Source organism: Pleuronectes platessa, chromosome 18 (genome assembly GCF_947347685.1).
Source record: "Pleuronectes platessa chromosome 18, fPlePla1.1, whole genome shotgun sequence".
Taxonomy (NCBI): Eukaryota; Metazoa; Chordata; class Actinopteri; order Pleuronectiformes; family Pleuronectidae; genus Pleuronectes; species Pleuronectes platessa.
The window spans coordinates 11,911,436-11,983,235 of record NC_070643.1 but is presented as its reverse complement, the minus strand read 5'-3'; the positions used below and the strand labels follow the sequence as shown (position 1 = coordinate 11,983,235).

Sequence of the window (71,800 nt, the reverse complement as noted above, 5' to 3'; positions counted from 1 at the left end):
TCATAGTATACAAACAAACTTTTTCCGATGATGTCCATTTGATGAAATATCATGTGGTGCGACCATCAAGAACCAACCAATTTGGGACTTTTATGCTGAACTCCATTCAAAGACAGGAAGTTGCATCATACACCATTTTGCCAAGGACCCATGGAAGAAAGAACAGGTTTGTAACTCTCTCTCAAATTTGGAAAAAAATAACCTTTTTAAGAGCTGGTATGTAGTTGCCACATTTGGATATCATGTGGTGCGACCTCAAAAAAACTATGAATTTTAAGTTATTTCCTAAAATATATATTTTTATCATACATTTCATAGTGACCTTTTGTGCTAACCTAGCTTGTTTTCTTTAGGAGTCCAATTCTGTGCCTCTTAATTTGGACTGAACTAGAAGTTATCATGTGGTGCGACCAAATATCATGTGGTGCGACCAAATATCATGTGGTGCGACCATGCGATATATGTCCTAGATTAAGAGTTTTAGTGGTTTTATGTTAAATTAAGGATGTATATACATAAAGTACTTATTTTAGTATTATTTAGAAAAAAAAATTATGCAATTTGATAATTTTTTCCTTATATTTCAGAAACAAGGGTTTGTTTAATGTTGTACAATATTGTGATAAAATATCGCCAACAAATTTGAGCATGTAATTTCACTTTTGTAATATTCATTTATTATTTATTTATGTATATGTATAACTGTTTTAAATTGTTTTACCAGATGCCACTTCCAAGCAAAATAAAAACCGCTCGCCATAGGCAGCATGTTAATTCTGACCCTGCAGCAAGAGCGAAGTACCTTGCTCGGAGAAGAGAAAGGTATGTTAAAACTTTGAAAAATTGAAAACTACAACTAAAGCCACATGAAGTACTTCTTGCCTTTATGTGTCTGGAGGAAATGCATTTTTTCCTTAAAAGGTTCATCTGCTGTCATCTATCATTAGTCAAAAACAACTTTATGATTTTATGGCATCATGATTTCAGCTACCAGAGGAGAAAACAGCAGGGAAAGATTCCTTATGCTAAGTCAAGTGAGCTGACAGAGAGAGAGAAAAAGAAACAGAGAGAGAAATGGAGAGCTTCCTCAAGTGCGTACAGGGAAAGGAAAAATATGGCAAATGCTTTGCTGGAAATTACGCCGCCATCAATGGAGAACATTCCACAAGATCTGGTTGATGTGATTGTAACCTATGATGAGCTTCCATATGTAGGCCAGGTCCTTGAAGTTGTGGAAGAGGAAGTCCAAGATCGGGCAAAGTTCAAAAAGGTCTGGGATTAAAGTAATGCCTGCAACTTAAACCAAGTGCACCACATTTACAGGTAAAGTTTAATGAAATGTTTGTTCACAGCTATGTGTGTTGCACTTAAATGTTTTTGAGTTTTTGTTTATTAAAAATGTATATATAATGTTTGTGTTCATAAAAGTTCTATCAAATTTGAATAAAATCTGGTTTTGATACATTTTTTGAATGAAATTTATTGTTTATTGGTCTCTTTAAACAATGGGAGGTTTTTATATCATTTGGAGCGACCACTCATCATGTGGTGCGACCAATAATAGCAGACCTGTAATAAATTCTAAGTGAAATATACATTTTCTGTGGCTGAAATATTAATCACTGATACAATATGCATAAATGAATGGATTTTTTTTACATTTTTTGTCAGTTTTAAGCACTCTACAGGAAAAATAAGTCTGTAAGCTACATTTAACAAGGAGACTGTAACATTATAGAACAAAAATATGAGAATTATTTACAAAAACTCAAAAGAAATGCATCTACTTTTTTTTCTAATGACTTTATAGTTTTATAAATTGTAAAAAAAAAAGAAGCATATTAAGGAATTAATTAATTTTAAGATAAATCACGGTCGCACCAAATGACATTTTTTAAGGCCACGGCCAATTCATCTAGGTGAAAAAACACTAAAATCAATTAATTTGATATTCTTAAATGATTTTATGTGTGCACAACATTCTTAATGTCAGAACAATTATAATAGATTTTACTGTTTTTTGTATTTTAAAATTGGCCTGTTGAAAATCCTTATACGTCATTGACCCTACATTAACATTCCATGAGCAGAATGTTATATTATCTCTCCTGTTATTATTATGCATTATGTAGGGTGGTTGCAGGCATCCATCCTTAGACTCTCTCCCCACTCTGCTGGACAAGTGCAACCCTGAGTTAAATGACACTCCATCCGCCCTCCCACCCATTTCCGCCCCCCTCCCACCCAAGACACAGATAAACAGAAAAACAAAAACATCAAAAATGCGTAGTCTAACCTCTCTAACATAGAAGAAACTCTAACAACCGATTGTGGTTGAACTCTTAATCCTACAATAGCTAGTAGGCCTACAGTTATTAAATTCCCAACAAAACCTATTCAGTTACAAAAGATATTAAATATCCCTGATTAACAGCATTGAAAAGATATGTAAACTTCCACGTCTTAGCAGACCTTATTGAAATAAACACAGAACACAAACTCCGGGGCTTACACTTATTCATAAACCCCTAGAAATAATAAGGTATCCCCTCCTCTGAGTGATTTAAAGCCATGCTTTCTCTGCTGTGCAATAATGTCCAAGGAAATAATGTAATTGTTCAAAAAAGAAATTGCTTAAACTACCAAATGAAATATGCAATCTAGCAGACATGCAGGCAGAAATCAGATAAATAAGTAAACTAAATAACAATTTTAAATAAAAATATTTCACATTATAATAGGGAGGAGGGGAACCGAAATTCAGACCTATAGCAGTCAGAAATAATAATACTGATTGTAATATCCAGGCATCATTGTGTTCTTAATACTCTGTATCTGTCAAAGTAATATTATTACCATGGTTGAGGCTATGTTATTATCATGTAATTGTCCATAAGTGGTTTTAACAATACCTCTGGTCTAGATGTAATTTACCTCCAGTCTCCATCAGAAGTGACTGGGCCAGATGTGCACCTCAGGTATGACCCTGACCGAAGTGGTGTTCAGCATACAGACGGGCCTCTTCAGGGTCTGTGAACGTAGTCTCTTTACCATTATGTGTCACTCTCAACTTGGCTGGGTATAGGAGATCAAATTTGACTCCAGGCTGGTCTCGCAGCAACTTCCTGACCGGAGTGAAGGCGGCTCTGCGTTTAACTACAGTGGGTGGGAAATCTCTGAAGACCTGGATTCGCTGCCCTCGAAATGTGAGACTTTTGGACCTCATGACCTTCTGCAGGATGCTCTCCAGCGCGTGACAGTGGTGCACTCTTAGAATCAGGTGCCGAGATGGCTCGTTGTCCCCGGGACGCTGTCTCAGGGCTCTGTGGGCTCGGTCGATCACTGGTTTTTCATCCAGTTGTAAAACCTCCATAAGCAACTGGGCAACGAAATCCCTGGGTCTCTGGCCTCCCTCCTCCCCTTCCTTCACTCCCGTGATTCTCAAATTCTGACGCTTAAATCGTCCCTCCAGGTCCAAACACTTCTCTGACAGTTGTTCAACTTGGGTGTGTAGCTGCTTTACCGTAGCTTCGAGGGCCACAACAGTATCAGAAGTAGCATTAGCGTTAGCTTCTAAACTTTTCAGCGTCTCATTTTGGGAGTCTAGTCGGCCATTTACCACTAAAGATGCGGCATCACTTTCTGCAATTTCAGATCTCAAAGCCGTACTCACAATAGCAATCTTCTCCTCAATCTTGTCGCAAATGTCCGACTTAGCTTGGGACAGCTCCGTTTGCAGGGTTGCTATGGCGGCCAGTACAGCTTGGATGTCCATGCTCGGCGTGTTCGGCGCTGGGTCCCCTCCCTCACTATGGACCGGTGCTTCAGTCGGGCCTTCATCTTCGTTCGACGTTTCCCAAGACTTCCCCGCTCGCGTCGGCATTTTTCGCTGTGCAGTGGGTACTTGGAGAGTTTAAAATGAAGAGTACGGTAACCGGTAGGTCGGAGGTTACACAGGTTTTGTTTAAAATGTAATTTTAACGTAAATCTGTAGGAGCTACAGCGAGACGCGTCCTATCTCCTCATTGCCCCGACACGCCCTCGCCCGAGATAACCCATTAAAAGTATTTTTGACTTACTAATTAACTATCTGTAGCTTGTGACAGTGGCCAGCAGAGAGAAGCAGAAGACCAAGTCAGTCTGCCGTGCTCAGTCATTTATTAGCTGTTGTCATGTCTGTGTGAAGTCCTGTTTAATTAAAGCAATGCTGTTTACATGTTGAAAAAAACACAAAGTTCACAATACAAGAGAGGACACATTAAAGACTTTGTAATCGTAACATTGTTGATGTGTCAACTTGTGTTTGGCAGTTGTTTACCTGGTGTGAATGAGAAGACGTCAACCACAAAGTGACATATCTGCCCTCGTGTCCTCTTTTCTAAAGCTGCGTTTTACGAGGTCAAAAGGTTGAACTGAAAAATCATGTGGAAAGTTATGGGACTTCCGGGTGAGCTGTTGGTTTTTCTGACTCGTACTATGAGAAAACACTTTTATCGGGCAGCTGTGTATAAAACAAAGTGTTTGCAAAGTGCATTTGACCAATAACATCACACCAACAGTGCAGACAGCCTCTCTGAAGAGTATAAAAGAACGCAGCCTGCCCACCTGTCTCCTTCAAACCCTCATTCTCATCCAACAGTGCAGATCATCTCCAACCCCTCGTCCTGCTCCTGTGACAGAGAGAGAGAGACGCCAACATGATCCTGCTCCTCCTTCTGTTCACCCTGACCCTGGGTGCTGTGTCTCCTTCAGATGGACCTGAGGTCAGGCTGCAGCGTGGAAACTGTCCCATGTTCTGGTCCAGCTTCAACAACCGCTGTTACAAGTACTTGTGCACAGGGCAGAGCTGGGCTGATGCAGAGCTCTATTGTGTGTCACAGGGAGCCAACCTGGTGTCTATCCACAGTCTGGATGAACAGAATTTCATCACAAACATGATCAAGAACTTTGACCATGCTGAAGGAATCACCTGGATCGGACTCAACGACCTCTACAAAGAAGGCCGCTGGATGTGGTCTGATGGTTGTGCAGTGAAGTTTACCTTTTGGTCCTCAGGACAGCCAGACAGCCACGGAAGGGAAGACTGTGGTCATACCAACGGCATAGATAAGAAATGGAATGATATAACTTGTGGTCACAATTTTCCTTCTGTTTGTGCATCTCGCATAATCTGTCCTCAGTGATTGTTAAATCTGATTTAACCTGGTCACTGATCACCTGATGCTTGTTGACATGAAATAGTCCTCATCAATAAAGATACAATTGCAACCTTCTATGTTTGTTCTCATTTCACTCACTTACTTTTCATACCTGTTATCAGGTATTTGTTGTTTGTTGATTTTAACAATTCCAATGTTATTGTTAAAATCCATTTTAAATATGAGTACAAATAAAATGATGATGATGATGATCATGATGATGGGTCAAATAAAAGGAGGGTAGTGAGAGTGAATGCAGACAGAGGACAAAATGGAGTGGATGACTCCAATAAAGAACCATGAAACTAAACGGCTACTTTTATTTGACTTAAACCTTTTTGGAAATTCACTGAGTCGGTGGTGGAAGCAAACTGCACATAACATGACAAAGCTGAAATTATATTTATCTGACGAGCCCGAAAACAAGAAGAGCAGCTGCCTTTGCTCCTGATGACTTCAGAGAGGAGGTCGGAATAAGCAGGAAATTGTTTCAATGTCAAATACTAAATAAGAACTAAGGAGTAGAGTAGTTTCTGTAAAACAGGATATTTTTGGGATGTGTAAACAGCTGCTTCAGTCTCATTGGAGCTGATTCCAGCTGGCATGAACAAAATGAATGTTCGCACTCACACGCTTTTTACGCACGCACGCTCACACACGCACGCTCACACACGCTCTCTGTCTCTCCTTGATAACCACGCCCATATGCCGTTTTCGCGCGAAACCCTGGACCGTACCTTTGAGAGAGCAGGGGGAATCAGAAGAGAGACTCTTCTTAAACACGACAACAAATCCTCAATATATGAATTTAATAGAATGTTGTATTTTAAAGTAACTTTACTGTCGCGTGATGAAGATATCGTATGTGCACTCCATTGTCGTGGCTACCAGAGGTCATAATGTTCCTGCCTCAAAGCAGCTGCCTGAGTGTGTTGTGTGGGAGAGATTTTAGGCCAAGGTCTGCTCATTATCTGCTGTTGGTGTTCTACTTTGTGTGTGTGAATTGAAACAGGGAGGTGGGATGTGTGGTACAAAGTGTTGACTGTTCTACAGAGTGTAATAAAGAGGTCAAAGGAATGTATGTGGGGTATGTCAATAAATGTATGTGTAATGTATGTGGTATATGTCAATAAGAGCTCTCCTGGACGTTCCAAAACGTACAGTTTTTCACAATTGTTAACACACGTTTTTCAAAACAATAACGTCTTTCTCAAAACTGCACACAGACAACTGAAAACCTCACACACAAAATGCTAAACCTGACACTCCCTTTGCAAGATGACTCCTTGCCATCTAATCTCTTACCTGTTCACAAAATGGAACTCGTGTTTTCATTTGGTACACACATCCATATTTTCAAATGACACACACATACCATTCATTACACACAACTACAGTTTTTCACAATTGTTAACACACAAAAAGCTAAAATTCGGCACAATTTGCACAACCTTCACTTCATGTACCAATCACTTGACCCAATTTGGCACTACTTCACACTCCCTTATCTGCATTAGACTCTGACTTTCATTCTTTACACTCTGATGTCAATTACACATCACCTTGTTGTCAAAACACTACACACAATGTCCAGTTGTTGCACACACTTCTCAAGTAAAATCTCAAAGCATCAACCTACAACACACAAATACTCAAATCTCTAAACATTCAGGTCTGTTGAGCAATTTCACCTCATTTACACAGCCGAACAGGAGACTGAAACTGTAGATATGGTTCATGAGAACAACTCTATCACACTCAGACAAATAAAAACTAGGATCCTGGCTGACCATGCTACATTTAGAAACGTCCAGAACGTCAGCCTCTCTACATTGGACCGTATTCTTCATAGGAATGCCATGTGGATGAAACAAGTGTTCAGGTTCCCATTTGAACGTAGCACAGGCATGAAGGAGTTACGGGGAGAGCTTGTGCTTGTAAGTACCAACATTCAGCACTGACACATGCATGTATTGTACCTGTAATCCAATATTGTTCCTTTTCTACAGTGTCTCACTGTAGCCCACTGTGTTGACCTCTCTGTGTCCATACTGCAACTTGCATTCTCATGCTGTCTCTGTCAGCGGATCCAGGAGATAGATAGATAGATAGATTACTTTATTCACCCCCGAAGGGAAATTAAGTCATCATAGCAGCCGGTACATTTGAATACAATAAAATACAATACAATTAGGGGTGCACCGATATGGAAATTCTTGGCCGATACCGATATTTAAAATAACAATCTGGCCGATAGCCGATACCGATACCGATATTTGTTTATTTTCTTTTTGTTGTTATTCATTCACATCATTATTTAAAAGCACTATTTAAAAAATGTTCAGCCCTTCATCACTCTTATCTTTTAATGAGCACAAATTGAATCAGATTTTTGAAACAATCTTTGATTTAACTAAACTTTATTTAACAGAGAAATATTATGCCCATTTTACCGCAAGTTGAAATGGTTCCTTGGGATCTTAATGAAATGACTGTAACATATTTTGGTCAAAATACCACAAGGATAACAGCACCTTTTTACCCTGTCTAAAACAGCCCTGTTAAAGTATCATTATAGAGAACGCTCTTCTCATTGATTTACGGTAGCAGTATTGGCCGTTTATTAGATGTGTTACGGCTTCTGTGTGTATGACGTATGTTGTCAATTCCCTTGTTACCTGTGCATGAGACGGATGAATAGAGCCGATGCACATGAGAATAAAGTACTTAAACAGACGCTACGCTCATACTTTTTACACCAAGTTACACTGCGTGAGTCAAGATAACTTAACCAGCCCTCCTCAGTTTTACCTGTTTTTAGTGTCGGGCAGAAATCACATCGCGTCAACACCCACCGTGGCCCTTCGCGATGCTTGTTTTAATTAAACAGTCGGATTCCCCTGGTCCGCACCAGTTCTAAGTCAGCTGCTAGGCGCCAGCCGAGGCGCACCGCCGGAGGGGGCCCCCCGCGCGAACAGAGGGTTCCCCCAGCGGTCGCCGTAGCTGAGGTGATCCGCGAGAAGGGCCCGACACGCGTCCAGAGTGGCAGCCGCTGACCGCGTACCCGGTCCCCTCCAACAGCCCGCCTTCCGTGCATGGAAGGCACCGCCCCGCGGTCCAAGAGAAAGAAAGCCCCCGCACCAGCGACGGCGGCACCGGATGAGGACCTCCCGGTGCCGCACACTGAGCCTCCGGCGGCGCGGAGAGGAGGGCGACGGAGCGACTGCTCCCCCAGCCGCGGCACGTGCCCAGCGGTTTTACCACAAATATGAACATCGGCCAATGATATCGGTGAAAGTCAAGTTTATTACCGATAAGCCGATATCAGTTAACGAGGCGAATATCGGCCGCTACCGATGTTCGGCCGATAAATCGGTGCATCCCTAAATACAATAGAATAAAATAAAAAATATTGAGGTAGAAAGCCTCACACAGCTAATGTGTTGTACCAGTACATCTTTATTGATGAGGTGGGATTCAACCTGGTGAAGAGAAGGCGATGGGGCAGAAATGTAATTGGCCAGCGGGATATTGTTGAGGCCCCCGGCCAGCGTGTCCCGGGAACATCACACTGTGTGCTGCAATGAGTCACCATGGGATGTTGCACCGTCACACCCACCTAGGGGCCTATAACGCTGCCCGTCTCCTCGTCTTCCTGGATGGCCTGCATGACCTGCTGGTACCACCTGGTCAGATAGATGACCCACAGCGGATCGATCACGTTGTCATCTGGGACAATGTGAGCTTTCAAGTGTGTGAGTGGTTCCAGGACCACCCACATTTTCCCGTTCTATACCTTCCACCTTATTCTCCTTTCCTGAATCCTATTTAGGAATTATTTTCAGCTTGGAGGTGGAAGGTATATGAACGGAACCCACAGGACCGGGTTCCACTGCTCCAGGCCATGGAGGAGGCTTGTTGCGACGTGAGTGTCGAGGCCTTTCAGCATTTTGTGTGTGAGGTTTTTAGTTATCTGTGTGCAGTTTTGAGAAAGCCATTATTGTTTTGAAAATCGTGTGCTAACAATTGTGAAAAACTGTAATTTTTGTGAAGGGGGGGGGGGGGGGGGAGCAGGCCGGTGTACAGTACTGTACTGTTCTCTGTGTGTACCGAAATAAACTTTTTTATGCTGCATATATGTGTGCTGTTTTATGTTTGACTATGAAAAAAGTAGGCCTACATTGAGACATTTTACAAAAAGAGAAATGGCTCATTCTGCAGAGTCACTGTCATTCATATGGTGTGTTCCATTTTGATGATTGTGTTTTCAGTTTTGCACTTCAGTGTGCTGTAAATGCTTGGTAGTGTGCAAGCAAATGCTTAGTTGTGTGTTCTCAATGAATGGTATGTGTGTGTCATTTGGAAAAATGGCTGTGTGTACCAAATGAAAACACGAGTTCCATTTTGTGAACAGGTAAGAGATTTGATATCAAAGAGTCATCTTGCAAAGGGAGTGTCAGGTTTAGCATTTTGTGTGTGATGTTTTCAGTTTTCTGTGTGCTGTTTTGAGAAAGCCGTTATTGTTTTGAAAAACGTGTTTTAACAATTGTGAAAAACTGTAAGAAATAGCTTTATTCTACAAAACCGTGTTCACGAGCAGATTCTAACATTTTACTATCTGTTCTTACTGACTGAATAGATCACTTCATACAGAAGGGATCATGTGTAAACCGTCTGAAAAGTAACACAGGCTGTGGACATTATACATGAAATTATAGTAAGAATGTCCGGTGGGAGTTTTAGAGATTTGGTTCATCCACAGATTTTTCAAAACTTCTAAAGTTCTTATAAGTAAATAAATATTGGAGAAAATCCTTTCTGAATCCAGTAAGTTCTCATATTCTGGAAGCGTATTCCTGTCGACACATCCACGACTCGTGAAAAGCTTCTATTTGTCGTTCGAATCCAAGAGTTAGTCTTGTAAATGTCATTATAACCCTGCCTCACTGTCGTCATCAGAACCAAAATGCAGCAGGAGATGATGGGAATTATTAAGAAATGATATATGATTGAGGATGCATACAAATCCAGACACTCTCCAGACCCATGAGCAGACCTCACTTGTGTTTGCATTATTTTGTCCTCGCCCTGCGTCTGTTCATGCCGTCACTTCACTGGTGCATTTCTGCTCAGTAGGAGGAACCATCCGAGGTTGAGATTCCTAAGTGTGACGTACGTAGTGATGCATGTCTTGCATTGTTTAGATAGCTATGAAGCATGGGGGTAAAGTGCAATACAGTAGTAATGTTTGTTGCCACAAGTGTTCATCATCACCATCATTTCAAAACGAAGCTTTGTTCAGAACACAGAGCTGCTCTTTCCTGCAGACCATGATGACTCAGCTGGGTAAATGAAAATCTGACTTTGAAAAAAAATGCTTTGGTTCAGTTGGTCCAGATTTGTATGTGGATCGGCATCAAATTGCACACAATAACCCCTAAACATGTCAACATTTCTTTTTTTGTCAAGAACCATTAATTCTTCTCCGTGAAATCAATGAAAATGTTGAAAAACGTCCTTTATCACAATGTTAAAGAATGTAAAAAAAGATCCTGGATCTGCCCCCTGATCCAGAACCAAAATTGAATGGGGCTCTACCGTGATCTTAATCCTTCCAGTAGTTTTTGGGGCAATCTTGCTAACAAACAAACAAACAGCGTGAAAACATATCCTCCATGGTGGAGGTAATTATAAAAGTGATCACAAGGGAAAGACTCACCTTAAACTTAATTTTATGTCATGCTATGTAACCACGTAGTTATGTTTAAAATCTAAAATACTACACACATCATCCAGGAAGTGTTGCCTGATATTACACATGTGAGTCTTGAGATAATTCCTTTGTTATTGACGTCCACAAATCCTACATTAACAATTTAAGAAAATTCGAATAATATTCAAATGATAACATTCAATTTGAAATTATATTCAAATAGACCAATGCAATCTATTTCTATTTCTATACAAACAATCCAGTAGCCAGTCAGATTTACCTTTAGCCTCAGTGTACCCTCAAATTCTTCCTGTATCATTGATTACGAGGCAAAAACACTTGATGATGCAAACATGCACAGCTGAAGTGGGACATCCCTCACATCCGCTGGTGGCTGCAAACACCTGCTAACATCTACTGGTAGTTGGTAACTTAAATTGTGCAGAAGACCTTCAAACGTGAAAGGGATATTCACCATCTTGTCCTGTATTCTAAAAAAATACTGGTCACACCAGACCAAATGCAGCAGTAGCAGCAAAACGTCAGCGTGTTCTAAATTCGGCAACAATTTAGTTGTATTCAGTTTTTTAATTATGAGAGCTTGTTATTTCTTTTTAAAGTCAAATTTCAAAGATGCTTTTTGTGAAACCAATTCAGTGATTTGTGATTCGGCTGTGAGAGCTGATAAGTCAGAGTTGTGGTTTCTTTGTATTCAGCGTCATAGAGAGGCCCTGTGGTCGTCATATTTACTAGTAAGCAAGACACACACACACACGTACACAGGCACAACACTGCTCCACCTCGTCCACGGAGCAGATCAATTGTTCTGAAAGAGTTATTTATTATTATATATTGTTTATTTATGTATTTTAAAGTTGACAATATTTCGGTTTATGTGCCAGAAGCTTCACTGCTGGAATGTAAAAGTATGTATTGTGTTTTATGGACACTTGAGGGCAGCAGAGGAGTAGGTTGATGTGATGACCTTTGAGAAAACCACAGGAGGTTGTATTCAGTATTTTGTCATAACTGTGTAAAATATTTTTTATATCAATGTTGAAAATCTGTTTGCATGTTAAAATAAAAACACAAAGTTCACAATGCAAGACAGGACACATTGAAGGCTTTGTACTATTGTAATATTGTCTGTGTGTAAATATGCGCCCACAGTTGTTATGTCATTACTGATCTGTTGTAAATGGAAACCACAAGAGTCAACAATGAAGCAATATGTCTCCCCCTTGTGACCCCCCAGCCTTCAGATAGCTGGAGCTACACGTCTTTTCTAAAGCTTCGTTTTACTATGTGAACATTTTACTGAAAATGAATAAACTATAGGTTTTATGTGACATCCAGGTGAGTGGGTGGTTTATTTCACCTGCCTTCACTCACACTGTGGTTGTATATTACTGAAATATCCAATGATTTCAAACACTCTCTCTAAAACTCCCAAAAACAACATGGCTGAGGTGGGAAGCTGTTTTAGAGGAATGTATTTGGTCCATCTTCGTTTTCTTTTTTAACCAAAATATTCCGAACTCGGTGGATCCCCAAATTGAATATATTGCTGGTGAAAACTGACTGTTGCTTCTCAGTCAAGTGGTTGTTCTCTGCAGAACATGTTGGCATAATTTCATTGTTTACATCATCACCTGCACAATAGTTCACTTTACTGTCAAAATCGTACAGGCAAATAATACCATGAAAAAAAACATGGTATATACTGTAATAAGGATATCTTTGATCATCGGCTTAATTTTCAGGTGCAACTAGAGCTTTAGTAATCAAGGTTGAGTTTCACACATCTGATCACCAATCACACAGTAAGTTTACAGTTTGTCTCCATTGCTTTGGCTCATCTCACGAAACAGAAATGACATTCTCAGAGCTCTAAGTGCAATTTGCAAAATAGCCCATATGGTTCAGCACAACTACATAGATCACCTTCAAACCGACCGATAGTTTGTATCTGTTCTCATTGCTGTTTAAATGTTTGTTAGCTGGATTTCGAAAGATGTTTCTTCACCAGTGTAATGTTTCGTGCCAGATCTGATTGGACCATGGATCATTCATTATTCATTACTTTAAAGAAATAAGGCGGTGACAGTCCATTAAGAGGTTTGAAAGTTAAAAATAACGTTTAAATCAATCCTGTGACCAAAAGGAAGCCAGTGGAGGGAGCTAAACACTGGTGTTATATGGTTCCTCTTTTTCTTTCCTGTAATGAGGCGAGCAGCAGCATTTTGGACGAGCTGCAGGCTACAGGAATCAAGTCGAGAAGTTATGAAGGCACGGATCACCCTCTCTACATCTTCAGATGGGAGATAGACCTTTACCTTAGCTGTAAGTCTCAACTGAAAGAATCTAGACCTAACAACAGATTGTCAAATTTAAAATCACTGTCCAAATGAACAGCAAGACTCTTCACAGAAGAGTGACTCATAGGAGCTAGAGGGCAAAGTTAGATCTGCATTTTTTTGGGCCATGTTCACTATTTACCATTTGGGCCACTATAGGTTCCTATCCAGATGACAACTTGCCCAGAGCACCACCTGTTTGGCTAAAAAGGCCCACATTCGTAGAAAGTGCAGATATTAGCTGATATATGTAGTGGAGTAAAAGTGAAAAGTAGACAAAAATAAATCCACTTGAAGAACACACGCAAGGAACTTTTTCTTAAGTACAGTAACTAAGTAAATGTACTTTCTTACATCCCACCACCGTGACCCTGTTATAGTGCAATTAATATGCATAAAATATAAGAACATAGAAAACAAACAGCAGAGCTCTCTTGGACATTCCAAAGCTTAACAGTTGTTAAATTAGTGAACAATTATTTCCTCCATTTAATTTCCTCATTGACTTTTAAGATTTGGTGATTCAGGGGCAAACACTTCTGATACATGTTCGTTGGTTGACTATCATGTTTAAATCATTATGTATTTATTTCAGTTTTTCACAATTGTTAACACACGTTTTTCAAAACAATAACGGCTTTCTCAAAACTGCACACAGAAAACTGAAAACATCACACACAAAATGCTAAACCTGACACTCCCTTTGCAAGATGACTCTTTGATATCAAATCTCTTACCTGTTCACAAAATGGAACTCATGTTTTCATTTGGTACACACAGCCATATTTTCAAATGACACACACATACCATTCATTGAGAACACACAACTAAGCATTTGCTTGCACACTACCAAGCATTTACAGCACACTGAAGTGCAAAACTGAAAACACAATCATCAAAATGGAACACACCATATGAATGAATGAGCCATTTCTCTTTTTGTAAAATGTCTCAGTGTAGACCTACTTTTTTCATAGTCAAACATAAAACAGCACACAAATATGCAGCATAAAAAAGTTTATTTCAGTACACATAGAGAACAGTACAGTACTGTACACCGGCCTGCTCAAACCCCCCTTCACAAAAATTACAGTTTTTCACAATTGTTAGCACACGATTTTCAAAACAATAACGGCTTTCTCAAAACTGCACACAGAAAACTAAAAACCTCACACACAAAATGCTGACAGGCCTCGACACTCACGTCGCAACAAGCCTCCTCCATGGCCTGGAGCAGTGGGACCCGGTCCTGTGGGTTCCGTTCATATACCTTCCACCTCCAAGCTGAAAATAATTCCTCAATAGGATTCAGGAAAGGAGAATAAGGTGGAAGGTATAGAATGGAAAAATGTGGGTGGTCCTGGAACCACTCACACACTTGAAAGCTCACATTGTCCCAGATGACAACGTGATCGATCCGCTGTGGGTCATCTGTCTGGTCAGGTGGTACCAGCAGGTCATGCAGGCCATCCAGGAAGACGAGGAGACGGGCAGCGTTATAGGCCCCTAGGTGGGAATGACGGTGCAAGATCCCATGGTGATTCATTGCAGCACACAGTGTGATGTTCCCGGGACACGCTGGCCGGGGGCCTCAACAATATCCCGCTGGCCAATTACATTTCTGCCCCATCGCCTTCTCTTCACCAGGTTGAATCCCACCTCATCAATAAAGATGTACTGGTACAACACATGAGCTGTGTGAGTCTTTCTACCTCAATATTTTTTATTTTATTCTATTGTATTGTATTTTATTGTATTCAAATGTACCGGCTGCTATGACGACTTAATTTTCCTTCGGGGATGAATAAAGTAATCTATCTCTCTATCTCCTGGATCCGCTGACAGAGACAGCATGAGAATGCAAGTTACAGTATGGACACAGAGAGGTCAACACAGAGGGCTACAGTGAGACACTGTAGAAAAGGAACAATATTGGATTACAGGTACAATACATGCATGTGTCAGTGCTGAATGTTGGTACATACAAGCACAAACTCTCACCGTAACTCCTTCATGCCTGTGTTACGTTCAAATGGGACCCTGAACACTTGTTTCATCCACATGGCATTCCTATGAAGAATACGGTCCAATGTAGAGAGGCTGACGGTCTGGACGTTTCTAAATGTAGCATGGTCAGCCAGGATCCTAGTTTTTATTTGTCTGAGTGTGATAGAGTTGTTCTCATGAACCATATCTACAATTTCAGTCTCCTGTTCGGCTGTGTAAATGAGGTGAAATTGCTCAACAGACCTGAATGTTTAGAGATTTGAGTATTTGTGTGTTGTAGGTTGATGCTTTGATATTATACTTGAGAAGTGTGTGCAACAACTGAATATTGTGTGTAGTGTTCTGACAACAAGGTGATGTGTAATTGACATCAGAGTGTAAAGAATGAAAGTCAGAGTCTAATGCAGATAAGGGAGTGTGAAGTAGTGCCAAATTGGGTCAAGTGATTGGTAAATGAAGTGAAGGTTGTGCAAATTGTGCCGAATTTTCGCTTTTTGTGTGTTAACAATTGTGAAAAACTGTAAACACTATACAAATACAGCAGCTGAGTTCACCTGTTTTCAACCAAAATGGAGCTTGTGCTCAAAAAAGAAGAAGAGTGAGGGTGAGAGGGGGAATCCACGGAGGAGGAGAAGGCACCAGATGCAATACATTCTCATCTGGGACAATGTGTCATTCCACTACTCTGCTCTGGTCCAGAACTGGTTTCAACACCATCCACAGTTTACAGTACCATACCTTCCACCATACTCTCCGTTTCTAAACCCAATCAAAGAGTTTTTCTCGGCATGGCGATGAAGGGTTTACGATCTCCGGCCCCAGGCTCAGGTATCCCTGATTGAAACTGTATTGGACACAGAATGTTCTGCTTGTCTGATATTTTTTGAGCTTACAGTGTTATGCACACTCCTGTAGTAGCATGACAACTGGAATATGTTTTGTTGTGATTCTCCATGTTGACATTTTGACTGATTTGGGGATATGGAGAGAAATAAATTCAATTTTCATGGGACTGCAGCATTGGTCTTGTGTAGTGTTTGGTGAATTTATTGTATATTTGCACTTTCTCTGTGTATTTCACTTATAGAACTCTAATCACTAGAGAACTGGAATTGCTAAAAGTGTTTAAGGTTAGCAACAGCAGTGTGTAACTGGCTCAAACAGAATTTAGTCATATGAAGCATGTGTGTTTCACTTTGCAAAGGATCTGAGGTGTTCTGCTGATTGGGTGTGTGGTTGTGCTGATTGTGTGTAGTGTTTGAAACACCGGGCCCTGTTTTGAAAATCGGGCCCAAGCAATCGAAAAAAACTGTAACAACCCAAATTCTCACACCTCAGCCTTAGACTGTTTGCCCTCCTCCCCTCTGGGAGGCGCTACAGGGTCCAGCACATTCAGGAACAGCTTATTCCTGTGGCTCTCACTCAGCTGAATCAGCGTGGTGCAGAGTTCATATATATTTTTCATATTACGGTTGGGGTTAGATGAATGTCCGCCATGTTTTTTGTTTTAACGAACAGAGAGAAGTCTTATACGCCTTAAGTATATTTGGTTAACCCTCGAATGTGTTTGTCTTCTCCCGGATTTCCTTGTCATGCTCTGTTATACAAACAGTAAGAATATACTTTTAACAATAGACTATTTGCACTCCTGTTTGTTTTACATTAGTTGCTTTGCAAATTGTCATGTTTAAATGTGGTTGTTATTGGATTTGCACTGCATATGCCTGGGTTCATATACAATTATTTTTGCTATAAAATTAATAATATGTATGATTGTAGTCGTGTGTGTGGATCATATAGTTGTGATTAAAGATGTGGTTGGGCTGCACACATTTTTCAGTTTTCAAATTGGGCCACAGCATTCTTAAGCTTGGTAATGGCGGATCTAGAGGAAGTAAAACTCTTAACAAAGTTTCTGAAGGTGAACCTGCGGAGGGATCGTTTCCAGAACAGCCTGCTCGACTCGGTAGACCAAGGCAGCTCGACCATTATCCGGACTTTTAGGGTCTCCTGATGAGTCACAGCAGCGATCCAAATATGACCTATTCTATTTCATGTATTTCATTAAAAGTATGTTTTCCCTTATTTATAAACCATCTTTAGGTTGTGACAGTCTCGACTACAAGGCAGCAGATGAGCAAGTCAGTCTGCTGTACTCAATCCTTTATTAGCTGTTGTCATGTCTGTGTGAAGTCCTGTTTAATTAAAGCAATGCTGTTTGCATGTTGGAAAAAAACTCAAGAGAGGACACATTAAAGACTTTGTAGTCGTAACATTGTCGATGTGTCAACTTGTGTTAGGCAGTTGTTTACCTGGTGTGAATGAGAAGACGTCAACCACAAAGTGACATATCTGCCCTTGTGTCGTCTTTTCTAAAGCTGCGTTTTACGAGATCAAAAGGATTAACTGTAAAATCATGGGAAAACTTATGTGACTTCCAGGTGAGCTGTTGGTTTTTCTGTCTCGTGTTCAGAAGAAACACTTTGTCCTGTGCAGCTGTGTATAAAACAAAGTGTTTGCCAAGTGCATTTGACCATAACATCACACCAACAGTGCAGAGAGCCTCTCTGAAGAGTGTAAAAGAACGCAGCCTGCCCACCTGTCTCCTTCAAACTCTCATTCTCATCCAACAGTGCAGATCATCTCCAACCCCTCGTCCTGCTCCTGTGACAGAGAGAGAGAGACGCCAACATGATCCTGCTCCTCCTTCTGTTCACCTTGACCCTGGGTGCTGTGTCTCCTTCAGATGGACCTGAGGTCAAGCTGCAGCAAGGAAACTGTGAGATGGCCTGGTTAAAATTCAACAACCGCTACTACAAGTATGTGGCCACTCGGATGACCTATGCTAAGGCAGAACTCAACTGTTTGTCACAGGGAGCCAACCTGGTGTCTATCCACAGTCTGGATGAACATAATTTCGTCCAAACACTGATCGAGAAGTTTGACCATGCTAATGGAAGAATCTGGATCGGACTCAGCGACCTCCAAGAAGAAGGCAGCTGGATGTGGTCTGATGGTTGTCCGGCTAGATTTTTCCTTTGGACCCCAGGAGAGCCAAACAACCATGCAGGACCTGAGGACTGTGTTGAAAAGAGTTATCACGCAGATAAGAAATGGAATGATGCACCGTGTAGTGTCCTTATTCCTTCTGTTTGTGCATCTCGCATAATGTGTCCTCAGTGATTGTTAAGTCTGATTTAACCTGGTCACTGATCACCTGATGCTTGTTGACGTGAAATAGTCCTCAGCAATAAAGATACAAATTCAAACTTCTCTGTTTGTACTCATTTCACCCACTTACTTTTCATACCTGTTGTCAGGTATTTGTTGTTTGTTTATTTGAAAAATTCCAATGTTATTGTTAAAATCAATTATAAATATGAGTACCAATAAAATGATGATGATGATGATGATGATGATGATGGTTCAAATGAAAAGGATGGTAGTGAGAGTGAATGCAGACAGAGGAAAGAATGGACTGGATGACTTGAAAAAGTAAACATGAAACTAATCGGTTGCTTTTATTTGACCTAAACCTTTTTGGAAAATCAGTGAGTCGGTGGTGGAAGCAAACTGCTCATAACATGAAGAAGGCGAAATTTTGTTTATCTGACGAGCCCGAAAACAAGAGGAGCAGCTGCCTTTGCTCCTGATGATTTCAGAGAGGAGTTGGGAATAAGGAGGAGACTTTTTCCATGTCGAATACTAAATAAAGACTAAAGAGATTAAAGAGTTTCTGTAAGACAGAACAAAGTGTGTGTGTGTTTGAGTGTGTGGTTTACAACTAGGGAACAGTAAAATCTGTAGTGGAATATATAGAAGATAAAGTAACGTAGAAATGTATCAAAACTGTTCTTTCTTGCAGTTTTTTCGTGTATGATCTTAAATTAAACTGTTAATGTCAAGTTCGATTTTATTTATATAGTAAATTTATTAAAACTTCGAAAAGAGACAAAAGCAAAATGCCAATAGTAAAGATAAAATAAGATTAAACAAACTAAAATTAAATTAAACCTGCTGGGATAAAAAAGTTCCCAATTGGAGAAGTAGCCCAAAGAGAAGAGACTTGTTTTTCACAATGATCTGAAGTGTGCTAGAGACGGGGCAGATCTAATATGGAGTGGTGCGCTGCTCCACTAGTTTGGGGCAGCTACTGCAAAGGCTCGATCGCCTCTGGTTATGAGCCTCGGTTTAGGTAAGTCCAGGAGCAGCTGAGTGGCTGACCTCAGCTCTCTAAGTGAAGAGTGGACATAAAGGAGTTTAGTAAGGCGATACCACTCCATTAAGAGGTTTGAAAGTTAACAAAAACATTTTTAAATCAATCCTGTGACCAACAGGAAGCCAGTGGAGGGAGCTAAACACTGGTGTTATATGGTCCCTCTTTTTCATTCCTGTAAGGAGGCGAGCAACAGCATTTTGGACGAGCTGCAGGCTACAGGAATCTAGTCGAGAAGTTATGAAGGCATGGATCACCCTCTCTAGATCTTAAGGTCAGAGATAGACCTTTACCTTAGGGCAAAGTTAGCTTTGCGCTTTTTGGGCCATGTTCACTATTTACCACTTGGGCCACTATAGGTTCCTATCCAGATTACAACTCACCCAGAGCACCACCTGTTTGGCAAAAAAGGCCCACATTCGTAGAAAGAGCTGATAATAGCTGATATATGTAGTGGAGGAAAAGTGAAAAGTAGACAAAAATATATCAACTTAAAGTACCGGCACATGGAAAATTATCTTAAGTACAGTAACTAAGTAAATGTACTTTTTTAAATCCCATCCCCTGTGGCATTGTTGTAGTGCAGCAAAATAAATAAAACATAAGAACATAGAAAACAAAGAGCAGAGCTCTCCTGGACGTTTCAAGCTTAACAGTTGTTAACACACAAAAAGCAAAAATTCGGCACAATTTGCAAAACCATCACTTCATGTATCAATCGCTCGACCCAATTTGGCACTACTTCACACTCCCTTATCTGCATTAGACTCTGACTTTCATTCTTTACACTTTGATGTCAATTACACATCACATTGTTGTCAAAACACTACACACAATGTTCAGTTGTTGCACACACTTCTCAAGTAAAATCTCAAAGCATCAACCTACAACACACAAATACTCAAATCTCTAAACATTCAGGTCTGTTGAGCAATTTCACCTCATTTACACAGCCGAACAGGAGACTGAAACTGTAGATATGGTTCATGAGAACAACTCTATCACACTCAGACAAATAAAAACTAGGATCCTGGCTGACCATGCTACATTTAGAAACGTCCAGACCGTCAGCCTCTCTACATTGGACCGTATTCTTCATAGGAATGCCATGTGGATGAAACAAGTGTTCAAGGTCCCATTTGAACGGAGCACAGGCATGAAGGAGTTACGGTGAGAGTTTGTGCTTGTAAGTACCAACATTCAGCACTGACACATGCATGTATTGTACCTGTAATCCAATATTGTAAATTTTCTACATTGTCTCACTGTAGCCCACTGTGTTGACCTCTCTGTGTCCATACTGTAACTTGCATTGTCATGCTGTCTGTGTCAGCGGATTTACATTTCATTACATTACATTTCATTTAGCTGACGCTTTTATCCAAAGCGACTCACAATAAGTGCATTCAACCCCAAGGGAACAAACCCATGACGTATCCAGGAGCATGACAGAGCTCATGTGTTGTACCAGTACATCTTTATTGATGAGGTGGGACTCAACCTGGTGAAGAGGAGGCGACGGGGCAGAAACGTCATTGGACAGCGGGCCATTGTTGAGGCCCCCGGCCAGCATGGTGGGAACATCACAATGTGTGCTGCAATGAGTCACCATGGGATCTTGCACCGTCATGCCCACCTAGGGTTCTATAACGCTGCCAATCTCCTCGTCTTCCTGGATGGCCTGCATGACCTGCTGGTACCACCTGGCCAGATAGATGACCCACAGCGAATCGATCACGTTGTCATCTGGGACAATGTGAGCTTCCACCGGGCTGCTCAAGTGCGTGAGTGGTTCCAGGACCACCAACATTTTTCCGTTCTATACCTTCCACCTTATTCTCCTTTCCTGAATCCTATTTAGGAATTATTTTCAGCTTGGAGGTGGAAGGTATATGAACGGAACCCACTGGACCGGGTCCCACTGCTCCAGGCCATAGAGGAGGCTTGTGGCAACGTGATTGTCAAGGCCTGTCAGCATTTTGTGTGTGAGGTTACTAGTTTTCTGTGTGCAGTTTTGAAAAACGTGTGTTACAGTTTTTCACAATTGTTAACACACGTTTTTCAAAACAATAACGGCTTTCTCAAAACTGCACCCAGACAATTGAAAACCTCACACACAAAATGCTAAAACTGACACTCCCTTTGCAAGATGACTCTTTGCCATCAAATCTCTTACCTGTTCACAAAATGGAACTCGTGTTTTCATTTGGTACACACAGCCATATTTTCAAATGACACACACATACCATTCATTGGGAACACACAACTAAGCATTTGCTTGCACACTACCAAGCATTTACAGCACACTGAAGTGCAAAATTGAAAACACAATCATCAAAATGGAACACACCATATGAATGACAGTGACTCTGGAGAATGAGCCATTTCTCCTTTTGTAAAATGTCTCAGTTTAGGCCTACTTTTTTCATAGTCAAACATGAAACAGCACACAAATATGCAGCATAAAAAGGTTTATTTCGGTAAACATAGAGAACAGTACAGCACTGTAAACCGGCCTACTCAACCCACCCCCCCCCCCCCCTTTTACAGTTTTTCACAATCGTTAACACACGTTTTTCAAAACAATAACGGCTTTCTCAAAACTGCACACAGAAAACTAAAAACCTCACACACAAAATGCTGACAGGCCTCGACACTCACGTCGCCACAAGCCTCCTCCATGGCCTGGAGCAGTGGAACCTGGTCCTGTGGGTTCCGTTCATACACCTTCCACCTCCAAGCTGAAAACAATTCCTCAATGGGATTCAGGAAAGGAGAATAAGGTGGAATGTATAGAATGGAAAAATGTGGGTGGTCCTGGAACCACTCCCGCACTTGAAAGCTCACATTGTCCCGGATGACAACGTGATTGATCCACTGTGGGTCATCTGTCTGGTCAGGTGGTACCAGCAGGTCATGCAGGCCATCCAGGAAGACGAGGAGACGGGCAGCGTTATAGGCCCCTAGGTGGGCATGACGGTGCAACATCCCATGGTGATTCATTGCAGCACACATTGTGATGTTCCCACCCTGCTGACCGGGGACCTCAACAATGGCCCGCTGGCCAATGACGTTTCTGCCCCGTCACCTCCTCTTCACCAGGTTGAATCCCACCTCATCAATAAAGATGTACTGGTACAACACACGAGCTGTGTCATGCTCCTGGATCCGCTAACACAGACAGCATGAGAATGCAAGTTACAGTATGGACACAGAGAGGTCAACACAGTGGGCTACAGTGAGACACTGTAGAAAAGGAACAATATTGGATTACAGGTACAATACATGCATGTGTCAGTGCTGAATGTTGGTACTTACAAGCACAAACTCTCACCATAACTCCTTGATGGCTGTGTTCCGTTCAAATGGGACCCTGAACACTTGTTTCATCCACATGGCATTCCTATGAAGAATACAGTTCAATGTAGAGAGGCTGACGGTCTGGACGTTTCTAAATGTAGCATGGTCAGCCAGGATCCTAGTTTTTATTTGTCTGAGTGTGATAGAGTTGTTCTCATGAACCATATCTACAGTTTCAGTCTCCTGTTCGGCTGTGTAAATGAGGTGAAATTGCTCAACAGACCTGAATGTTTAGAGATTTGAGTAATTGTGTGTTGTAGGTTGATGCTTTGAGATTTTACTTGAGAAGTGTGTGCAACAACTGAACATTGTGTGTAGTGTTTTGACAACAAGGTGATGTGTAATTGACATCAGAGTTCAAACAAGGAAAGTCAGAGTCTAATGCAGATAAGGGAGTGTGAAGTAGTGCCAAAGTGGGTCGAGTGATTGGTACATGAAGTGAAGGTTTTGCAAATTGTGCCGAATTTTCGCTTTTTGTGTGTTAACAACTGAGATGAACTCTAATTAAAACAATGCTGTTTGCATGTTGGAAAAACTCAAAGTTCAAAATACAAGAGAGGACACATTAAAGACTTTGTAATGGTAACATTGTCGATGTGTCAAATTGTGTTTGGCAGTTGTTTACCTGGTGTGAATGAGAAGACGTCAACCACAAAGTGACATATCTGCCCCCTGTGTCCTTGCAGCAAGGGTTTAAGTCAGATAAAAGTAGCCATTTAGTTACATGCTTCTTTTTTCAAGTCATCCACTCCATTCTGTCCTCTGTCTGCATTCACTCTCACTGCCCTTCTTTAATTTGACCAATAATCATCATCATTGTCATCATTTTATTTGTACTGAACACTAAATGTGTGTATTTGTCATTGTTTTTAACAATAACATTGGAATTGTTATAATCAACAAACAGCAATTACCTGACAACAGGTATGAAAAGTAAGTGAGTGAAATGACTCCAAACAAAGAAGTTTGCATTTGTATCTTTATTGCTGAGGACTTTTTCATGTCAACAAGCATCAGGTGATCAGTGACTGGGTTAAATCAGATTTAACAATCACTGAGGACAGATTATCCGAGATGCACAAACAGAAGGAATAAGGTCATTACAATATCCATCATTCCATTTCTTATTGTTGCTATGGTTGTTAGCATCAAGGACACAGGTGAGCGGTTGGTTTTTCTGCTTCTTGTGCTGAGACATCACTTTTTCTGTGCAGCTGTGTATAAAACAAAATGTTACCAATTGCATTTGACCAATAACATCACATCAACAGTGCAGACAGCCTCTCTGAAAAGTATAAAAGAACACAGCCTGCCCACCTGTCTCCTTCAAACTCTCATTCTCATCCAACAGTGCAGATCATCTCCAACCCCTCGTCCTGCTCCTGTGACAGAGAGAGAGAGAGACGCCAACATGATCCTGCTCTGCCTTCTGTTCAATCCTACCAAAAACTTTTGAAAAACCCAAACTCAAGATTTGATCCGGATCAACAACAAGATTAGATTACGTGATCCAATCCAATTTCTGAATCCTTTTTTTCTTTTGAAATACCCATTTTCAAGATTTGATCCAATCCGATAGCCGTAATCCGATCAGATTACTTTTGAAAAACCGGCCCCTGGGAAAAGGTGAGCTTCCACCGGGCTGCTCAAGTGGGTGAGTGGTTCCAGGACCACCCGCATATTCCCGTTCTATACCTTCCACCTTATTCTCCTTTCCTGAATCCCATTGAGGAATTATTTTCAGCTTAGAGGTGGAAGGTTTATGAACGGAACCCACAGGACCGGGTCACACTGCTCCAGGCCATGGAGGAGGCTTGTGGCGACGTGAGTGTCGAGGCCTGTCAGCATTTTGTGTGTGAGGCCCATATTGGAGTGATAGAGGAGGACCCCATTCTGTGTAGTGCCAGCGCAAAGGGTGATGTTACCCCCACGTTGCCCTGGGACATTGATTATAGCCCCATGGCCAATGATATTTCTGCCTCTCCTTCTTGCTTTTGTCAGGTTGAACCCTGCCTCATCTATATATATGAATTCATGTGGGATTTCCTCAGCATCCATCTGTAGAACTCTCAGAAATACAGTGAAAGACAAGATTGTGTAGTTCAGCATAGGTCTGGAATACAGTACATTTACATTATAAAGGTTACGTGTGCAGTATGCAACATCACAGTGCTAAAGTGAACAATACATACCTCCACATAATCATGCCGCAGCTGCAGCGTTCTCCTCCTCCGTGGATTCCCCCTCTCACCCTCACTCATCTTTTCTTTTGAGGACAAGCTCCATTTTGGTGGAAGTCAGGTGAACTCGGCTGCTGCATTTGTATAGTGCTTGAACTGGATTGGTGTACTGTACAGTTCCATACCTTCCACCATACTCTCCGTTTCTAAAACCAATAAAGGATTTTTTCTCGGCATGGCGGTGGAGGGATTACGATCTCCGGCCCCAGGCTCAGGTACCCCTCATTGAAACCTGTACTGGACACAGAATGTTCAGCTTGTCTGATATTTGTCGAGCCTACAGTGTTATGCACACTCCTGTAGTAGCATGAAAACTGGGACATGTTTTGTTGTGATTCTCCATGTTGACATTTTTACTGATTGGGGTATATGGAGAGAAATAAATTATATTTTCATGAGACTGCAGCATTGGTCTTGTGTAGTGTTTGGTGAATTTATTGTATATTTGCACTTTCTCTGTGTATTTCACTTACAGTACTCTAATCACTGAGAACTGGAATTGCTAAAAGTGTTTTAGGTTAGCAACAGCAGTGTGTAACTGGCTAAAACAGAATTTAGTCATTAGAAGTATGTGTGTTTAAAAATATGGTTTTGATAAGTGTATAGTTTTTACAAGAGTGTTTCATTTTGCAAAGGATCTGAGGTGATCTGCTGATTGGGTGTGTGGTTGTGCTGATTGTGTGTAGTGTTTTAAACACCGGGCCCTGTTTTGAAAATCGTGCCTAAGCAATCGAAAAAAACTGTATCAACCCAAATTCTCACACCTCAGCCATAGACTGTTTGCCCTCCTCCCCTCTGGGAGGCGCTACAGGGTCCTCCGTTCCCAGACCATCACGTTCAGGAACAGCTTATTCCTGCAGCTGTCACTCAGCTGAATCAGCGTGGTGCAGAGTTCATATATATTTTTCATATTAGGGTTGGGGTTAGATGAATGTCCGCCATGTTTTTTGTTTTAACAAAGAGAGAGAAGCGCATAGGTCACGTGTCCCCAGCCTCCTGACTCAAGATTACTTGGAATTCATACGAATTCTAGTGCATTACTTTTCATACCATTTCCTACGAAATTTTGATGAGACCAGCGCAGGTCTAGCTTATACGCCTTAAGTATATTTGGTTAAGCCTCGAATGTGTTTGTCTTCTCCGGGATATCCTTGTCTTGCTCTGTTATACAAACAGGAAGAATGAATTTTAACAAGCCCTATTTGCACTCCTGTTTGTTTTACATTGGTTGCTTTGCAAATTGTTATGTTTAAATGTGGTTGTTATTGGATTTGCACTGCATATGCCTGGGTTCATATTCATTCAATTTTTGCGATAAAATTAATAATATGTATGATTCTAGTCATGTGTGTGGATCATATAGTTGAGATTAAAGGTGTGTGTGTGTGGGCTGCACACATTTTTCAGTTTTCAAATTGGGCTGCAGCATTCTTAAGCTTGGTAATGGCGGATCTAGAGGAAGTAAAACTCTTAACAAAGTTTCTGAAGGTGAACCTGCGGAAGGATCGTTACCAGAACAGCCTGCTCGACCCGGTCGACCAAGGCCGTTTTTTTAGGGTCTCGTCCTGCCCCCCCCCCCCCCCCCCCCCCCCCGAACATCTCCCGGGGCAGCAGGCACGCGAGTGAGCGAGAGAGAGGTGCGCCGTGTGTAGTGGCGCACATCCGCTGCTCAAGTAACGAGCCAGTTTTGAGAATATACGAAGTAGAAAGTACAGACATTTGTGTTCAAATGCGTAACATTGTTGATGTGTCAACTTGTGTTTGGCAGTTGTTTACCTGGTGTGAATGAGGAGGCGTGAACCACAAAGTGACATATCTGCCCTCGTGAGTATAAAAGAACGCAGCCTGCCCACCTGTCTCCTTCAAACTCTCATTCTCATCCAACAGTGCAGATCATCTCCAACCCCTCGTCCTGCTCCTGTGACAGAGAGAGAGAGAGACGCCAACATGATCCTGCTCCTCCTTCTGTTCTCCCTGACCCTGGGTGCTGTGTCTCCTTCAGATGGACCTGAGGTCAAGCTGCAGCGTGGAAACTGTCCCATGTTCTGGTCCAGCTTCAACAACCGCTGTTACAAGTACGTGTCCACACAGATGACCTGGGCCGATGCAGAGCTTTACTGTGTGTCACAGGGAGCCAACCTGGTGTCTATCCACAGCCTGGATGAACATAACTTCATCACAAACATGATCAAGAACTTTGACCATGCTGAAGGAATCACCTGGATCGGACTCAGCGACCTCCACAAAGAAGGCCGCTGGATGTGGTCTGATGGTTGTGCAGTGAAGTTTACCTTTTGGTCCTCAGGACAGCCAGACAACTACCACGGAAGGGAAGACTGTGGTCATACCAACGGCATCGATAAGAAATGGAATGATCTACCTTGTAGTAACAATCATCCTTCTGTTTGTGCATCTCGCATACTCTGTCCTCAGGGATGTTAAATCTGATTTAACCTGGTCACTGATCACCTGATGCTTGTTGACATGAAATAGTCCTCAGCAATAAAGATACAAATGCAACCTTCTATGTTTGTTCTCATTTCACTCACTTACTTTTTATACCTGTTGTCAGGTATTTGTTGTTTGTTGATTTTAACATTTCCAATGTTATTGTTAAAATCCATGAGTACAAATAAAAGGATGATGATGATGATGATGATCGGTCAAATTAAAGGATGGTAGTGAGAGTGAATGCAGACAAAGGATGGAATGGAGTGGATGACTTGAAAAAATGAAGCATGAAACTAAACGGCTTCTTTTATTTGACTTTAACCTTTTTGGAAAATCACTGAGTCGGTGGTGGAAGCAAAAACAAGAGGAGCAGCTCTTGTTTTTAAGGAAGGAATAAGGAGGAGACTTTTTCAATTTCAAATACTAAATAAGGACTAAAGAGTTTAAAGAGTTTCTGGAAGGGAAAATATTTTGGGATGTCTAAACAGCTGCTTCTGTCTCATTGGAGCTGATCCAGCTGGCATGAACAAAGTGTGTGTTTGTGTGTGTGTGTATGTGTGTCTCTGTGTGTGTGTGGATTTGAATTAGGGAACAGTCAAATGTGTAGTGGAAGAGATAGAAGATAGATTCAAGTTGAAGTCCATCAAAACAGTTCTACCATACAGTTTTTTAGTGTATGATCTTAAATAAAACTGTTAATGTCAAGTTCATTTTTATTTGTATAGGACATTTGTAAAAACTTCGAAACAAGAAAAACAGCAACATGAAATACATCAAAATACCAATTGTAAAGTTAAAATAAAATAAAATAAAGTAAAATATGATACAATAAAATCTGCTGGGATAAAAATGTTCTCCACTTGAAAAGAAGGCCAAGAGAAGAGAAGTGTCTTTCACAATGATTTGAAGTGTGCTAGAGACGGGGCAGATCTAATATGGAGTGGTGCGCTGTTCCACTAGTTTGGGGCGGCTACTGCAAAGACTCGATCGCCTGAGCCTCGGTTTAGGTAAGTCCAGGAGCAGCTGAGTGGCTGACCTCAGCTCTCTAAGTGAAGAGAGGACATGAAGGAGTTCAGTAAGGCGGTGACAGTCCATTAAGAGGTTTGAAAGTTAACAATAAAGTTTTAAAATCAATCCTGTGACCAACAGATTGTAAAATTTAAAAACACTGTCCAAATGAACACCAAGACTCTTCACAGAGGAGTGAATCATAGGGGCTGGGCCAAATTAGTTTTTCTCTTTTTTGGCCATGTTCGCTATTTACCACTTGGACCACTATAGGTTCCTATCCATATTACAACTTACCCAGAGCACCACCTGGCAAAAAAGTCCAAGATACGTAGAAAGTGCAGATATTAGCTGATATAGTATGTAGTTGAGTAAAAGTGAAAAGAGTAAAAAAAAATCCACTTAAATCACAGACACATGGAAAATGCTCTTAAATACGGTAATTAAGTAAATGTACTTTGTTACATCCCACTACTGTGGCACTGTTATAGTGCAATAAATATGCATTAATTATAAGAACGCAGAAAACAAAGAGCAGAGCTCTACTGGATGTTCCAAAACTAAACAGTTGTTGATATTTAGTGAACAATTATTTTCCTCCCTTTAATTCCCTTAGAGTGTTGGGTGATTCAGGGGCAAATACTTCTGATACACGTTCTTTGGTTGACTATCATGCTGAAATCATTATATATTTATTAACAGCATGTAACCAGCAGAGTTCTTATTGAGGAGATCCAAGCAGTAGGGAGATGTTATTTATTCATAGCACGAATAACAATTAAACCAATTAATGAGAACATTAGGAGTCGAAGGAAATATCCAAATATGATCTATTCTATTTCATGTATTTCATTAAAAGTATTTTTGACTTACTTATTAACTATCTGTAGCTTGTGACAGTGGCCAGCAGAGGACAACAGAGGAGAAAGAAGTATGATGATACTGTGCTCAGTCATTTATTAGTTGTTGTCAGGTCTGTGTGAATTCCTGTTTAATTAAAGCAATGCTGTTTGCATGTTGGAAAAAAAACACAAAGTTCACAATACAAGAGAGGACACATTAAAGACTTTGTAATGGTAACATTTTCAATGGTTCAACTTGTGTTTGGCAGTTGTTTACCTGGTGTGAATGAGGAGACGTCAACCACAAAGTGACATATCTGCCCTCGTGTACTCTTTTCTAAAGCTGCGTTTTACGAGGTCAAAAGGTTGAACTGAAAAATCATGTGGAAAGTTATGTGACATCCAGGTCAGCTGTTGGTTTTTCTTCCTCGTGCTATGAGAACACACTTTTATCGGGCAGCTGTGTATAAAACAACGTGTTTGCCAAGTGCATTTGACCAATAACATCACACCAACAGTGCAGACAGCCTCTCTGAAGAGTATAAAAGAACGCAGCCTGCCCACCTGTCTCCTTCAAACCCTCATTGTCATCCAACAGTGCAGATCATCTCCAACCCCTCGTCCTGCTCCTGTGACAGAGAGAGAGAGAGACACTAGCATGATCCTGCTCCTCCTTCTGTTCACCTTGACCCTGGGTGCTGTGTCTCCTTCAGATGGACCTGAGGTCAAGCTGCAGCGTGGAAACTGTCCCATGTTCTGGTACAGCTTCAACAACCGCTGCTACAAGTACGTGGCCACACATATGGCCTGGGCTGATGCAGAGCTCTATTGTGTGTCACAGGGAGCCAACCTGGTGTCTATCCACAGTCTGGAGGAAGAGAATTTCGTCAAAGCCCTGATCAAGAACTTTGACCATGCTGAAGGATTCACCTGGATCGGACTCAGCGACCTCCACAAAGAAGGCCGCTGGATGTGGTCTGATGGTTGTGCAGTGAAGTTTACCTTTTGGTTCCCAGGACAGCCAGACAACGGTCGTGGAGTGGAACACTGTGGTCATAACAACTTTTCTACCGAAAAGAAATGGAATGATGCACCTTGTAGTGCTCTTATTCCCTCTGTCTGTGCATCTCAAATAATGTGTCCTGAGTGATTGTTGAGTCTGATTTAACCTGGTCACTGATCACTTGATGCTTGTTGACATGAAATAGTCCTCAGCAATAAAGATACAAATGCACCCTTCTCCGTTTTTACTCATTTCACCCACTTACTTTTCATACCTGTTGTCGGGTATTTGTTGTTTGTTGATTTTAACAATTACAATGTTATTGATAAAATTCAATGACAAGTTAACGAACACATTTTAAGTCAAAATAAATTCAAAACCCTGATAGACCTCACTGTGATGTGGGTGAGAGAAGCATGAAGGCTTCCAGTCTCTTTATTACACAGTATTTACTGTCCAGTTGAATTTACCAACAGGTTTACATGAACACTAAGATCAAAACCTCTATGATATCACTTTCTCTATCTCAAACTCAGGGCTCTGTGAGAAAAACCACAGACATGGCATGATTGTGAAATTTAAACACAGACAACATCTGCTCTGAAATGATGCATAAAAGGGATGGGATTAATTTTCTTTAAAACTCCGATATAGATTTAAAAAAAGAAAAAGACCAGAGTATGATTCTTTTAAGAACAAATCAAAGGATGATGATGATGATGGGTCAAAATAAAGAAGGGTAGTGAGACTGAATACAGACACTGGACAGAATGGAGTGGATGACTCCAATAAAGAACCATGAAACTAAACGGCTACTTTTATTTGAGTTAAACCTTTATGGAAAATCACTGAGTCGGTGGTGGAAGCAAACTGCACATAACATGACGAAGCTGAAATTATATTTATCTGACGAGCCCTAAAACAACAGGAGCAGCTGCCTTTGCTCCTCATGACTTCAGAGAGGAGGTGGGAATAAGCAGGAGACTTGTTCAATGTCGAACACTAAATAAGGACTAAAGAGATTAAAGAGTTTCTGTAAGACAGCATATTTTGGGATGTGTAAACAGCTGCTTCTGTCTCATTGGAGCTGATTCCAGCTGGCATGAGCAAAGTGTGTGTGTGTGTGTATGAGTGTTTGTGTGTGAGTGTGTGTGTGTGTGTGTGTGTGTGTGTGTGTGTGTGTGTGTGTGTGTGTGTGTGTGTGTGTGTGTATTTGTGTGTGGTTTAGAACTATGGAACAGTAACATGTGTAGTGGAATATATAGAAGATAAATTAGAGTAGAAATCTTCCAAAACGTTCTTTCATACTGTTTTTTAGTGTTTGATTTTAAATTAAACTGTTTATGTCAAGTTCAATTTTATTTATATGGCAAATTTATAAAAACTTAGAACAAGAAAAACAACAACATGCCAATTGTAAAGATAAAAGAGTAGAGACCTGTATTTCACAATGATCTGAAGTGTGCTAGAGACTGCAAAGGCTCGATCGCCTGAGCCTCGGTTTAGGTAAGTCCAGGAGCATCTGAGTGGCTGACCTCAGCTCTCTAAGTGAAGAGTGGACATGAAGGAGTTCAGTAAGACAGTGCCAGTCCATTAAGAGGTTTGAAAGTTAACAATAACGTTTTAAAATCAATCCTGTGACAAACAGGAAGCCAGTGGAGGGAGCTAAACACTGGTGTTATATGGTCCCTCTTTTTCTTTCCTGTAAGGAGGCGAGCAGCAGCATTTTGGACGAGCTGCAGGCTACAGGAATCAAGTCGAGAAGTTATGAAGGCATCGATCACCCTCTCTAGTTATTTAGATGAGAGATAGTCCTTTACCTTAGCTATAAGTCTCAACTGAAAGAAGCTACTTACAACAGATTATCAAAGTTAAAATCACTGTCCAAATGAACACCAAGCCTCTTCACAGAGGAGTGACTCATATGGGCTAGAGGGCAAAGTTAGTTTTGCATTTTTCCGGCCATGTTCACTATTTACCATTTGGGCCACTATAGGTTCCTATCCAGATGACAACTTGCCCAGAGCACCACCTGTTTGGCTAAAAAGGCCCACATTCGTAGAAAGTGCAGATATTAGCTAATATATGTAGTGGAGTAAAAGTGAAAAGTAGACACAAATAAATCAACTTAAAAGTAAGGACACATGGTAAATGCTCTTTAGTACAGTAAGTATGTAAATGTACGTGTTAAATCCCACCACTGTGGCACTGTTTTAGAGAGTATACATTTGCATAAAATATAAGAACATAGAAAACAAAGAGCAGAGCTCTCCTGGCGACCCCAAAGCTTAACGGTTGTTAAAAATAGTGAAGAATTATTGTTTCCCTTTAATTTCCTTATTGTGTTTTTACAGTGTTTGGTTATTCTGGGGCAAAGACTTCTGATACATTCTCGTTGGTTGACTATCATGTTTAAATTATGTATGTATTAGCAGCAGGAGGAGATCCTAGCAGTAGGGAGATGCTATTTATTCATAGCACGAATAACAATTAAACCAATTAATGAGAACATTAGGAGTCGAAGGAAATATCCAAATATGATCTATTCTATTTCATGTATTTCATTAAAAGTAATTTTTCCTTACTTATTAACTATCTGTAGCTTGTGACAGTGGCCAGCAGAGGGCAAAAGAGGAGAAAGAAGTCTGATGATACTGTGCTCAGTCATTTATTAGCTGTTGTCATGTCTGCGTGAAGTCCTGTTTACAGTTTTTTTTTTTTCGATTGCACGATTTTCAAAACAGGGCCCGGTGTTTCAAACACTAAACACAATCAGCACAACCACACACCCAATCAGCAGAACACCTCAGATCCTTTGCAAAACTAAACACTCTTGTAAAAACTATACACTTATTTATCAAAACCATATTTCCACATTTTTTTGCCAAACACCGGGCCCTGTTTTGAAAATCGTGCTTAAGCAATCCCAAAAAATTTTTAAACACACCATGTTTAACCAATTGGCGTTCAGACACAGCATTGCTTAATTGTAGACACGCCAATCGGGTTTAAGCACTTTAAAAATGTATCAGCTGAGTTCACCTGTTCTCAACCAAAATGGAGCTTGTGCTCAAAAAAGAAGAAGAGTGAGGGTCAGAGGTTGAATCTACGGAGGATGAGAGACTGTGGCTCCAGCATGAGTATATGGAGGTAAGTATTGTAGCACTGTGATGTTGCATACTGCACACTTCACCTTTATAATGTAAATGTACTGTATATGTAGTGGAGTAAAAGTGATAAGTAGACAAAAATAAATCCACTTGAAGAAAACAGACATGGAACATTTTCTTAAGTACAGTAACTAAGTAAATGTACTTTGTTACATCCCACTACTGTGGCACTGTCATAGTGCAATACATATGCATAAATTATAAGAACACAGAAAACAAAGAGCAGAGCTCTCCTGGTCGTTCCAAAACTAAACAGTTGTTGATATTTAGTGAACAATTATTTTCCTCCCTTTAATTCCCTTATTGTTTTTTTAGAGTGTTGGGTGATTCAGGGGCAAATACTTCTGATACACATTCGTTGGCTCGCTATCGTTCGTTTTGACTTACTTATTATCTATCTCTAAGTTGTAACAGTGGCCAGCACAGGGTAGCAGAGGAGAAAGAAGTCTGATGATACTGTGTCCAGTCATTTATTAGCTGTTGTCATGTCTGTGTGAAGTCCTGTTTAATTAAAGCAATGCTGTTTGCATGTTGGAAAAAAACACCCAGAGCACCAACTGTTTGGCAAAAGAGGCCCACATTCGTAGAAAGAGCAGATATTAGCTGATATATGTAGTGGAGTAAAAGTGAAAAGTAGACAAAAATAAATCAACTTAAAGTACAGACACATGGAAAATGTTCTTAAGTACAGTAAATAAGTAAATGTACTTTTTAAAAACCCACCACTGTGGCACTGTTATAATGCAATCAAATACATAAAACATAAGAACATAGAAAAACAAAGAGCAGAGCTCTCCTGGACATTTGTTAAAAAGTTGTGAAGAATTATTTTCCTCCCTTTAATTTACGCATTGTTTTTTAGAGTGTTTGGTGATTCTGGGGCAAATACTTCTGATACAAGTTCGTTGGTTCGCTCTCATTTTTAAATCATTATGTATTTATTAACAGCATGTAACCATCAGATTTCTTATTCGAGAGATCCAAGCTGTAGGGAGATGATATTTATTCATAGCACTAACAGCAATTAAACCACTTAATGAAATCATTAGGAGTCACAGCAAAGATCCAAATATGATCTATTCTATTTTATATATTTCATTAAAAGTAGTTTTGCGTTATTTATTAACTATCTGTAGGTTGTGACAGTCTCAACTAGAGGGAAGCAAAGTAGCAAGTCAGTCTGCTGTGCTCAATCATTTATTAGCTGTTGTCATGTCTGTGTGAAGTCCTGTTTAATTAAAGCAATGCTGTTTGCATGTTGGAAAAAAAACACAAAGTTCACAATACAAGAGAGGACACATTAAAGACTTTGTAATGGTAACATTGTCGATGTGTCAACTTGTGTTTGGCAGTTGTTTACCTGGTGTGAATGAGGAGACGTCAACCACAAAGTGACATATCTGCCCTCGTGTCCTCTTTTCTAAAGCTGCGTTTTACGAGGTCAAAACGTTGAACTGAAAAATCATGTGGAAAGTTATGTGACATCCAGGTCAGCTGTTGGTTTTTCTTCCTCGTGCTATGAGAACACACTTTTATCGGGCAGCTGTGTATAAAACAACGTGTTTGCCAAGTGCATTTGACCAATAACATCACACCAACAGTGCAGACAGCCTCTCTGAAGAGTATAAAAGAACACAGCCTGCCCACCTGTCTCCTTCAAACTCTCATTCTCATCCAACAGTGCAGATCATCTCCAACCCCTCGTCCTGCTCCTGTGACAGAGAGAGAGAGTGACGCCAACATGATCCTGCTCCTCCTTCTGTTCACCCTGACCCTGGGTGCTGTGTCTCCTTCAGATGGACCTGAGGTCAAGCTGCAGCGTGGAAACTGTCCCATGTTCTGGTACAGTTTCAACAACCGCTGCTACAAGTACGTGGAAAACGGTTTGTGTGGGTTTGAAGCTGCACTGCTGGACTGTAAAAGTATGTATTGTGTTTTATGGCCACTTGAGGGCAGCAGAGGAGCAAGTTGGTCTGATGACGTTTGAGAAAACCACAGGAGGTTGAATTCAGTATTTTATCATTGTCATAACTTTGTAAAATATTTTTATGACAATGTTTGAACTCTGTTTGCATGTTAAAAGAAAAACACAAAGTTCAAAATGCAAGACAGGACACATTGAAGGCTTTGTACTATTGTAATATTGTCTGTGTAAATATGCGCCTACAGTTGTTATGTTATTACTTATCTGTTGTAAATGGAAACCAAAAGAGTCAACAATGAAGCAATACGTCTCCCCCTCGTGACCCCCCAGCCTACAGATAGCTGGAGCTACACGTCTTTTCTAAAGCTTCATTTTACTATGTGAACATTTTACTGAAAATGAATAAACTATAGGTTTTATGTGACATCCAGGTGAGCGGGTGGTTTATTTCACCTGCCTTCACTCACACTGTGGTTGTATATTACTGAAATGTCCAATGATATTAAACACCCTCTCTGAAGCTCCCAAAAAGAACATGGCTGAGGTGGGAAGCTGTTTTAGAGGAATGTATTTGGTCCATCTACGTTTTCTTTTTTAACACTTACACTATAAGAAACTCCATAGACCACCCCAAAATATTCAGAACTCGGTGGATCCCTTGTGTTATTTCTTAATTAACAGGTAGATCATGAATATATTAATTTTGAAGTCTTGCTTCTTAAATCAGAAACCAGATTTGCACAGTTCTAAGGAAAATGAGTAAGTAAAATAAAGAAAATCTTCGACTCAACTGGATCCATTGAAGACAGTGATATCAAGCATTTTGGGCTTTTCTAATTAAAAGCCAAGTGAGAAATAAAAGGAAATGATGAGGTTTTTATATTAAGATGTTTGAATCATGAATCTAAACTGCTGTTTCTATCTGTTCTCATTGCTGTTTAAATGTTTGTTAGCTGGATTTCGAAAGATGTTTCTTCACCAGTGTAATGTTTCGCGCCAACTCTGATTGGACCATGGACCACTCATTATTGATTACTTTAAATGGAATAAAGAACTCTGGCACTATTATGGTGCAATAAATATTCATAAAATAAAAGAACATAGAAAAACAAAGAGCAGAGCTGTCCTGGACGTTCCAAAGCTAAACAGTTGTTGATATTTAGGGAACAATTATTTCCTCCTTTATTTTCGTTCTAAAGCTGCGTTTTACGAGGTCAAAAGGTAGAACTGGAAAATCGTTTGGAAAGTTATGTGACGTCCAGGGGAGCTATTGGTCAGAGAAAACACTTTGTTCTGTGCAGTTGTGTATAAAACAAAATGTTACAAAGTGCATTTGACCAATAACATCACATCAACAGTTCAGACACCCTCTCTGAAGAGTATAAAAGAACACAGCCTGCCCACCTGTCTCCTTCAAACTCTCATTCTCATCCAACAGTGCAGATCATCTCCAACCCCTCGTCCTGCTCCTGTGACAGAGAGAGAGAGAGACGCCAACATGATCCTGCTCCTCCTTCTGTTCACCCTGACCCTGGGTGCTGTGTCTCCTTCAGATGGACCTGAGGTCCAGCTGCAGCTTGGAAACTGTCCCATGTTCTGGTTCAGCTTCAACAACCGCTGCTACAAGTACGTGGCCGCACAAATGACCTGGGCCGATGCAGAGCTCAATTGTCTCTCACAGGGAGCCAACCTGGTGTCTATCCACAGTCTGGATGAAAAGAATTACATCAAAGCCCTGATCAAGAGCTTTGATCCTGCTGAAGGAAAAACCTGGATCGGATTCAGCGACAACAACAAAGAAGGCAGCTGGATGTGGTCTGATGGATCTGCAGTGGACTTTAACTTTTGGGCTCCAGGACAGCCAGACAACAGTCACAGTTCAGAAAACTGTTGTTATAACAACTATGAGACCGTTAAGAAATGGAATGATGGATATTGCACTGACCCTCTTCCTTCTGTATGTGCATCTCGCATAATGTGTCCTCAGTGATTGTTTAGTCTGATTTAACCTGGTCACTGATCACCTGATGCTTGTTAACGTGAAATAGTCGACAGCAATAAAGATACAAATGCAAACTTCTCTGTTTGTTCTTCCTTACTTTTCGTACCTGTTGGAGATTGTGATGAACCCAGAGGTTGATTGAAGGAACAGCCTTAAAACAGATAACTTATCTCAATGCTGTGGATGATCTGTGTACATATATACAGAGGTCCACTGGGCGCCTCTTAAAGATTAAATTAAATCGAAAGTTAATTTAATAAATTAAAAAAATTCTGGAAGACGGATTATTGTTGGGATGTGTAGTTTCAAATTATCTGATATTTTAAAGTAACTTTTCTTACAGTCAGGTGACACAACTCCTCATTTACATATAAGCCTTCAGAAAGATGAAACCCATGGCAGTGGGTGAAACTCCCCCCACGTTTAGTTTTTAAATCTTCCTCCATTCACTGGATTTTAGGTTAAAAGGCTTAAAGACTGAAAACTCTCTGTTGCTCTGAAACTAATCGTAACACGGAGATTAATCAAAAATGACCCTCACGTCAAAGGTAAGCGATAGAATCACGTGTTTGGACCTCGCTCGGCCTCCTGCTGTGTCAGTGGAGAAGAGAAGTGCTCAGGTTGTTGTCAGGATATCCTCCATTGTTAGGACACACCGGATAAAGTGGTTAATATGGGCTGCAGCTAGCTCACCATGCTAACCCAGACTTCCTGTATTTACCGTGTGTACTTTATATTAGTCACAGAACTAGAAGCTGCAGGGTCATTGTTTTGTTTAGATGTGATTGGTGGATAGAGGACCATACATGACTTAATTGTAAATATATGTATAAATAAATACATATATAAATAAATAAGGAATTAAATAAAGAAAGAAATACTGAAATAAATAAATGAACAAATAAATATAGAAATAAAAACAGAAATAAATGCAGAAATGTATAAATAAATGTCTTAAATATATTTCCACATTTATCTTTTTCCATATTTATTTATCTATTTCTGTGTCCCTATGCTAATGATAACGGCGGTTCTAACTACAGTCTCATGCAGGATTGGTCACAGGAGTGTAATGATCCAGTCCTACTACTTCTGTCTTTCAATGCTGACTGGTGTCCAGTAGCTGTTGGCAGTTTTGAGCCAGTTCGAACTTAAAATGAACTAGTTCAAGTTCAGAGGGTTAGTTAAGGACATTTTTAATTGGGATGATTTAGGTGTCACTAGTCCTGACTGTGAGCGTCACGTCTCGTGTTGTACTGAGCACAAGGAGAGAGCAGAGAGGAGGAAGAAACAGAAACTCCAGCTCGCTACAAACCACCTGCAGCTTCTCCTGCTATTATTCTTTTACATCTTATTTTCTATGGTACTACGTGAAGTTAGAAAACTTAGTGTTCATCCTTCGTGGTTTATCTGCAATGAAGATTTTATAGTCAATTTATTTCATAAAATGAAGGTGAATTATTTATTTTCATTCAGCTATACTGTTGTATATTCTTTACCTCATAATCCCTTTGTTGTGAGGCCTTAAATTTCAATTTTGTCCATGTTTTTTGGTGTTATGTTGATTAATTTTCTAAATATATTTATCTTCCCTCAGGCCCCATGTTTCAAATCCAAGTTTATCACTGCTGAACTTGCTCGTCTGTTCAGTCAGTCAGACATCCTCTGTTTCCTCGAGGATGAGGAAGAAGAGGATGAAGGACTTCGTTACAAACGGCTGAAGAACAAGGTATGAAATGGTTAAAGATCTTTCCATTATTTGATGATAATGTTTGATATCGCAGCCAAGGCATCTCTTTGGTTTTTGCTCTCAGATGGTGTATTCAGAAGAGGACAGCGATGTGGACACAGGCTTTTACTCTGATGGCCAAAAAGAAGGAGTCTTTTAGGAGCCCTGAGGTGTGTTCACTGGTCTCTACGAGAGACCCTAAGCGTCCGGAGGTTGGTCGGGCTGCCTTTGTCGAGCAGGCTGTACCGGTAATGATCCCTCCAAAGGTTCACCTTCAGAAACTTTGTTTCGAGTTTTACTTCCTCTAGATAGTCCAGTTTGATCGTCTTCTCGGCGCACTGCCAGGGCCGTGACGGACTTTGGCAGGGCCGATCCGAGGACCTCACTATACCATCCAATGGGTAGTAACAATGTGTGTACAAAGGGCAGGGACTTAATCGATGCAAGTAATCTCCCATCCATTTATTCCCTATAGAATTATCCAGGTGCTCATGCAGGAGCTCGGTTCAGTTCAGTCTTTATTATTTGGTCCGAAATTTGGCAGCAAATTCTGTTCTAGCACTGTGCAGGCTGTTCACAAAAGAGAAACTCTCTTTTGTGTGCCATGTGTATAATTCCTGCTACTGATGTCCATGCTTAGTGATATTTACTGAATTTTTTAGAGGTTATACTGTGGTCTATTAGTGTTCTTAGGTATCCTGTAACAATTGTCATGTAAATTAACAGTTAACTGCTGGCAGCTGGGTTGCTTTCAGCTTACTGTTATTTTACAGTAATCATACTGTAATCAACTATACAGTGTGTTACCGTAAAAACAAAATCAATCAACTGAATTACAGTGCATTGCTATATTTTTCACAGTAAACTGCTGGCAGCATGGTGGCCAGGGATTTTTCGTTTTCTAACTGTAACCTTAATTTACAGTTTAGTGCTGTGCACATACTAAAACACTATAGTGCTTTTTTTTCCTATATTTGCAGTATATGATTCGCATGAGTCTTTACATTATTGTTTTTAATGAAATTCAACATAATCTCAAATACTGTACAATGTAATATAATGTTATAGCAGCATGGATGACAGTGAATGATTAAGGCAAATAAAATGCAGCAAAAGCATTCTATAGAAAAGAGGAGACTTAGAAAGAAACAAGATCAATTGATTAACCCACATTTATTGATAAAACGCAACACCGATTGAAATACTTGCTGTTTTTGTTGATAGAAATAAAGTTCTCCATTACAGTTGGAGATTTCAGCCATGCACAACAGAACATGACATTTATCAGTATGTTCATTAAATGTGATAAAACCAATAATCTTGTCAAACACTTTGAAAAAGGCTGCAATGTGGTCTCATGAAACAGTTCGTAAGATATCTAATGAAAAGTAAAGTTAGTTAGATAAAGCCGGGCTTTAAGGGTCTCGTCCTGCCACTACGCCTCCTGATGGGGTGGAAACGGAAGAAATGCCCAAAAGACACATTGCATCTCTTCCCATTAAATTTATTGGACAACATGAGGATAGCAAAAATTAACACTTGAATTTTACTGTAATACTATCACTACATATTAAGGGAGTCGTGAATTGTTCAACCACGTTGTTTCCTGAAGCCCCCAAAGATCTGACAAATCATCCGCTCATTTTAGGATGTGTGTCAAACATATCACTGTTTGTGACTGAATGTGTTGCTCCTGAAACTACAAGGAATGTAATCTCTTTCCCTAGCACTGTGAGTGTGTGCATTGGCATATTAGCATTTTGAATGTGATTGATATTTAATATATGTTCCTATCATTCGTTTGTCTTTCTTTTCTAAAAATTCGATTACTTCTGTGATAAATGTTTATGTTGGTGTGGTGCATTCACCCTCTTGATGTGTAAGGTGTTCCTCACGATAGAGAGGCCGTGTGGTTGTCATATTTACTATTAACCATGACACACATGTGCACAGGCACAACTCTGCTCCACCTCGTCCACGAAGCAGAATAATTGTGCTGAATGAGCTATTTATTGTAATGTATCGTTTATTTATGTATTTGAAAGTTGACAAAATTGTTTATGTGCCAGAGGTTTAACACGTGCACACACATCAGATCAAAAAGGTGTCTGTGGGTTTGAAGCTTCACTGCTGGAATGTAAAAGTATGTGTTGGGTTTTATGGCCACTTGAGGGCAGCAGAGGAGCAAGTTGGTGTGATGACGTTTGAGAGGAGGTTGAATTCAGTATTTTGTCATAACTTGGTAAAATATTTTTATGACAATGTTTAAATTCTGTTTGCATGTTAATAGAAAAACGCAAAGTTCACGATGCAAGACAGGACACATTGAAGGCCTTGTACTATTGCAATATTGTCTTTGTGTAAATATGCGCCTACAGTTGTTATGTTATTACTTATCTGTTGTAAATGGAAACCACAAGAGTCAACAATGAAGCAATACGTCCCCCCCCTCATGACCCCCCAGCCTTCTGATAGCTGGAGCTACACGTCTTTTCTAAGCTTCGTTTTACTATGTGAACATTTTAATGAAAATGAATAAACTATAGGTTTTATGTGACATCCAGGTGAGTGGGTGGTTTATTTCACCAGCCTTCACTCACACTGTGGTTGTATATTACTGAAATGTCCAATGATATCAAACACTCTCTATGAAGCTCCCAAAAAGAACATGGCTGAGGTGGGAAGCTGTTTTAGAGGAATGTATTTGGTCCATCTTCGTTTTCTTTTTTAACACTTACACCATAAGAAACTCCATAGACAACCCCAAAATATTCAGAACTCGATGGATCCATTGTGTTATATTTCTTAATTAACAGTTGGATCATAAATATAGTAATTTTGAATTCCTGCTCCTTAAATCAGAAACCAGATTTTCACAGTTCTAAGAAACATGAGTAAGTAAAATAAAGAATCTTCTACTCAACTGGATCCATTGAAGACTTTGGTATCAAGCATTTTGGGGTTGTCTAATTAAAAGCCTAGTGACAAAATAAAAATCATGAGGTTTTTATATTAGGTTGTTTGAATCATGAATCTAAACTGCTGGACAAACTCATTTTCTTTCTTTTTAAGACAATTTGTACAATTTAACTGGATCTATTACGAAGCCTCCAACTGTATCAAAGTTAGTCAAAAATTTCCAAAGGAAAAGCTCAGTACAAATCATTGACAGATAGATGGTATCTGTTCTCATTCCTTTTTATCTATTTGTTAGCTGGATTATATAATAGGTTTTTTCACCAGTGTAATATTTCGTGCCAGATCTGATTGGACCATGGACCACTCATTATTGATTACTTTGAAAGAAACAAAACACAGTGGCATTGTTATGGTGCTATAAATATGCATAAAAGATAAGAACATAGAAAAACAACAGCAGAGCTCTCCTGGACGTTCCAAAGATTAACAGTTGTTGATATTTAGGGAGCATGATTCTGCTCCTCCTTCTCCTCCTTCACCCTGACCCTGGGTGCTGTGTCTCCTCAGATGGACCTGAGTTCAAGCTGCAGCGTGGAAACTGTCCCATGTTCTGGTTCAGCTTCAACAACCGCTGCTACAAGTACGTGGCCACAGAGATGACCTGGGCCGATGCAGAGTTCCACTGTGTGTCACAGGGAGCCAACCTGGTGTCTATCCATAGTCTGGGAGTCCAGGAGCAGCTGAGTGGCTGACCTCAGCTCTCTTAGTGGAGAGTGGACATGAAGGAGTTCAGTAAGGCGATACCAGTCCATTAAGAGGTTTGAAAGTTAACAATAACGTTTAAATCAATCCTGTGACCAAAAGGAAGCCAGTGGAGGGAGCTAAACACTGGTGTTATATGGTTCCTCTTTTTCTTTCCTGTAATGAGGCGAGCAGCAGCATTTTGAACGAGCTGCAGGCTACAGGAATCAAGTCGAGAAGTTATGAAGGCATGGATCACCCTCTCTAGATCTTTAGATGAGAGATAGACCTTTACCTTAGAGATAACTCTCAACTGAAAGAAGCTACTTACAATAGATTGTCAAAGTTAAAATCACTGTCCAAATGAACACCAATACTCTTCAAAGAGGAGTGACTCATATGGGCTCGAGGGCCAGATTAGTTCTGCGCTTTTTGGGCCATGTTCACTATTTACCACTTGGGCCACTATAGGTTCCTATCCAGATTACAACTTGCCCAGAGCACCACCTATTTGTTAGCTGGATTATATAAGAGGTTTTTTCACCAGTGTAATATTTCGTGCCAGATCTGACTGGACCATGGACCACTGGAAAAGTGAAAATACAAACAAATTAATCCACTTAAACTAAGGACACATGGAAAATGTTCTTTAGTACAGTAAATACGTAAATATACTTTGTTACATCCCACCCCTTTGGCACTGTTATAGTGCAATAAATATGCATAAAAAAGAACATAGAAAACAAAGAGCAGAGCTCTCCTGAACAATAATTTAACACCAATTTAATCACTAAATGATCCCCAATCAGTCAACATGTCAACATGGAGAATCACAACAAACATGTTCCAGTTGTCATGCTACTACAGGAGTGTGCATAACACTGTAAGCTCGACAAATATCAGACAAGCAGAAAATTCTGTATCCAGTACAGGTTTCAATGAGGGGTACATGAGCCTGGGGCCGGAGATCGTAAACCCTCCACCGCCATGCAGAGAAAAACTCTTTGATTGGGTTTAGAGACAGAGAGTATGGTGGAAGGTATGGTACTGTAAACTGTGGATGGTGTAGAAACCAGTTCTGGACCAGAGCAGAGCGGTGGAATGACTCATTGTCCCAGATGAGAATGGATTGCATCTGGTGCCTGTTGTTTACTGCTGTGACGATGTTGTGCAATCGGTCCAAACATGTGAGAATGTGATGTGTGTTGTAAGGACCTATATTGGCGTGACTGAGGAGGACCCCATTCTGTGTAATGGCAGCGCAAAGGGTGATGTTACCCCCACGTTGCCCTGGGAAATTGATTATAGCCCCGTGGCCAATGATATTTCTACCTCTCCTTTTTGATTTTGTCCTATGAACTCTGCCTCATCTATATATATGAATTCATGCGATTTCCTCAGCATCCGTCTGTAAAACTCACAGAAATACAGTGAAAGACAAGATTGTGTAGTTCAGCATAGGTCTGGAATACAGTACATTTACATTATAAAGGTTACGTGTGCAGTATGCATACCTCCACATACTCACGCCGCAGCTGCAGCGTTCTCCTCCTCCGTCGATTCCCCCTTTCACCCTCACTCATCTTTTTTTTTTAGGACAAGCTCCATTTTGGTTGAAGTCAGGTGAACTCGGCTGCTGCATTTGTATAGTGCTTAAACCGGATTGGTGTGTCTACAATTAAGCAATCATATGTTTAAGCATAGTGATAACCCTAACCCTAACCCTAAACAAAGTGTTTGCCAAGTGCATTTGACCAATAACATCACACCAACAGTGCAGACACCCTTTCTGAAGAGTGTAAAAGAACGCAGCCTGCCCACCCGTCTCCTTCAAACTCTCATTCTCATCCAACAGTGCAGATCACCTCCAACCCCTCGTCCTGCTCCTGTGACAGAGAGAGAGAGAGACGCCAACATGATCCTGCTCCTCCTTCTGTTCACCCTGACCCTGGGTGCTGTGTCTCCTTCAGATGAACCTGAGGTCAAGCTGCAGCGTGGAAACTGTCCCTTGTTCTGGTACAGCTTCAACAACCGCTGCTACAAGTACGTGGAAACACTTATGACCTGGGCTGATGCAGAGGTCAATTGTTTGTCACAGGGAGCCAACCTGGTGTCTATCCGTAGTCTGGTGTAAGATACTTTCCTTCAATTCCTGATCATGAACTTTGACCATGTTTATGGAAGAGCCTGGATTGGACTCAGCGACCTCGCCAAAGAAGGCATCTTCATGTGGTCTGATGGTTGTGCGGCAAAATGTTACCGTTGGTCCATAGAAGAGCCAAACAACCTTCATGGAAATGAAGACTGTGTTGAAAAGAGCCATAGGCCGTATACGAAATGGAAATGGAATGATCTACCTTGTAATGTCCTTATTCCCTCTGTTTGTGCATCTCGCATAATGTGTCCTCAGTGATTGTTTAGTCTGATTTAACCTGCTCACTGATCACCTGATGCTTGTTGACATGAAATAGTCCTCAGCAATAAAGATACAAATGCAAACTGCTCTGTTTGTTCTGGATTAGCAATAAAACAGATAACGCATGTTAACGCTGTGGATGATCTGTGTACATATAGAGGTCCACTGGTATATGTTTGGGATGTGTAAACAGCTGCTTCGGTCTTATTGGAGCTGATTCCAGCTGGCATGAACAAAGAGTTCACACACGCACACACAAACACGCGCACACACATACACTCACAGGCACAGTCTCTGTCTCTCCTTGATAACCACGCCCCAATGCCGTTTTCGCGCGAAACCCTGGACCGTACCTTTGAGAGTGCAGGGAGAATCAGAAGAGAGACTCTTCTTAAACACGACAACAAATCCTCAAATTATGAATTTAATAGAATCCATTAATTTAAAGTGACTTTCCTGTGGACACACTCTAAGTCTTACAGTCATGTGACACAACTACACGTTTAGATATAAGCCTTAAGAAAGATGAAACCCCCGGCGGTGGGTGAACCTTACCTCCCCCCGCGGTTAGTTTTTAAATCCTCCTCCATTCACTGGATTTTAGGTTAAAAGGTTTAAAGACTGAAAACTCTCTGTTGCGCTGAAACTTATCGTAACACGGAGATTAATAAAAAATGACGTCAAAGGTAAGCGACAGAATCACGTGTTCAGACCTCGCTCGGTCTCCTGCTGTGTCAGTGGAGAAGAGAAGTGCTCAGGTTGTTGTTGGGATATCCTCCATTGTTAAGACACACCGGATAAAGTTGTTTATTTGTGCTGTAGCTAGCTCACCATGCTAACCCAGACTTCCTGTATTCACCGTGTGTACTTTATATTAGTCACAAAACAAAATCAATCAACTGAATTACAGTGCATTGCTGTATTTTTCACAGTAAACTGCTGGCAGCATGGTGGCCAGGGATTTTTCGTTTTCTAACTGTAACCTTAATTTACAGTTTAGTGCTGTACACATACTAAAACACTATAGTGCTGTATTTTCCTATATTTGCAGTATACGATTCGCATCAGTCTTTACATTATTGTTTTTAATGAAATTCAACATAATCTCAAATACTGTACAATGTAATATAATGTTATATTAGCATGGATGACAGTGAATGATTAAGGCAAATAAAATGCAGCAAAAACATTCTATAGAAAAGAGGAGACTTAGAAAGAAACAAGATCAATTGATTAACCCCACATTTATTGATAAAAGGCAACACCGATTGAAATACTTGCTGTTTTTGTTGATAGAAATAAAGTTCTCCATTACAGTTGGAGATTTCAGCCATGCACAACAGAACATGACATTTATCAGTATGTTCATTAAATGTGATAAAACCAATAATCCTTGTAAAACACTTTGAGAAAGGCTGCAACATGGTCTCATGAAACAGTTTGTAAGATATCTAACGAAAAGTAAAGTCCAAATTTTCGTAGAGAATCCTACGAAATGCTCCAAACGATAAGTGCTCCTGCGCAGACCTCCGCAGCGCCCTGATCAAGCAAGATTGTGGAGATTGCTGTATTCTTGGTGGAAAACACTATATTTTAGCAATGTTTCTTGATAAAAATGTGTTTGATGATATTTATGGAGAGATATGTGTATTTTAGTTTCAATATTTTCATTCATGGTTAAAAAATTAATCGCTAATATGTTTTATAAACAATATTTTCACAACCCTAATCTCAACCCAGAAGAAGGATACAAAGAACAAAAATTTAACGGTGTTCCCGTACGTGTGTGTTGTTCCCATCTTTTGTAGTTCTAATGTGTTTCACTATTATATGAGATTGCGACCGGGAATCTTGTATTCTTTTTTTATGGGTTTTTGGTGTTAGAAAAACACCTGTTTAGTCTTGCATTAGGTTTGCATTGGGCTATGGTAGTGGAGTTCAAGACCTTTCCAAAACAGTTCATACCATGTCTGTTGCATATTTAATTTCCATCCTGTAAGCCATCAAAACTGACTCAGGAGCTAGGTTCAAAGGTCATCCCTGAGGAGCAGGAGCCATCCACAATTTTCCCACTGACATAATGTTACTCCCGAGGTCAAGACCTTTAGGATGATGTCTTTGCATCTGTCCTACGACAATGTTTACATTTCATCTTGCTCCAAACACAGGACCTCTCGGCTGTACTTTCTCAGACCGCATTGAGGTCCAAGCTGGATCAAATCTGTCAAATCTGTTTTAAGTGGTATTTAATGGCCAGATATGGTGAAAATATGTATGTTTGCTTTATACACAATCATATGTTTCACTTTGGACCAATTTAGAGACACCTTTGTTAATTACAGTTTTTTTCAATTGCATAAACACTAAAATCAAAAGTATTACACAATCATCAAAACCTTACACTCAAGGAGGAAAACATGGCCCAGATCTGCACCACTATAAGCACAATGTCAGCTTCACACTTTTTGCAAAACACTACACAGTGATCTGCAAAACACTAAACACACTTGTATACATTAGACACAGAAGTATATCAAGATGTCACTTCCTTGCAATTCCTAAGCACTGACTGTCAAATGACCACCCCTATGGGCCAATTGGTTAAACACAGCAATCAGGTGTTCAAACACATGATTGCTTAATTTTAGACTCACCAATCAGGTTTACAGTTTTTCACAATTGTTAACACACGTTTTTCAAAACAATAACGGTTTTCTCAAAACTGCACACAGAAAACTGAAAACCTCACACACAAAATGCTAAACCTGACACTCCCTTTGCAAGATGACTCTTTGCTATCAAATCTCTTACCTGTTCACAAAATGGAACTCGTGTTTTCATTTGGTACACACAGACATATTTTCAAATGACACACACTTACCATTCATTGAGTATACACAACTAAGCATTTGCTTGCACACTACCAAGCATTTACAGCACACTGAACTGCAAAATTGAAAACACAATCATCAAAATGGAACACACGATATGAATGACAGTGACTCTGGAGAATAAGCCATTTCTCCTTTTGTAAAATGTCTCAGTGTAGGCCTACTTTTTTCATAGTCAAACATAAAACAGCACATAAATACGCAGCATAAAAAGGTTTATTTCGGTACACACAGAGAACAGTACAGTACTGTAAATCGGCCTGCTCACCCCCCCCCCCTTCACAAAAATTAATAAAGATGTACTGGTACAACACATGAGCTGTGTCACACACGTTTTTCAAAACAATAAAGGCTTTCTCAAAACTGCACACAGAAAACTAAAAACCTCACACACAAAATGCTGACAGGCCTCGACATTCACGTCGCCACAAGCCTCCTCCATGGCCTGGAGCAGTGGAACCTGGTCCTGTGGGTTCCGTTCATATACCTTCCACCTCCAAGCTGAAAATAATTCCTCAATAGGATTCAGGAAAGGAGAATAAGGTGGAAGGTATAGAACGGAAAAATGTGGGTGGTCCTGGAACCACTCACGCACTTGAGCAGCCCGGTGGAAGCTCACATTGTCCCAGATGACAATGTGATCGATCCACTGTGGGTCATCTATCTGACCAGGTGGTACCAGCAGGTCATGCAGGCCATCCAGGAAGACGAGGAGACGGGCAGTGTTATAGGCCCCTAGGTGGGCATGACGGTGCAAGATCCCATGGTGACTCATTGCAGCACACATTGTGATGTTCCCACCACGCTGGCCGGGGACCTCAACAATATCCCGCTGGCCAATGACGTTTCTGCCCCATCGCCTCCTCTTCACCAGGTTGAATCCCACCTCATCAATAAAGATGTACTGGTACAACACATGAGCTGTGTGAGGCTTTCTACCTCAATATTTTTTATTTTATTCTATTGTATTGTATTTTAATGTATTCAAATGTACCGGCTGCTGTGAAGACTTAATTTTCCTTCGGGGGTGAATAAAGTAATCTATCTATCTATCTATCTCCTGGATCCGCTGACACAGACAGCATGAGAATGCAAGTTACAGTATGGACACAGAGAGGTCAACACAGAGGGCTACAGTGAGACACTGTAGAAAAGGAACAATATTGGATTACAGGTACAATACATGCATGTGTCAGTGCTGAATGTTGGTACTTATAAGCACAAACTCTCACCATAACTCCTTCATGCCTGTGTTCCGTTCTAATGGGACCCTGAACACTTGTTTCATCCACATGGCATTCCTATGAAGAATACGGTTCAATGTAGAGAGGCTGACGGTCTGGACGTTTCTAGAAGTAGCACGGTCAGCCAGGATCCTAGATTTTATTTGTCTGAGTGTTATAGCGTTATTCTCACGAACCATATCTACAATTTCAGTCTCCTGTTCGGCTGTGTAAATGCGGTGAAATTGCTCAACAGACCTGAATGTTTAGAGATTTGAGTATTTGTGTGTTGTAGGTTGATGCTTTGATATTATACTTGAGAAGTGTGTGCAACAACTGAATATTGTGTGTAGTGTTCTGACAACAAGGTGATGTGTAATTGACATCAGAGTGTAAAGAATGAAAGTCAGAGTATAATGCAGATAAGGGAGTGTGAAGTAGTGCCAAATTGGGTCAAGTGATTGGGAAATGAAGTGAAGGTTGTGCAAATTGTGCCGAATTTTCGCTTTTTGTGTGTTAACAATTGTGAAAAACTGAATTGGGGAGATCCAAGCAATAGGGAGATGCTATTTATTCATAGCACAAATAACAATTAAACCACTTGATGAGATCATTAGGAGTCACAGCAGAGATCCATATATGATCTATTCTATTTCATGTATTTCATTAAAAGTAATTTTGACTTACTAATTAACTATCTGTAGCTTGTGACAGTGGCCAGCAGAGGGCAACAGAGGAGCAGGTCAGTCTGCTGTGCTCAGTCATTTACAGTTTTTTTCAATTGCTTAAGTAGGATTTTCAAAACAGGGCCCGGTGTTTCAGACACTGCACACAATCAGCACAACCACACACCCAATCAGCAGAACACCTCAGATCATTTGCAAAATGAAACACTCTTGTAAAAACTATACACTAATTTATAAAAAACATATTTTGTTACCATATGAAACACACACGCTTCATATGACTTAATTCTGTTTTGACAGTTACACACTGCTGTTGCTAACCTTAAACACTTTAAGCAATTCCAGTTCTCAGTGATTAGAGTACTGTAAGTGAAGTATACAGAGAAAGTGCAAATATACAATAAATTAACCATAACACTACACAAGACCAATGCTGCAGTCTCATGAAAATATAATTTATTTCTCTCCATATACCCAAATCAGTCAACATGTCAACATGGAGAATCACAACCAAAACATGTCCCAGTTTTCATGCTACTACAGGAGTGTGCATAACACTGTAAGCTCGACAAATACCAGACAAGCAGAAATTCTGTGTCCAGTACAGGTTTCAATGAGGGGTACCTGAGCCTGGGGCCGGAGATCGTAATCCCTCCACCGCCATGCCGAGAAAAACTCTTTCATTAGGTTTAGAGACGGTATGGTGGAAGGTATGGTACTGGTAAGGTATGGTACTGTAAACTGTGGATGGTGTTGAAACCAGTTCTGGACCAGAGCAGAGCGGTTGAATGACCCATTGTCCCAGATGACATTGTATTTCTATCTGGTGCATGTGGTTTACTGCTGTGACGATGTTGTGTAATCGTTCCAAACATGGGAGAATGTGAGGAGTGTTGTAAGGACCCATATGGGCGTGATGGAGGAGGACCCCATTCTGTGTAGTGGCAGCGCAAAGGGTGATGTTACCCCCACGTTGCCCTGGGACATTGATGATAGCCCCATGGCCAATGATATTTCTGCCTCTCCTTCTTGCTTTTGTCAGGTTGAACCCTGCCTCATCTATGTATATGAATTCATGCGGGATTTCCTCAGCATCCATCTGTAGAACTCTCTGAAATACAGTGAAAGACAAGATTGTGTAGTTCAGCATAGGTCTGGAATACAGTACATTTACATTATAAAGGTTACGTGTGCAGTATGCAACATCACATTGATAAAGTGAACAATACATACCTCCACATAATCATGCCGCAGCTGCAGAGTTCTCCTCCTCCGTGGATTCCCCCTCTCACCCTCACTCATCTTTTCTTTTGAGGACAAGCTCCATTTTGGTGGAAGTCAGGTGAACTCGGCTGCTGTATTTGTATAGTGCTTTAACTGGATTGGTGTACTGTACAGTACTGTACCTTCCACCATACTCTCCGTTTCTAAAACCAATAAAGGATTTTTTCTCGGCATGGCGGTGGAGGGATTACGATCTCCAGCCCCAGGCTCAGGTACCCCTCATTGAAACCTGTACTGGACACAGAATGTTCAGCTTGTCTGATATTTGTCGAGCCTACAGTGTTATGCACACTCCTGTAGTAGCATGAAAACTGGGACATGTTTTGTTGTGATTCTCCATGTTGACATATTGACTGATTTGGGGATATGGAGAGAAATAAATTCAATTTTCATGAGTCTGCAGCATTGGTCTTGTGTTTGGTGAATTTATTGTATATTTGCACTTTCTCAGAGTACGTCACTTACAGTACACTAATCACTGAGAACTGGAATTGCTAAAAGTGTTTAAGGTTAACAACAGCAGTGTGTAACTGGCTAAAGCAGAATTAAGTAATATAAAGCGTCTGTGTTTCATATGGCAAAATAATATTGTTTTGATAAAAAAGTGTATAGTTTTTACAAGAGTGTTTCATTTTGCAAAGGATCTGAAGTGTTCTGCTGATTAGGTGTGTGGTTGTGCTGATAGTGTTTAGTGTTTGAAACACCGGGCCCTGTTTTGAAAATCGTGCCGAAGCAATCAAAAAAAACTGTAACAACCCCAATTCTCACACCTCAGCCACAGACTGTTTGCCCTCCTCCCCTCTGGGAGGCGCTACAGGGTCCTCCGTTCCCGGACCAGCACGTTCAGGAACAGCTTATTCCTGCAGCTGTCACTCAGCTGAATCAGCGTGGTGCAGAGTTCATATATATTTTTCATATTAGGGTTGGGGTTAGATGAAAGTCCGCCATGTTTTTTGTTTTAACGAAGCGAGAGAGGCACAAAGGTCACGTGTCCCCAGCCTCCTGACTCAAGATTACGTGAAATTCATACGAATTCTAGTGCATTACTTTTCATACCATTTTCTACGAAATATTGATGAGACCAGCACAGGTCTAGCTTAAACACCTTAAGTATATTTGGTTAAGCCTCGAATGTGTTTGTCTTCTCCGGGATATCCTTGTCGTGCTCTGTTATACAAACAGTAAGAATGAATTTTAACAAGCCCTATTTGGACTCCTGTTTGTTTTACATTGGTTGCTTTGCAAATTGTTATGTTTAAATGTGGTTGTTATTGGATTTGCACTGCATATGCCTGGGTTCATATTCATTCAATTTTTTTTTTTTTTTTTTAACAATTTATTTATTTCAATTTTTCAAACAAACAACAGTGATACAGGGCATCAAATCCCTGCCCCCCCCCCCCCCCCACCCCCACCCCATGGGCCAGAGTGGAACGAAAAAGGACAACAGCAATAACCACAGCAACAAAAAAATAAAATAAAATAACAACAACATCAGCGAAGATAATACTGACAAATCAAAACAAAAAAGATAAAAATAAATTAAAAAAAATACATTAAATAAATAAACAAAAATAAACCACAACAAAATCCAGATCACACACAATGTAACAACATAACAACAGTCCCATTCAGTGTATCCAGTCCTATCTCAATGTTGACCACCCGTGTCACGCCCAGGAGCAGCTCCACTGTGTAGGAATGCCACAAATCCTCCCCAACACCTATCAAAAACTGATGGTCTCCCCCTGAGACCACACAAAATCTTTTCTGATGGTAAATATGATGAGAGCTCTTTAAGCCACAAGGAAACACCAGGGGGGTCCTCATTTTTCCAGTTGATAGCTATGCATTTGTTAGCTGCAATCAGGGCTAATCTGATAAAACGAGTGTTGACTCTCATATTAATTGGTAAAATCGACAGGTCCCCCAATAGTGTCAGCCGTGGGTTGGCCGGGATTTCCACCCCTACAATTCTTTTAACAATGTCCAAGATAGAGCTCCAGTACTGCTCCAAACAATCACACGTCCAGAACATGTGGAGAAGGGATCCTATTTCAGTCTTACACCTAGGGCAGTATTCAGAGTAGTTACTACTTATCTTATGGAGACGATGAGGAGTCAAGTAAACCCTGTGTATAAGATTAAACTGTAATAATTTGTGTCGGCTGTTATAGGAGAATGATTGAGAGCTTCTACAAATCTTCTTCCATTCAGAGTCCTCAAAGGCATAATCAATGTCTGTTTCCCACTTAAGTTTTACCTTCAAAGCTGTATTTTCTGACAGGCTCATTAGTCTGTTGTAAGCATAGGATAAAAAGCCTTTAGAGTTATGCTTGTCTCCCATCATACTGTCTATCTCAGAGTCCTCTAAGGGGGTAAGTTTCCCACCTTGCTGTACCCTAATGTAAGACTTGTAAGTATTTATAAAAATGTGCAGAGGGGAGCCCAAAAGAGAGCCTCAGTTGCTCAAAGGATCTCAAATTATTGTGCTCATATAAGTGTCCAAAGGTGCATATACCTCTGCTATACCACTCTCTAATAATACCATCTCTCAAAGCCCCAGGTAAGGCCGGGTTAAAATGAAATGGAGTAGAGCCATACAGTGTGCGAACACTATGGGACTTTGCTCTGATTTCATCCCAGATTTGTGATGTAAATTTTATCATTGGATTTGAGGATACAGGTTTTTGCTTGTGATAAGAGTTAATAAATGGAATGCTACACAAAGCTTCCGCTGTATGAGACTGTTCAATCTGTTTCCAAGCTGGAGGGTGTTCTAAATCTTTAATCCAAGTCCAGATAGCTCGGGATTGAGCAGCTAAATAGTATAGCCGAAAATCTGGTAAATTTAGCCCTCCCTGTTCAGGGGGCCGACAGAGTGTTTTGAGCTTGACTCTGGGGGTTTTACCATTCCACAGAAATCTAGATATCAGTCTGTCCAGGTTTTTAAAGAAAAATTTCGGAATTGGTGTTGGCAATGCTTGAAACAAGTAAAGAAATTTGGGTAAAATATTCATTTTAATACAATTTATTCTTCCAATTAGGGATATGGGAAGAGACCTCCATCTGTCTAGGTCTGCTTCAACTTTTTTAAACAGGGATTCATAGTTGAGAGAGTAAATCTGATGTAGCTGGTTGGATATTTGCAGACCAAGGTAGCAAATTTTACAGGGGTCCCAATGAAAGGGAATGTCTCCTCTTGATAATCCCTGAGCAGCTGGGTTAAGAGGCATCATCACACTTTTCTGTTTGTTTATCCTGTACCCCGAGATGCAGCTATATTCCTCTAACAGGGTGCAGAGGGCAGGTAGCGACGTCTCCAAATTAGTCAAATACAGCATAATGTCGTCGGCATAAAGCGAAATTACGTGCTTTTTGTCTTCGACCATAACACCTTCTATTACAGGATGCGTTCTAATAGCAACTGCGAGGGGCTCGACTGCCAATGAGAAGAGGAGAGGGGATAGGGGGCAGCCCTGGCGAGTGCCGCGTGACAGGGTAAAAAGTGATGAGATGTCAGCATTTGTTCGAATCATTGCTGATGGATTAAGTTAGAGTATTTTTATCATTTGTATCAAATTTGGACCAAAATTCATTTTTTCTAAAACTGCAAAGAAATAGGGCCATTCTAAACGATCAAATGCCTTTTCAGCATCTAATGAAAGGGCAACGGCCGGCGTGTTGATGTTTTTGGCGCAGCAAATTACATTGAGGAACCTACGAATGTTATCAGAGGAAAAGCGATTCTGAATGAAGCCAGTCTGATCTTTATATATGAGGTCGGGTATCACTTTCTCCAGCCTGGTAGCTATGACCTTGGTGAATACCTTATATTCTGATGAGAGAAGAGCTATGGGCCTATAGGAACCACAGAGTTTTGGGTCCTTACCAGGTTTCAGCAGGACAATAATCAGAGCCTGTTCTAGAGTTTTAGGTAGTTGATGTATTTCAAGTGAGTGTTTGAACATATCCATTAGCGGTGTTATTAAATTAGATGCAAATGCTTTATAGAAGTCCATAGAGAACCCATCTGGCCCTGGCGATTTTCCTGCTGAAAGTTTACCAATTGCATTCAAAACCTCCTGTTTAGTAATATCTGCCTCTAGGCTCTCCCGTGTCCCCATCTCCATCCCCGGAACGTCCAGCCCCTCTAAGAAGCCAATCAGTTTATGAGTATCGACCCCCTGAGAGGAATACAAGTCAACATAGAAGTCCTTAAAAATGTCATTAATACATTTGGGATCATGGACTATTGTGGCACCATCCCTGGTCTTAACTGAGGGGATGCATCTAGAGTTTTCTTCTTTTCGGATCTGCCAGGCTAATAATTTACCACTTTTATCGCCATGTTCGTAATATTGTTGTTTCGTTCTAGCCATAGCATTCTCGATCACCCTAGTGGTTAGCAGATTATATTCAGTCCTCTTGATGTTTAAAAGATCTAAAGTCGTATCACTATGAGTCTGAGAATGTTCCCTTTCAAGATTCCTAATCTCTGATTCAACTGTTTTGGTTTTCAGCATGTATTGTTTTTTTTTCCATGATGTATAGCTTATAGTCTCACCTCTCACATAAGCTTTTAAGGATTCCCAAACAGCTGTTGGCGAGGCAGTCCCTTTATTAATGCTAATAAAACTGTCCATTCTATCACTAATAAGTTTAACATAATCTACATCGTTAAGTTGTCATTATCGTTGTCATTATCATCAGGTTATGTCATTATCATCAGGTTATGTACCACAGTCTTTTAAAATAGCTGTCATCAAACCCCTACTCAAAAAACCCACCCTAGACCCAGAGGTTTTAGCCAATTACAGACCAATATCTAATCTCCCCTTCGTCTCTAAAATCTTAGAAAAAGTTGTTGCCAATCAGCTGTGTGAGTTTCTCCGGGAAAATAATATATATGAAGACTTTCAATCGGGGTTTAGAGCCAATCACAGTACAGAGACAGCCTTGGCAAAAGTCACTAATGACCTTTTAATAGCCTCAGATCAGGGACTTGTGTCTGTCCTCGTTCTGTTAGATCTCAGTGCAGCTTTCGACACAATTGACCATCAAATTTTATTACAAAGACTCAAACAGTTAATTAACATTAATGGAACCGCCCTTAACTGGTTTAAATCGTATTTTTCTGATCGCTCCCAATTTGTGCAAATTAATGATGAGTCATCTGTGCGCACCAAAGTTAACCATGGTGTTCCACAGGGCTCTGTGCTCGGCCCAATTTTATTCTCATTATATATGCTTCCACTAGGAAACATTATCAGGACACACTCGGTAAATTTCCACTGCTATGCGGATGACACCCAGTTATATTTGTCAATAAAACCTGAACAAAGTAATCAATTAACTAAACTTCGAACATGTCTCAAGGACATAAAAACCTGGATGACCCGCAATTTTCTCTTATTAAACTCAGACAAAACAGAGGTTATAATACTTGGCCCCAAACACCTTAGAGATGCATTATCTAATGATATAGCTGCGCTAGACGACATTGCCCTTGCTTCCAATGAAACCGTCAGGAACTTGGGAGTGATCTTTGATCCTGATTTATCCTTTAATTCTCACTTAAAACAAATTTCTAGGACCGCTTTTTTCCACTTACGTAATATTTCCAAAATTAGACATGTCCTTTCCCAAAAAGATGCAGAAAAACTAGTCCACGCCTTTGTTACATCGAGACTGGACTATTGTAATTCATTATTATCAGGCTCCAGCAGTAAGTCGTTAAAGACTCTACAGCTTGTCCAAAATGCCGCAGCACGTGTCCTGACGAGAACAAAGAGAAGAGAGCACATTTCTCCAGTATTAGCGTCGCTACACTGGCTTCCAGTTAAATCTAGAATAGAATTTAAAATTCTCCTCCTCACCTTCAAGGCCCTTAATAATATGGCGCCTTTTTACCTTAAAGAGCTGTTAGTACCTTATAAACCTGCTAGAGCACTCCGCTCCCAGAATTCAAGCCTACTTGTCGTCCCTAAATTCTCTAAAAAAAGAGTAGGAGCCAGAGCTTTTAGCCATCAAGCCCCTCGGCTGTGGAATAATCTACCACTTTCAGTTCGGGAGGCAGATACCATCTTTTCATTTAAGAGTAGACTCAAAACCTTCCTTTTTGATAAAGCTTATAGTTAGAGCTAATTAGTGCGCCAGAACGTTACTTGTTCTATTTTAAGACACATGACACACGGAGCTTCTCTTTCCAGCTTCTCCTTCCTCTTCTCCATCCCTATCCCCCTTCCCCGGAATCCCTTTGCTTTATCACCCGCAGATCCAGGGCCTCTGTGGCCGCACCATGGATTGCGGTTTGTGGATCGTACACCGGGGGTCGCGGTGGTGGATCCATTGTGGCGGATTCTGGGCTGATCGTGGTGCTGGTGGCGGACCCTGTGTCGCGTTGGCATTGGGCACGGGCGGTGGACCAGGACCGCGGTGGTGGCTTGTGATGGGTCCTGGTGGGCGGCGGTGGACGGTGACTGAGGACTGGAGTGGCGTCTGGTCTGGATGGTGGATCGTGGTCTGGATGGTTGCTGACCATGGACTGTGCTTGCAGCGGGACTGCTCGGCATGTCATGTTGGGGTTGTCCTTCGGGATGTCTACCCTCATCAAATGCTGCTAGAGACTTTGATTATTGATGATGTTTTCCTGCACGTGGCATCTATTGCACTTCTGTCCGTCCTGGGAGAGGGATCCCTCACATGTGGCTCTCTCTGAGGTTTCTACATATTTTTACCCTGTTAAAAGGGTTTTTAGTAGTTTTTCCTTACTCTTGCTGAGGGTTAAGGACAGAGGATGCCACACCCTGTTAAAGCCCTATGAGATGAATTGTAATTTGTGAATATGGGCTATACAAATAAAATTTGATTGATTGATTGATTGATTAAGTAGGTGTGTGGGGAATCGCCAAAGTCTGAAATTACTAGTAGCGTTCTTTTGGGCCATCTGGAGCATGAGAGGAGCATGGTCCGAGTGAGTCATAGCTAGATATTCACATGAGGATATAAGGTGAAATCTGTCAGCATGAGTAAGAAAAATATCAATTCTAGAGTAGCTTTTATGAGCATGTGAGTAGAAGGAATACTCACGTACTGACTTGTGTTTATCTCTCCAGACATCTACAAGTTTGAAATCAGCCATTTCTTTTTTGAGAGTTTTCGCTGCTTGAGACAGAGTTTTGGGGTTAGAGGATGACCGATCTTTGGATGGATCCAGGACTAAATTCATATCACCACCTATGAAAAGTTCACTAGCATGACAAGTTAGTGTGAAAAGTAAACTTTGGAAAAATTGAGGGCAGTCGTAATTTGGGCCATATATATTAACTAATGTGATGGGTTCACCTGATAGGGAGCCTTTAAGTATCAAGTATCTGCCCTGTTTGTCTTTTTCAACATTATCTACTTGTAGAGGGACATTTTTACCTATCAGCGTGGCGACACCTCGGGATTGGGATGTGAAGGAGGAGTAAAAGGTCTGCCCTTGCCATTGGCGTGTTAGTCTAGCATGCTCAGCATCGGTTAGATGAGTCTCCTGTAGTAGAGCTATATCTATTTTATGATTCTTAAGAAAGTTAAGTACCTTTCTGCGTTTTGACAAATCATTGATGCCATTAGTATTCCATGTCAAATACTTAAAAGCTACGGCTGTCATTTTCCCCCTAGATATCTATTTCTCCTATGAGGTGACGTAAGGTCCAGAAACAGGCAATAAATCCAGGCTATTGTTTTATCTAATGGATACATTTCTATGTCTTGTGTACAGAGTAAGAATGTAAAAGGAAAAAAGAACAAAAATAGACTAAACGGAAAAAAAACAAAAAAACCCCCAAAAAACAAGAAAACACCCCTCTTGCCCCACTCCCTCCCCAACTGAGGAAGTGCTGAACCCCTAATCTTCCTGACGCTTTCTTAACGCAGCTGAAACCTATATTGCTGCGTCATTGAATGGTGCCTAACCTCCTTAAAAATTAAGTAATCTATTAGCCATTAAGCCAAGTTCACACCAGAAAATTACAACTAGCCTATTTAAGGTGAGGGAACAATGTATGTAATAACAATTACCCAAAACAACGTCAATATACACAAGTAAGACCATGTCTGTCTTAATATGGTGATTTGGAACATTTTATAAACAGTTTAAAACACAAATGCACCCCCCTAGTAACCTACTTACCTCTGGGGTCCGCGATAAAGATGAACAAGTTTGAACAGTGTCCAGAAGGAGAGTGACAGCCAGGTTACAAGTCCAAAACGATGCCAACGGCAGACATGCAGTTACTCCAGAGAACAGCGACACCGCGTCGGAGCAAGAACAAAAATCCTCTGGCCAAACAGGTCCGTGTCATTCAAGCACTGTTGGGCGGTAAAATTGCACCAGCAGGGGAAATAAGTTTCTTCGGCCATCGGAAGTCAGTCCTGTCCATCTGCCGCTGATATAAGTCTTTGTAGATCACGGAACAGGGTCAAGATGCGTAATCCAGTTTACCTTGTAGTAAGTTAGACTTATGGCAGCACATCTGGGTGGTATCTCTTCAGATAATTTTCAGCAGCCTGTGGCGTTGTGAAGGTGCGCCGTCCCCCCTCCAGATCCATTATGAAAGTGGTTGGATGCAGCAGCCTGAAGGTGATGTTCTTTTCTTTGAGTTTCTTTTTCAGAGGTGCAAAGGCTTTCCTCTTCTTGTACAGGGCTGTTGACATATCTCTGAATATCATTATGGCCGAGTTGCCATATTGTAGCGAACTTTTGGTTCGGGCTGCCTCGGTGATCTTGACCGTGTCAGAGAAGCGGAGCAGCATCACAATGGCACGGGGTCTGGCGCCGTCTGTTGGGCGTTGTAGCAGAGACCTGTGAGCACGCTCCACTTCTCGTATAAATGCTACCGTGTCCTTCCCCTCCACTCCTTCTGGAAAGCCGACCAGCCTCAGGTTCTTCTTACGGGCTCGGTTCTCTTGGTCATCCAGTTGTTCCCTCAGGTCACTCAGTTCGCCGTCCGTAGTTTTTTTGTAGTCATCCAACTCACACTGCATGGCGGCTAGCGCGTCTTCAAACTCACATTGCTTCCCCTCGATGCTCTTTACTCGGTGTCCAATAGCTTCGTTGTCATTGACGATCTTTTCCATTGTTTCAGAAAGCCTGTTTAAACGTCCCTCAATCATGGACTCGATCCTATTTATTCCTTTCTCCATTTCAGAGATGAACCACTGAGGCGCGTGCTGTGGAGGCTGGTCAGCTAGCCCGCCGCCGCTGCTAGCACTCGTTGACGGCACTTGCTTGTTCTTCTCATCTTTGTTTCCGTCGTTCTTTTTCGGTGGCATGGTCTCGTTTTCAGTGTTTCCACTTATTAGAGCACGGTTATCGTCGAGTTGACTTGGTGAAAAATCGGCAGAAGGCCAATGTCAGTAAGCTAGTAAGCGGAGCACGGCACCATGCGTCTGCTTCCTAAGCTTCCATAACCGGAAGTCATTCATTCAATTTTTGCCATAACATTTATAATATGTATGATTCTAGTCGTGTGTGTGGATCATATAGTTGTGATTAAAGGTATGGGTGGGCCGCACACATTTTTCAGTTTTGAAATTGGGCCACAGCATTCTTAAGCTTGGTAATGGCTGATCTAGAGGAAGTAAAACTCTTAACAAAGTTTCTGAAGGTGAACCTGCGGAGGGATCGTTACCAGAAAGGCCGGGCTGCACATCTCCCGGGGCAGCAGGCACGCGAGTGAGTGAGTGAGTGAGCGAGAGAGAGGTGCGCCGTGCGTAGTGGCGCACGTCCACTGCTCAAGTAACGAGCCATTTTTGAGAATATACGAAGTAGAAAGTACAGAAATTTGTGTTCAAACACGTAACATTGTCGATGTGTCAACTTGTGTTTGGCAGTTGTTTACCTGGTGTGAATGAGGAGGCGTGAACCACAAAGTGACATATCTGCCCTCGTGAGTATAAAAGAACGCAGCCTGCCTACCTGTCTCCTTCAAACTCTCATTCTCATCCAACAGTGCAGATCATCTCCAAACCCTCGTCCTGCTCCTGTGATACAGAGAGAGAGAGAGAGAGAGACAGAGAGAGAGAGAGAGAGAGACAGAGAGAGAGAGAGAGAGAATGAGAAGAAGAGAGAATGAGAATCCTGGGTGCTGTGTCTCCTTCAGATGGACCTGAGGTCAGGCTGCAGCGTGGAAACTGTCCCATGTTCTGGTTCAGCTTCAACAACCGCTGCTACAAGTACGTGGCCACAGAGATGACCTAGGCTGATGCAGAGTTCTACTGTGTGTCACAGGGAGCCAACCTGGTGGTTATCCACAGTCTGGAGGAAGAGAACTTCGTCAAAGCCCTGATCAAGAACTTTGATTCTGCTGAAGGATTCAACTGGATTCCAGCTTGTGTAAATCTGTGGTGGATCCAGATCAGCCGTTCAGACCACTACGCCTCCTGATGGGGTGTAAACGAAAGAAATGCCGAAAAGACACATAGCATCTCTTCCCATTAAATTTATTGGACAACATGAGGATAGCAAAAATTAACACTTGAATTTTTCTGTAATACTATCACTACATATTAAGGGAGTCGTGAATTGTTCAACCACGTTGTTTCCTGAAGCTCCAACAGATCTGACAAATCATCTGCTCATTTTAGGACGTTTGTCAAACATATCACTGTTTGTGACTGAATGTGTTGCTCCTGAAACTACAAGGAATGTAATCTCTTTCCCTAGCACTGTGAGTGTGTGCGTTGGCATATTAGCATTATGCATTTGACTGACATTTAATATATGTTCCTATCATTAGATTGACTTTCTTTTAAAAAAAAATATATTACTTCTGTGATAAATGTTTGTGTTGGTGTGGTGCATTCACCCTCTTGATGTGTGAGGTGTTCCTCACGATTGAGAGGCCCTGTGGTCATCATATTTACTATTAACCATGACACACACACACACGCACGTGCACGTCACAACTCTACTCCACCTCGTCCACGGAGCAGAATAATTGTGCTGAATGAGTTATTTATTGTAATATAAAGTTTATTTATGTATTTGAAAGTTGACAAAATTGTTTATGTGCCTGAGGTTTAACACGTGCACACACATCAGATCAAAACGGTTTGTGTGGGTTTGAATCTGCACTGCTGGACTGTAAAAGTATGTATTGTGTTTTATGGCCACTTGAGGGCAGCAGAGGAGCAAGTTGGTCTGATGACGTTTGAGAAAACCACAGGAGGTTGAATTCAGTATTTTATCATTGTCATAACTTTGTAAAATATTTTTATGACAATGTTTTGAACTCTGTTTGCATGTTAAAAGAAAAACACAAAGTTCACAATGCAAGACAGGACACATTGAAGGCTTTGTACTATTGTAATATTGTCTATGTGTAAATAAACGCCTACAGTTGTTATGTTATTACTTATCTGTTGTAAATGGAAACCAAAAGAGTCAACAATGAAGCAATACGTCGCCCCCTCGTGACCCCCCAGCCTTCAGATAGCTGGAGCTACACGTCTTTTCTAAAGCTTCATTTTACTATGTGAACATTTTACTGAAAATGAATAAACTATAGGTATTATGTGACATCCAGGTGAGCGGATGTTTTATTTCACCTGCCTTCACTCACACTGTGGTTGTATATTACTGAAATGTCCAATGATATCAAACACTCTCTCTGAAGCTCCCAAAAAGAACATGGCTGAGGTGGGAAGCTGTTTTAGAGGAATGTATTTGGTCCATCTTCGTTTTCTTTTTTAACACTTACACTATAAGAAACTCCATAGACAAGACCAAAATATTCAGAACTCGGTGGATCCCTAGTGTTATTATTTCTTAATTAAGTGGTATATCATAAATGTATTAATTTTGAAGTCCTGCTCCTTGAATCAGAAACCAGATTTGCACAGTACTAAGGAACATGAGTAAGTAAAAGAAAGAAACTCTTCTGATTAACTGGATCCATTGAAGACAGTGGTATCAAGCATTTTGGGCTTTTCTAATTAAAAGCTAAGTGAAAATAAAAATAAATGATGAAGTTTTTATATTACGATGTTTGAATCCTGAATCTAAACTGCTGGACAAACTGGTCATTTTCTTACTTTTTAAGACAATTTGTACAATTTAACTGGATCTATTATGAAGCCTCCAACTGTATCAAAGTGAGTCAAGAATTTCCAAAGGAAAAGCTCAGAACAAAGATAAAAGTAAATGATCAAATCTGTAGATAAATGGCAGCTGCTGGTGCCCAGTGATCTCAGCAGCTTCCCAGAAATGGCAAAGGGAACATTGAACTAACTGGTATTTAAATGGCACTGATATCAGATGTATCATTGACAGATAGTTTGTATCTGTTCTCATTGCCGTTTAAATGTTTTTTAGCTGGATTTCGAAAGATGTTTCTTCACCAGTGTAATGTTTCGCGCCAACTCTGATTGGACCATGGACCACTCATTATTGATTACTTTAAAAGGAATAAAGAACTCTGGCACTATTATGGTGCAATAAATATGCATAAAATATAAGAACATAAAAAACAAAGAGCAGAGCTCTCCTGGACGTTCCAAAGCTTAACAGTTTTTGATATTAAGGGAACAATTATTTCCTCCTTTATTTTCCTTATTGTCTTTTTACAGTGTTGGGTGATTCTGGGGCAAACACTTCTGATACACGTTCGTTGGTAATGCTGTTTGCAAGTTAGAAAAAATACAAAGTTCACAATAAAAGAGAGGACACATTAAAGACTTTGTAATGGTAACATTGTCGATGTGTCCACTTGTGTTTGGCAGTTGTTTACCTGGTGTGAATGAGAAGACGTCAACCACAAAGTGACATATCTGCCCTCGTGTCCTCTTTTCTAAAGCTGTGTTTTACGAGGTCAAAAGGTTGAACTGAAAAATCATGTGGAAAGTTATGTAACATCCAGGTGAGCTGTTGGTTTTTCTTCCTCGTGCTATGAGAAAACACTTTTATCGGGCAGCTGTGTATAAAACAAAGTGTTTGCCAAGTGCATTTGACCAATAACATCACACCAACAGTGCAGACAGCCTCTCTGAAGAGTATAAAAGAACGCAGCCTGCCCACCTGTCTCCTTCAAACTCTCATTCTCATCCAACAGTGCAGATCATCTCCAACCCCTCATCCTGCTCCTGTGACAGAGAGAGAGAGAGACGCCAACATGATACTGCTCCTCCTTCTGTTCACCCTGACCCTGGGTGCTGTGTCTCCTTCAGATGGACCTGAGGTCAGGCTGCAGCGTGGAAACTGTCCCATGTTCTGGTTCAGCTTCAACAACCGCTGCTACAAGTACGTGGCCACTGAGCAGAGCTGGGCTGATGCAGAGTTCCACTGTGTGTCACAGGGAACCAACCTGGTGTCTATCCACAGTCTGGAGGAAGAGAATTTCATCACAGCCCTGATCAAGAACTTTGACCTTAATGAAGGAATCACCTGGAACGGACTGAACGACCTCTACAAAGAAGGCAGCTGGATTTGGTCTGATGGTTGTGCAGTGAAGTTTACCTTTTGGTCCACAGGACAGCCAGACAACTACCTAGAAATGGAAAACTGTGGTCATAACAACTTTTCTACCGAAAAGAAATGGAATGATATACCTTGTAGTAACATTTATCCTTCTGTTTGTGCATCTCGCATAATGTGTCCTCAGTGATTGTTAAGTCTGATTTAACCTGGTCACTGATCACCTGATGCTTGTTGACATGAAATAGTCCTCAGCAATAAAGATACAAATTCAAACTTCTCTGTTTGTTCTCATTTCACCCACTTACTTTTCATACCTGTTGTCAGGTTTTTGTTGTTTGTTGATTTTAACAATTCCAATGTTATTGTTAAAATCCATTTTAAATATCAGTACAAATAAAATGATGATGATGATGACGATGATGATGATGATGGGTCAAATTAAAGGAGGGTAGTGAGAGTGAATGCAGACAGAGGAAAGAATGGAGTGGATGACTTGAAAAATGAAGCATGAAACTAATAGGTTGCTTTTATTTGACCTAAACCTTTTTGGAAATCCACTGAGTCGGTGGTGGAAGCAAACTGCTCATAACATGAAGACGGCGAAATTATGTTTATCAGACGAGCCCGAAAACAAGAGGAGCAGCTGCCTTTGCTCCTGATGACTTCAGAGAGGAGGTGGGAATAAGGAGGAGACTGTTTCAATGTCAAGTACTAAATAAAGACTAAAGAGATTAAAGAGAGTCTGTAAGACAGAAAAAAGTATGTGTGTGTGTGTGTGTGTGTGTGTGTGTGTGTGTGTGTGTGTGCGTGTGTATGTGTGTTTGTGTGTTTGTGGTTTAGAACTAGGGAATAGTAAAATCTGTAGTGGAATATATTGAAGATAAAGTAACGTAGAATGTATAAAAACTGTTCTTTCTTGCTGTTTTTTTTTGTGTATGATCTTAAATTAAACTGTTAATGTCAAGTTCGATTTTATTTATATAGCAAATTTATTAAAACTTAGAATAGAGACAAAAGCAAAATGCCAATAGTAAAGATAAAATAACATTAAACAAACTCAAATAAAATAAAACCTGCTGGGATAAAAATGTTCCCAATTGGAGAAGTAGCCCACAGAGCAGAGACTTGTTTTTAACAATGATTTGAAGAGTGCTAGAGACGGGGCAGATCTAATCAGAATAATATGGAGTGGTGCGCTGTTCCACTAGTTTGGGGCGGCTACTGCAAAGACTCGATCACCTCTGGTTATGAGCCTCGGTTTAGGTAAGTCCAGGAGCAGCTGAGTGGCTGACCTCAGCTCTCTAAGTGATGAGTGGATATGAAGGAGTTCAGTAACACGGTGCCAGTCCATTAAGAGGTTTGAAAGTTAACAAAAACATTTAAAAATCAATCCTGTGACCAACAGGAAGCCAGTGGAGGGAGCTAAACACTGGTGTTATATGGTTCCTCTTTTTCTTTCCTGTAAGGAGGCGAGCAGCAGCATTTTGGACGAGCTGCAGGCTACAGGAATCAAGTCGAGATGTTATGAAGGCATGGATCACCCTCTCTACATCTTTAGATTAGAGATAGACCTTTACCTTAGAGATAACTCTCAACTGAAAGAAGCTACTTACAATAGATTGTCAAAGTTAAAATCACTGTCCAAATGAACACCAATACTCTTCACAGAGGAGTGACTTAAATGGGCTAGAGGGCAAAGTTAGTTAAGCTCTTTTTGGGCCATGTTCACTATTTACCACTTGGGCCAGTATAGGTTCCTATCCAGATTATAACTTGCCCAGAGCAGCATCTGTTTGGCAACAAAGGCCCAAATTCGTAGAAAGTGCAGATATTAGCTGATATATGTAGTGGAGTAAAAGTGAAAAGAAAAACAAATTAATCCACTTAAAGTAAGGACACATGGAAAATGCTCTTAAGTACAATAATTAAGTAAATGTACTTTTTTACATCCTACCACTGTGGCACTGTGATAGTGCAATAAATATGCATAAAATGTAAGAAGATAAAAAACAAATAGCAGAGCTCTCCTGGACGATACAAAGCTATAACAGTTGTTACAAATTTGGGAAGAATTTTTTCCTCCCTTTAATTTCCTTATTGTCTTTTTAGAGTGTTTGGTGATTCTGGGGCAACAATTCTGATACACACTCGTTGGTTGATGATCATGTTTAAATCATTATGTATTTATTAACAGCATGTAACCAGCAGAGTTCTTATTGGGGATATCCAAGCAGTAGGGAGATGCAATTTATTCATAGCACTAATAGCAATTAAACCACTTCATGAGAACATTAGGAGTCACAGCAGTAATTTTTCCTTACTTATTAACTATCTGTAGCTTGTGACAGTGGCCAGCAGAGGGCAGCAGAGGAGACGGTCAGTCTGCCCTGCCCAGTCATTTATTAGCTGTTGTCATGTCTGCGTGAAGTCCTGTTTACAGTTTTTTTCGATTGCTTAGGCACGATTTTCAAAACAGGGCCCGGTGTTTCAAACACTAAACACAATCAGCACAACCACACACCCAATCAGCAGAACACCTCAGATCCTTTGCAAAACTAAATACTCTTGTAAAAAATATACACTTATTTATCAAAACTATATTTCCAATTTTTTTTGCGAAACACCGGGCCCTGTTTTGAAAATCGTGCTTAAGCAATCGAAAAAAACTGTAAACAAACCATGTTTAACCAATTGGCGTTCAAACACAGCATTGCTTATTTGTAGACACACCAATCAGGTTTATACGGTGGCCCTGAAAGCTCAACGAACGGCAACTTAAGAAAACACATGCAAGTTGACAAAACACCAGCAAAGTAAAAAAACATCTTCATCAATTTCACAACACAACACAACACATTACAGCAACGCGCTGCAAAAAGAGAAAAGCGCTGCAAATACCGGAACGAGCTGCAAATAGAGAAACGCGCAGCAAATACCGGAACGCTGAGCGTTCGCTCAGCGTTCGCTAAACATATGCACAACATTGTACTGTACAGCCATTGCAGAGGGGCCGAAGAGCCACGGGTGGCCGAACCCTGTGTGGAACCGAATTTCTATGGTGTATTGGACGTTTTTGTGGCAGCAGTGTCCATCACTTTTAGCTGTCCCATGGAAACACTTCCGTGTGTTGTGGCCTCTTCTTGCTGCGCGTTTGGCTTCTTGCTGCGCGTTTGGCTTTTTGCTGCGCGTTTGGCTTCTTGCTGCGCGTTTGGCTTTTTGCTGCGCGTTCCGGTATTTGCTGCGTGTTTCTCTATTTGCAGCTCGTTCCGGTATTTGCAGAGCTTTTTTTCTCTTTTTGCAGCGCGTTGCTGTAATGTGTTGTGTTGTGTTGTGAAATTGATGAAGATGTTTTTTTACTTTGCTGGTGTTTTGTCAACTTGCATGTGTTTTCTTAAGTTGCCGTTCGGTGAGCTTTCAGGGCCACCGTAGGTTTAAGCACTTTAAAAATGTATCAGCTGAGTTCACCTGTTCTCAACCAAAATGGAGCTTGTGCTCAAAATAGAAGAAGAGTGAGGGTCAGAGGTTGAATCTACGGAGGATGAGAAGGCTGTGGCTCCAGCATGAGTATATGGAGGTAAGTATTGTAGCACTGTGATGTTGCATACTGCACACTTCACCTTTATAATGTAAATGTACTGTATATGTAGTGGAGTAAAAGTGATAAGTAGACAAAAATAAATCCACTTGAAGAAAACAGACATGGAACATTTTCTTAAGTACAGTAACTAAGTAAATGTACTTTGTTACATCCCACCACTGTGGCCCTGTTATAATGCAATCAAATAAATAAAACATAAGAACATAGAAAAACAAAGAGCAGAGCTCTCCTGGACGTTTCAAAGCTTAACATTTGTTAAAAAGTTGTGAAGAATTATTTTCCTCCCTTTAATTTACGCATTGTTTTTTAGAGTGTTTGGTGATTCTGGGGCAAATACTTCTGATACAAGTTCGTTGGTTCGCTCTCATTTTTAAATCATTATGTATTTATTAACAGCATGTAACCATCAGATTTCTTATTCGAGAGATCCAAGCTGTAGGGAGATGATATTTATTCATAGCACTAATAGCAATTAAACCACTTAATGAAATCATTAGGAGTCACAGCAAAGATCCAAATATGATCTATTATTTTTTATATATTTCATTAAAAGTAGTTTTGCGTTATTTATTAACTATCTGTAGGTTGTGACAGTCTCAACTAGAGGGGAGCAGAGTAGAAAGTCAGTCTGCTGTGCTAAATCATTTATTAGCTGTTGTCATGTCTGTGTGAAGTCCTGTTTAATTAAAGCAATGCTGTTTGCATGTTGGAAAAAAAACACAAAGTTCACAATACAAGAGAGGACACATTAAAGACTTTGTAATGGTAACATTGTCGATGTGTCAACTTGTGTTTGGCAGTTGTTTACCTGGTGTGAATGAGAAGACGTCAACCACAAAGAGACAAATCTGCCCTCGTGTCCTCTTTTCTAAAGCTGCGTTTTACGAGGTCAAAAGGTTGAACTGAAAAATCATGTGGAAAGTTATGTGACATCCAGGTGAGCTGTTGGTTTTTCTTCCTCGTGCTATGAGAACACACTTTTATCGGGCAGCTGTGTATAAAACAACGTGTTTGCCAAGTGCATTTGACCAATAACATCACACCAACAGTGCAGACAGCCTCTCTGAAGAGTATAAAAGAACGCAGCCTGCTCACCTGTCTCCTTCAAACTCTCATTCTCATCCAACAGTGCAGATCATCTCCAACCCCTCGTCCTGCTCCTGTGACAGAGAGAGAGAGAGACGCCAACATGATCCTGCTCCTCCTTCTGTTCACCCTGACCCTGGGTGCTGTGTCTCCTTCAGATGGACCTGAGGTCAAGCTGCAGCGTGGAAACTGTCCCATGTTCTGGTACAGCTTCAACAACCGCTGCTACAAGTACGTGGCCACACAGATGACCTGGGCTGATGCAGAGCTCTATTGTGTGTCAGAGGGAGCCAACCTGGTGTCTATCCACAGTCTGGAGGAAGAGAATTTCGTCAAAGCCCTGATCAAGAACTTTGATCATGCTGAAGGATACACCTGGATCGGACTCAGCGACCTCCACAAAGAAGGCAGCTGGATGTGGTCTGATGGTTGTGCAGTGAAGTTTACCTTTTGGGCCTCAGGAGAGCCAAACGACAGCCAAGGAAGGGAAAACTGTGGTCATAACAATTTACACACCGAAAAGAAATGGAATGATGCACCTTGTAGTGTTCGTACAACCTCTGTCTGTGCATCTCAAATAATGTGTCCTCAGTGATTGTTAAGTCTGATTTAACCTGGTCAGTGATCAACTGATGCTTGTTGACATGAAATAGTCCTCATCAATAAAGATACAAATGCACCCTTCTCCGTTTTTACTCATTTCACCCACTTACTTTTCATACCTGTTGTCGGGTATTTGTTGTTTGTTGATTTTAACAATTACAATGTTATTGATAAAATTCAATGACAAGTTAACGAACACATTTTAAGTCCAAATAATTGTTTTTCTACCAACACAGGTTTAATGGTTCAATATCACCTCAATGACACTTTGTGCATTGCTAAAACTTTTGTGAATGCATGAACGTTTTTAATGCATTTAATTAAAACCCTGATAGACCTCACTGTGATGTGGGTGAGAGAAGCATGAATGCTTCCAGTCTCTTTATTACACAGTATTTACTGTCAAGTTGAATTTACCAACAGATTTAAATTAACACTAAGATCAAAACCTCCATGATATCACTTTCTCTATCTCAAACTCAGGGCTCTGTGAGAAAAACCACAGACATGGCATGATTGTGAAATTTAAACACAGACAACATCTGCTCTGAAATGATACATAAAAGGGATGGGATTAATTTTCTTTAAAACTCCGATATAGATTTAAAAAAAGAAAAAGACCAGAGTATGATTCTTTTAAGAACAAATCAAAGGATGATGATGATGATGGGTCAAAATAAAGAAGGGTAGTGAGACTGAATACAGACACTGGACAGAATGGAGTGGATGACTCCAATAAAGAACCATGAAACTTTTATTTGAGTTAAACCTTTATGGAAAATCACTGAGTCGGTGGTGGAAGCAAACTGCACATAACATGAAGAAGCTGAAATTATATTTATCTGACGAGCCCTAAAACAACAGGAGCAGCTGCCTTTGCTCATCATGACTTCAGAGAGGAGGTGGGAATAAGCAGGAGACTTGTTCAATGTCGAATACTAAATAAGGACTAAAGAGTTTAAAGAGTTTCTGTAAGACAGCATATTTTGGGATGTGTAAACAGCTGCTTCTGTCTCATTGGAGCTGATTCCAGCTGGCATAAACAAGTGTGTGTGTGTGTGTATGAGTGTTTGTGTGTGAGTGTGTGTGTGTGTGTGTGTGTGTGTGTGTGTGTGTGGGGGTGTGTGTGTGTGTGTGTGTGTGTGTGTGTGTGTGTGTGTGTGTGTGTGTGTGTGTGTGTATTTGTGTGTGGTTTAGAACTATGGAACAGTAACATGTGTAGTGGAATATATAGAAGATAAATTAGAGTAGAAATCTTCCAAAACGTTCTTTCATACTGTTTTTTAGTGTTTGATTTTAAATTAAACTGTTTATGTCAAGTTCAATTTTATTTATATGGCAAATTTATAAAAACTTAGAACAAGAAAAACAACAACATGCCAATTGTAAAGATAAAAGAGTAGAGACCTGTATTTCACAATGATCTGAAGTGTGCTAGAGACTGCAAAGGCTCGATCGCCTGAGCCTCGGTTTAGGTAAGTCCAGGAGCAGCTGAGTGGCTGACCTCAGCTCTCTAAGTGAAGAGTGGACATGAAGGAGTTCAGTAAGACGGTGCCAGTCCATTAAGAGGTTTGAAAGTTAACAATAACGTTTTAAAATCAATCCTGTGACAAACAGGAAGCCAGTGGAGGGAGCTAAACACTGGTGGTATATGGTTCCTCTTTTTCT

General features: G+C 40.7%; 7 protein-coding genes and 1 pseudogene across 7 annotated transcripts; all 8 read left to right on the top strand.

The window, feature by feature from the left end:
- The first annotated feature begins 4,612 nt into the window (after positions 1-4,612).
- On the top strand, positions 4,613-5,273 carry LOC128461301 (lactose-binding lectin l-2-like). The gene has a single exon (XM_053446150.1). The coding sequence runs from the start codon at positions 4,698-4,700 to the stop codon at positions 5,181-5,183; it is 486 nt and encodes a 161-aa protein (XP_053302125.1). The 5' UTR covers positions 4,613-4,697; the 3' UTR covers positions 5,184-5,273.
- A 12,607-nt stretch (positions 5,274-17,880) lies between these two features.
- Positions 17,881-18,544, top strand: LOC128461300 (lactose-binding lectin l-2-like). Its single transcript, XM_053446148.1, has one exon. It carries the CDS (start codon positions 17,967-17,969, stop codon positions 18,456-18,458), a length of 492 nt encoding a protein of 163 aa, XP_053302123.1. The 5' UTR covers positions 17,881-17,966; the 3' UTR covers positions 18,459-18,544.
- An 8,401-nt stretch (positions 18,545-26,945) lies between these two features.
- On the top strand, positions 26,946-27,616 carry LOC128461299 (lactose-binding lectin l-2-like). Its single transcript, XM_053446147.1, has one exon. It carries the CDS (start codon positions 27,039-27,041, stop codon positions 27,531-27,533), a length of 495 nt encoding a protein of 164 aa, XP_053302122.1. The 5' UTR covers positions 26,946-27,038; the 3' UTR covers positions 27,534-27,616.
- Positions 27,617-29,938: 2,322 nt separating this feature from the next.
- LOC128461298 (lactose-binding lectin l-2) lies at positions 29,939-30,631 on the top strand. Its single transcript, XM_053446146.1, has one exon. The coding sequence runs from the start codon at positions 30,051-30,053 to the stop codon at positions 30,540-30,542; it is 492 nt and encodes a 163-aa protein (XP_053302121.1). The 5' UTR covers positions 29,939-30,050; the 3' UTR covers positions 30,543-30,631.
- Positions 30,632-36,826: 6,195 nt separating this feature from the next.
- On the top strand, positions 36,827-37,569 carry LOC128461297 (lactose-binding lectin l-2). The gene has a single exon (XM_053446144.1). The coding sequence runs from the start codon at positions 36,988-36,990 to the stop codon at positions 37,477-37,479; it is 492 nt and encodes a 163-aa protein (XP_053302119.1). The 5' UTR covers positions 36,827-36,987; the 3' UTR covers positions 37,480-37,569.
- Positions 37,570-44,732: 7,163 nt separating this feature from the next.
- Positions 44,733-45,427, top strand: LOC128461296 (ladderlectin-like; annotated as a pseudogene).
- A 19,042-nt stretch (positions 45,428-64,469) lies between these two features.
- On the top strand, positions 64,470-65,256 carry LOC128461295 (lactose-binding lectin l-2-like). The gene has a single exon (XM_053446143.1). The coding sequence runs from the start codon at positions 64,541-64,543 to the stop codon at positions 65,030-65,032; it is 492 nt and encodes a 163-aa protein (XP_053302118.1). The 5' UTR covers positions 64,470-64,540; the 3' UTR covers positions 65,033-65,256.
- A 4,299-nt stretch (positions 65,257-69,555) lies between these two features.
- Positions 69,556-70,213, top strand: LOC128461865 (lactose-binding lectin l-2-like). The gene has a single exon (XM_053447007.1). The coding sequence runs from the start codon at positions 69,633-69,635 to the stop codon at positions 70,122-70,124; it is 492 nt and encodes a 163-aa protein (XP_053302982.1). The 5' UTR covers positions 69,556-69,632; the 3' UTR covers positions 70,125-70,213.
- The last annotated feature ends 1,587 nt before the right edge of the window (positions 70,214-71,800 follow it).

What these genes read in the sequence shown, in the direction of transcription:
- LOC128461301 (XM_053446150.1), top strand. Translation starts at nt 4,698, where the DNA reads ATGATCCTGCTCCTCCTTCTGTTCACCCTGACCCTGGGTGCTGTGTCT.
- LOC128461299 (XM_053446147.1), top strand. Translation starts at nt 27,039, where the DNA reads ATGATCCTGCTCCTCCTTCTGTTCTCCCTGACCCTGGGTGCTGTGTCT.
- LOC128461865 (XM_053447007.1), top strand. Translation starts at nt 69,633, where the DNA reads ATGATCCTGCTCCTCCTTCTGTTCACCCTGACCCTGGGTGCTGTGTCT.
- LOC128461300 (XM_053446148.1), top strand. Translation starts at nt 17,967, where the DNA reads ATGATCCTGCTCCTCCTTCTGTTCACCTTGACCCTGGGTGCTGTGTCT.
- LOC128461297 (XM_053446144.1), top strand. Translation starts at nt 36,988, where the DNA reads ATGATCCTGCTCCTCCTTCTGTTCACCCTGACCCTGGGTGCTGTGTCT.
- LOC128461295 (XM_053446143.1), top strand. Translation starts at nt 64,541, where the DNA reads ATGATACTGCTCCTCCTTCTGTTCACCCTGACCCTGGGTGCTGTGTCT.
- LOC128461298 (XM_053446146.1), top strand. Translation starts at nt 30,051, where the DNA reads ATGATCCTGCTCCTCCTTCTGTTCACCTTGACCCTGGGTGCTGTGTCT.